This window comes from Mustelus asterias, chromosome 20 (assembly GCF_964213995.1).
Source record: "Mustelus asterias chromosome 20, sMusAst1.hap1.1, whole genome shotgun sequence".
Lineage (NCBI taxonomy): Eukaryota > Metazoa > Chordata > Chondrichthyes > Carcharhiniformes > Triakidae > Mustelus > Mustelus asterias.
The window spans coordinates 55,017,152-55,078,099 of record NC_135820.1 but is presented as its reverse complement, the minus strand read 5'-3'; the positions used below and the strand labels follow the sequence as shown (position 1 = coordinate 55,078,099).

At 40.5% G+C, this 60,948-nt stretch overlaps 1 protein-coding gene across 1 annotated transcript; it reads left to right on the top strand.

The window, feature by feature from the left end:
* Positions 1–21,499: 21,499 nt before the first annotated feature.
* LOC144508545 (YTH domain-containing family protein 1-like) lies at positions 21,500–53,472 on the top strand. Its single transcript, XM_078236576.1, has 6 exons — positions 21,500–21,857; positions 22,085–22,109; positions 22,832–22,911; positions 38,385–39,908; positions 46,997–47,036; positions 52,495–53,472. Exons 1-6 carry the CDS (start codon positions 21,831–21,833, stop codon positions 52,536–52,538), a joined length of 1,740 nt encoding a protein of 579 aa, XP_078092702.1. The 5' UTR covers positions 21,500–21,830; the 3' UTR covers positions 52,539–53,472.
* Positions 53,473–60,948: the final 7,476 nt, after the last annotated feature.

Below are 60,948 nucleotides of genomic sequence, written 5' to 3'. Positions count from 1 at the left end.
GCACAGTCTCCCCGTGTCTGCATGGGTTCCCTCCGGGTGCTCTGGTTTCCTCCCTCAATCTGAAAGACATGCTGGTTAGATGCATTGATCCGAACAAGCGCTGGAGTGTGGCGACTAGGGGAATTTCATAATAACTTCATTGTAATGTTAATGTAAGCCTTACTTGTGACAAATTAATAAACTTTAAACTTCACTTACTTTAGAATATTTTCCCATAGTCTAACACTGTGACAAAAGTCTTGACTTTTTCCTATTATAACATTTATAAAGACAGTCATGACTGCTGCGCTGTGAGAAGATACAACATCTCTTATAAAGTGCCCAACATCAATATAAGTTCATAAATATTGGCAGAATAAATAATTTTGAAACAAAGTGTTATTATTATAATGAGTTCAATATCTGGGAAAAATTATAGAATAAACTGATCAATGAAGTAAGCAGAATCTGAGCTCTATTGCAAATAATTATTGTTAATATTGTATTATAATTATTGGGACTGTTGTTTGCACCCTTCTGTTTTTGCAAGCCTCATGTGTGAACCTCCATACATTTATATGAACCACTAAGCCTTCTGTTTTTTAATTGTGAAGCTCAGTTGTGATGACAGACACAGCTCCTGCATAGAAATTTATGATACGTTAGGAGGTATCATGATGTTTTTATACTTGATTAATTGGATGATCAACTCTAGTCCAATAGCAAGGGAAATGGCTTGGACTTCTGACAGTCAATTGGTGAAGGAAGAGACCAGAAGACAACCTTTACTCAGTTTTAGATTTATTCACAAAGTGAAACATTTGGGGGAGGTGTGGTGGTACTGTCACTTGTAATCCGGTAATGCTCTGGGGACCCAAGTTCAAATCCCACCATAGCAGATGATGGAACTTGAATTCAATTTTTTAAAAATCTGGAACTAGGAGTGTAATGATAACCATGAAACCATTGTCGACTGTTGTAAAAAAAAACATACGGTTCGCTAATGCCCATTAGGAAACAAAATCTGCCAAGCTTACCTGGTCTGGTCTACATATGACTCCAGATCCCCAAATGTGGTTGACTCTTAAATGCCCTCTGAAGTCAAGCCATTCAGCTCAAGGTCAATTAGGAATGGGCAATAAATGCTAGCCAGTGATGCCCACATCTCATGAATGAGTAAAAAAAATATGCTTAAGCAATCATCTAATAAATGTTCTACAGCTGCATATCCTTCATCTTAATTCATACAATTAACAAGAATGACTGAGTAACTGCTACTCTCACGTTCCCTCTTGATGGTGTTATGACCGGGATGGAGTAGTGCGCAGTTTGACTAACTGACACGCCAATGGCAGGGAACTTCTAGCCTTGTTGTAGCAGTACCTGCATGGGGGATTTGGCGGCCCAGAAATTCCATCGACTTTTGGAGGGATTGGACAATCTTGGCAGTGGGCGGGGCCAGAAAATCTCACCCAATGGTTCATGGGAAAAGGAAAGCTGGTAGAGTCCTTGAAATGGCATCCGGGTTAGACAGTTATTCTCTCAGCGCTGATCTGCGAAATAATCAATGACTCCTGCATTGTTTTTCAGGTGGGCTTGAGGAACACTTTCAGGTACTTTATCACAGTGTGTCAAACAACTGAGGAGCAGGATATATTCCGTTCTGGCTTTGAACTGCCTCTGGATGGTGAAAAGGCTGCTCTGTCTTCTTTTCACAAGCAGCTGGACCTTCTTCCTCTTAAAGCAAAACCAAAACCATAAGACTAAGTCAAAGACTATTTCCTCGGGTGGATGGAGCTATTACAAGGGGGCATAACTATAGGGTTCGTGGTGGGAGATACAGGAAGGATATCAGAGGTAGGTTCTTTACGCAGAGAGTGGTTGGGGTGTGGAATGGACTGCCTGCAGTGATAGTGGAGTCAGACACTTTAGGAACATTTAAGCGGTTATTGGATAGGCACATGGAGCACACCAGGATGATAGGGAGTGGGATAGCTTGATCTTGGTTTCAGATAAAGCTCGGCACAACATCGTGGGCCGAAGGGCCTGTTCTGTGCTGCACTGTTCTATGTTCTATAACTACCATGTGACCCCCTTTATATACATTCTATCAGGGTCAAGAGGTTTCCAGTTTCTTTAAAACTGTTTAATTACCTTTTCTTGTAAAATAATGTTTTTTTTCCAGAATAGCAATCAAAGTCCTGCATTAATCCTTTAAGGGACAGTATCATTCAAAACACAAATTCTTCCAGTGTGTTCTTAGTCCTCGAAGATGAACCGTTTTCTGTGCTTAAAGTGTTTATATCAGTGGGTCCATCAGTGTTACAGCAGAGTGGAGCAATGAAACACAGATAACGAAAATATTGGCATTTTTAAAGGGAGATTCCAGTGTTTGGATTGGTCCCAGAGGTGCTATGCAGTAAGCAGCCAGTACCGTTTTGCTCACTGTGATAGCTTCACATTGTTGCAATTGAAAAAGAACTGGTTGTAGATGTCCTAGAGGAGGTCTAATGGTGACACAGCTGATGCTGCAGGAACAAGTGAAGTGGTGAATATTCACAGATTCGAGAAACTATTATTTGGAAGCCTTGGCCTATTAAAGATCAATGCCAATCTCTTTGTGGTCCCAGTAAAATCATTGCTTTTCACTGCTCACCATCACAACCTAATCCTGAGCCTCAACATCAGCACTTTGCTTGTTTCCCATTGTCATACAAGAGAACCAAACTACTAAGCAGTCTTTACATAAAATATTCCAGTGATTTATTGCAGCTATTAAAACTGGAAGGATACCATTATCTAGAGTTAAAGGCCCATTAGCTCAAGTTCACTAATAGGTTTGATGCTTGAAGGTATCATTAGTGAGGTCCTGTATGGTTACTTAAGTGGAGAAGACATTACTGAGGATACCCAACATGGCAGGGCGGGGGGGAATTTTCCTGTCCTGCCCGCCACGAGAATCGTAATGGGCGGGGACGAACCATGCAAAGGTCTGTTGACCTCGGGCGGGATTTTCCAGTTTTGGGGCGAGCGCGGCCAGAAAATACAGCCCATGATTTCTGAAAGAAGCCAAATATGAGTCTTTTGAAGAAGTCATAAGGGTAGTGGACATTGAACATTGTTTAGTGGACTTTCAGACAGCTTTTGATAGTTTTCATCATAAAGAGCTTCCCTGCAAAATGAAATCTGGTGGAATTAGTGATAATCTGCTACAGTGGATTAGAGTTGGCTGAATGTCAATAGATGACAAGTTGTTCTCAATGCATTTGGATCAGTTTGTAGACTGGCTGCCAGTGATGTTCTGCAGGATTTGGGGCTTAGAACTTTTGCTATTTACTATTTTAATTAATGACCTAGATGTACATGTTGGGGCAACGACCTGTTATCTTGCTAGTGTTGAGTCTGTAGCTCTACTACTCTAAGCTCATCTTGATGTATTGGGGAAGGGGCCTGTGATGTTTTGCATTAGGATTATTAGCATTGAATGCCCATAACATACATGCAATGGGAATAGAATTGAGCCAGCGGTGAAAGAGATTTAAGTGTTACAGTACATCAGTCTCTAATGGTTCATACCTAATGCCATGAGTTTATAATCAAAGCAAGATTTATTCTATGTTGTATTCAAGGTACAATTCACTACAAAACAAAGCATACTATTATCTTCCTTGTGCAAAGCCTTGGTTACTCTTCAGAATACCATATCAAGTTTTGGTCTCCTCACATGTTGGAGAATATTGAAGTTCTGGAAAGGTTGCAGATCATTTTCCACAAGATTATTTTCCAGTCTGAAACATCTAATTGTCCAGTTTTCCCTCAAAGAGCTGGGTCTGTAAACTTTTGGGAAGTATACAGATCTATAAAATAATGAAGGAACTAGATTATGTTCGTGTGGATTAAGGTATTCAACTGGATATGTTAGGGAGGACCAGTGCTTACAAGTTATGTAAGGGCCGAACCAGGTTCAATGTTCGGCTGTTTTCCCCCAGGGAATAGTGGAACTGTGGAACAGTTTGATAAAGGCAAAATACTGTGGATGCTGGAATCTGAAACGAAGACAGAAAAATGCTCGAAAATCTCAGCAGGTCTGACATCATCTGTGGAGAGAGAATAGAGCCAATGTTTTGAGTCTGGGCTTTGCCGAAGGGTCATCCAGACTTGAAACATTGGCTCTATTCATTCTCCGCAGATGCTGTCAGAACTGCTGAGATTTTCCAGCATTTTTCTGTTTCTGTGGAACAGTTTGTTGGCTTTTTTGGTGAATGTTCATTAGCTGTTCACCTTCATGTGAAACTGGACCTATTTTTGGTTGGTGCAGATGTCACTCCATAAAAGAATATAAATCAGGATTTTCTTTCCCAGAAGGTTGCATGGCATCGGGCCAGTATACAGTATCTGGATCATGCTGACTTAAGGAATCACAACTTAGGACAGACTAGGTGTACTAGTGGGGCTTTTCCAGTCTGTCATTTTTATATGTTTGCATGTTCTATTTTACAAAAACATTAAGTTCAGTTATGGTGCACAGTTCTGACCTTTTCTAAAACCCCTTTCTCTGTCTGAAGAGGGTTGTTAGAAAGTGTTACAAGCTTGTTAGAAAGGGATTGGCCCTGAAAATGATTATTTTAAATTTTTCTTAGTTTTGAGATAGTACACATAAGACACTTAAAGAGCTTACAGTAAAGAATTAAATGATTCTTAAAACAAGAGAATAGTTTACACATATGTGAATGCAGTAAGAGAATTAAACAAGTAACTATGATTTTAAAACTTATATGACATTTTAAATGTATTTTAAGTATTGTATGAATCATTGTTCACTATGGCCAAAGCAAGTTACCGAAAGGCATGATGGGAAAGGCAAATAGTTCAAAGCCAAATGTCTGGGATCTCTTTAGTTAGCAGACTTCATATCAGAATGTGGGGGAACACACATTGCAACAATAATAAATAGGTTCAGTCACTGCCCAGATGAAGATTACATATGCCCCTGGCCGCAGGAACGCATTTCTATTCAGCTTTGACCTTTACGGTAGCATCTAGCGTAATCTTGCGACAGGGAAGTAGCTTCAGCCAAGAAGGGAGTTAACATCCAGATTGAGTAGATGAATGAGATACCGTTATTCTGGAAGGTACAATGCCGTTGGCTGAGGTACTTAAAAGAACATAGAACATAGAACAGTCCAGCACAGAACAGGCCCTTCGGCCCACGATGTTGTGCCGAGCTTTATCTGAAACCAAGATCAAGCTATCCCACTCCCTATCATCCTGGTGTGCTCCATGTGCCTATCCAATAACCGCTTAAATGTTCCTAAAGTGTCTGACTCCACTATCACTGCAGGCAGTCCATTCCACACCCCAACCACTCTCTGCGTAAAGAACCTACCTCTGATATCCTTCCTATATCTCCCACCACGAACCCTATAGTTATGCCCCCTTGTAATAGCTCCATCCACCCGAGGAAATAGTCTTTGAACGTTCACTCTATCTATCCCCTTCATCATTTTATAAACCTCTATTAAGTCTCCCCTCAGCCTCCTCCGCTCCAGAGAGAACAGCCCTAGCTCCCTCAACCTTTCCTCATAAGACCTACCCTCCAAACCAGACAGCATCCTGGTAAATCTCCTCTGCACTCTTTCCAGTGCTTCCACATCCTTCTTATAGTGAGGTGACCAGAACTGCACAGAATATTCCAAATGTGGTCTCACCAAGGTCCTGTACAGTTGCAGCATAACCCCACGGCTCTTAAACTCCAACCCCCTGTTACTTGTCAGAGATTTGTACTGATGTGTGTATACTAAATGAAATTAATTTTAAACTAATGAAGGGCGGGAACTCTGATAAAGAAAATGTATAATTGTTCTGTTTTTTACTGATAACTTCAGAACTTGTCCGAGAGGTCCGGGTATTCTGTATCTGTGACCATCGAGATAACTTCTCCCATTGATCACTGGTCTTTAATAAATTTTTACCTTTTGTACTGTGACATCGGTTTGCTGAGTCTAATTGCCACCTTGTTGAAAACCCCACTAACAGCCCTATTCACAGGGTCCTCAAGTCAGTGAATGGACAGGGGACAGGATAGCTCTTTTTCACAGATTTTTTAAGGCAGCCTAGTTCTGCAAAGATAAAACCTTCAATACGGACCTGATGGAGTGTTTCATCAAGCTGCTGCTGAAAGAACAAGCTGCTTCTGAGATCTACACACAGCTCTCTACTGGGAGCAGAATTCAAATTCTCAGTAGTCTATAGGAGAACTGACCTTAAAGAAACAGAAAATTATTAGTGCCTGAGAATCAACCAAATAATTTTCAGAGCTTCCAAGGTGTTGCAATCCGGTTCACATCACCTTTTCAAAGTGAAATGAAGTAGTCTTTCATTCAGTGTGCTTACATGAAATTGATACACTTCATGAAGAGGTTTGCAGATCTCCTGCTGTTACTATTTTCTCCAACTGCCCCTGCAACGAGTTAATCCCTTCTGGGATGCTGTCACGCAGCAGGGCAGTGAACTACAATGCTATACCAACCATATGCCGCATATCTTGCGGGAAGTCGTGCAGAACCTCCTTATGAGTCTGCTGGCAGTTTTCACTTCATGCCGGAACCCCTGAGATCATCATGTTTTCTCTGCAGCCCGGGATTTACATAGCTCATACTTCTATTCAATTATATCCACTTCCAAATCTGCATCCATTGGCTGCTCTGCGCATCCCAATGTATAAGCCCCTTATATGCATTACCTATGACTCCTGAATGGGTGCCTTTGGAATGCAAGGTACAGCACAAATGACGTAATGAGCGCAGTATGTCCAGCTTTGTCAGAAGTAGACCGGATGTGGTATCTTGCTCTTCAGTAATCTTTTCTGCTGTATTCCGGACAACTTTGGTCCACCTGAGCAGCATTTCACCTGAATCAGCTCCTGTGCGGATCTTTTAAAAGGAAAGTTACCAACTTCCTATCCTTCGTCCCTCCATTCACTATGATATTTCTGCAATTGTGGATGTATTCAATCATTCCCTTACTTCCACCTTTGATGCTCTGCTCTTGTCCCTGGCAAAATGATTATTCTCTCCCATTCTAGATTGCTCCTCCTGGCATATCCGTCAGTTTTTTTGCTCCTTCAATACAAGGGACACAGACTGGAGTGAATCCGGTGTCTAGCTGATTTAGCCCCCCCATCCATCACCAGATCTGGTTGGACCACCTCATGTGCCATGGGGAACACTCTGCTCTGCCAATATTTCCCAATGCACTAGGATCACATTGACGAACAAAGATAAGCCCCAATTATTTTCCTCCACCACTAACCACATCTTAAACAGCTCTCTCCTATCCCCTCCACCCTTAACGTCACCAGGTACAAAGCGTTATGCAGGACAGGGTTGGATGTGGAAGAAACTCATTCACTATGCAGATTTACATCAATTCCTTGGGGGCAGGTAGTGCTGCAGGCTATTCCTGCATTGCCCACATTGCATTCTCCATTCATATAATGACAAACGTTGTGTAGACCACAGAGATAGGGGTCTATGGCACTGTGAGCACCAGTAAGTTGAATAGGTGGTAAGTCTGAGAAGTATGTGAACAAATTTTTCCCCTTGCAATTTGTGCCATTAAGATTGAAACCATCCATTTAGTTGCCTCCTCCTGTGCAGGCCAGATTTTTCCCTGAGGTTCTCTCCTGCTCAAGCATGATTTTCCTCTGGTGCATTTCTTATATCTCTTCAAGCCCTCCTTACCCTCTTCAGCTTCAACTTGTCTGACACCGTACATCCCGCTGTCTTAATGCACTCCAGCTAAAGTGCTGACCACCTAACTTCCCTCCCCAGGGAATGATTGACTCTCTTCAGGTACTGTTTCCCAGAAATTTTTCAAAACTATGAACATCATCCCTTCTTCAAATAACAACCTCTGTCCTTGTGCTACTTCCAGTCTCCCTTAATCTTCAAAGTCTTAAATGCCTTGTCAGTCCCCAAATCCATGCCCATGTTTCCCACAACTCTGTGTTCAAATCTCTTCATTTGGGTTTCTGTCCCTGCATTTCACAGAAATAGCCACACTCAAAATCTCAATAACATGCACTGCAACTGACTAGGGTTACATTTCCCTCCTTGTCCTCCCTGACCTGTTGCAGCCATTAATATGGCAAAATGCTTCTTCAATGTGTCTCCTGTGCTGTCCAGCTCAGTTGTATTGCTCTTGCTTGGTTCCACTCTTATCCACTGAATCCCAGCCAGAATATTCTGAGCAATGACTCATCCCTCCACCATTACTCTGCATTCTCACAAGGATCTAGTCTTCCTCCCCTCCTTTTCTCATCTACATGCTGTCCTTTGGCAACATTAACTACAAGTGTGGGGATAGATTTCACAGGTAAGTTGACAACACCTGTCTCCATGTCTCCACCCTGACTGTCACCCCCTCCACTGCCTCTATGCTGTCAGGCTGCTTAACTAATATTCAGTTTTGGATAAACCACAATCTCTCAGTTTAAATACTGGGAACAAAGCCATCCCTGCCACAAGCTCCACACCCTTTCCCACCAATTCCATCCTCTTCCCTGGCCATTATTTCAATCTGAACTTGTCTGTTTGTAATCTCAGCATCCCATTTGATCCCAAACAGATCTTTCAATCCCATAGCCTCATTACAAAGGCTGACAACTTTCACCTCATGAATACTTCACATTTACGTCACTGCCTCAGCTTATCTGTTGCTGAAATTGCCATCCATGTGTTTTTTAAATCTTTATAATAGACTAGTCCAATGCATTCCACACTGAGTTTTCATTTTTCAATTTATCCAAAACTCTGTTACCCAAATCCTATCCTGTGCCAAATCCAATTCACCATAGCCCCTGTTCTCCAATATTGACACTCAATCCTCAAAGTCTTCAATTAAAGATTTTCATTTTCCTGTTTAAATCCCTTTATGTTTTTGTCACTCCAAATCTTTGTGAATTTTTCCAGCCCTAAAACCAACAACAAATTATCTGTTTCTCTGACCTTAGCCTGCTTTGCATCTTTGCCTCACTATTAATTTGGCAGCTATGTCTTCAGCCATCTAGGCCCTGTGCTCTGAAATTCTCTTCCTCAGCCACACCACCTCTTCTTCTCCTTAAAGCCGTCTTTAAACCCCATCTCTCTAACCAAGTGTTTGGTCACCAGTCCTAATATCTCCTTCTTTGACTCAGCATCCATCTTGAGATGTCCGACCTAGCTAAAGGTGCTAGAAATGCAAGATGTTGTTATATATATACATATATAAAAACTACCCTTTCTCTGACTGGGAGCATCTCTGGTCATTATGGAAACATTGGCCGTAAATTTCCCATCTTTCTCGCCATGGGAATTGTAGCAGGCGGGACAGAACATTTGGTGGACCATTTAAAGGTCTGTTGACCTTGGGTGGGTATTTCCGGTCTTGGGGCGTGTGCAACCAGAAAATCCTGCCCATTAATGGCAGCTGCAAAAAGGAAACCACATCTTGGGTAAAGCATCAGAAATGGGGATTTTCTGACACACAAATGGACTGCTACTACTGATAAAATTAAAGTCACCATAGTCCCAGGTGACCATAAGCTGACAGACGGTGGTTTAACCTGAGGATCACCACACCTCAGGCAATGGGCAAGTTGAGAAAGTGGGCCTTCATGAATGACCTCAGCTGGTACCGGAATTGAACCTGCACTGTTGGTGTTGCTCTGAATCACAAACCAGCCATCCAGCCAACTGAGCTAACCAACCCCAGGCTTTAACAGTGAACAGGCTAGCACCTTTGTATAGTCTATGTTGAAAATCTGCCTTGAACATATTCAGGCTGTATGTCTTTGTCATTCAGTCTCACTTCTGTTGAGCAGAATCCTCATAAATTATGTATTGTGGATGCCATAGGTGGCCTTTAGCAAGTTCTTTGATATTTTAATATCTGCTATGAACGACAGGTGTGAAAGGCGACCAGCCAATTTAAAGATGCAGATAGGATTTTAAAAATACATTTTAAAATTTTCAATCCAATGTATATTGTATAGAATTATGTAAGTGATTAAAGCACACTAAATGACTGTAAGAATATAAGTATCAAGCAAAAAGTAACAGGAGTAGCCATTTTTTGATTTGATTTATTATTGCCACGTGTATTAACATACAGTGAAAAGTATTATTTCTTGTGCGCCATACAAAACATACCGTACATAGAGAAGGAAACGCGAGAGTGCAGACTGGAGTGTTACAGTCATAGCTAGGGTGTAGAGAAAAACCAGCTTAATGCAAGGTAAGTCCATTCAAAAGTCTGACAGCAGCAGGGAAGAAGCGGTTCTTGAATCGGGGTGCGTGGGGTCCTTAATTATGCTGGCTGTTTTGCCGAGGCAGTGGGAAGTGTAGACAGAGTTAATGGGTGGGAGGCTGGTTTATGTGATGGATTGGGCTACATTCACAACCTTTTGTAGTTCCTTTGAGCCTGTTCTGTCATTCAATATTATCATGGCTGATCTTCTATCTCAACTCCACCACCCTGCACTATCCCCATTTTCTTTAATTCTAGTATCTGTTAGTTGTGTATGTGATGGTGTGGATAAGTCGTGTGAGTAGATGCTACATTTTTGTTAACTTCTGGGGTAAGTATATGAGAAAGACAGATAGATCTTTGAACAGTAAAGATATTAAGGGTTGTGAGCAGGCAGATAAGTGGAGCTGAGTCCACAAAAAGATCAGCCATGATCTTACTGAATGGCGGAGCAGGCTCGAAGGGCCAGGTGGCCCACTCCTGCTCCTAGTTCTTATGTAATAAACTAAACTTCTTCATTTTTAAAATTCAAAAGCTTGCTGCTGGGTTATTTAAATTTATTCAAGCACTCCAAGGGTATGAAAATATACATATTTACACACAAATATATTTGATCATGGGTAATAAAAAATAACAAAACCCCGGCTTGGGTCACTGTTTGCACATTCTCCCCATGTCTGCATGGGTTTCCTCCTATAGTCTAAAGATGTACGGGTTAGGTTAGTTGGCCATGATAAAATTGCCCCTTAGTGTCCCAGGATACGTAGGTTAGAGGGATTAGCAGGGTAAATATATGGGGTTACGGGGATAGGGCCTGGGTGGGATTGTTGTCGGTGCAGACTCGATGGGTCGAATGGCCTTCTTCTGTACTGTAGGGATTCTATGAAAATTGTCTGTGACACTAAAGTGTCCCCTATCACTACCATCCATTCAATTTCACATACCCCACCTGAATGGCATGCTGTGCCATGATACCATGATCAATAGGCTCATCTACCTTTCAGTCCTTGAGGCAGTTCATCCGCACAGGTAGCAAGTACCTCATACCTCTGATCAAGGTCAAGGGCCAAGACACCTCCATCACTACACATTCGATCCTCATATCTGTCTGACTTGCAGTCACATCTTCCCGTCCCTGATCACTGACCACCCTTAGGTTCTACGTGGCCTGAAGGGTGTGACTGCCTCCTGGAACAAACAGCAACATTTCCCAGTCTCTCCACCATTTAGAAATGTTCTGTTTTTCTATTTTTCCATGCAAAATGGATGACTTCATACTTGTCCATGTCATGTTTCAACTTCCATGTTCTTGCTCATTCGCTTAACCTGCTTATTCCTTTTGCAGCCTCTTTGCATCTTCCTCACAACTTATTTTCTCACTTAACTTTGAGTAGTCAGCAAACCTGGGTACACTACATTTTGGTCCTCTCATCCAAAGTTGTTGACATAGATTATAAAGAGCTAAGACCATAGCAAAGATCCTTGCAGTACCCTGCTCTTTACACTGTGCCAGCCTGAAAATGGCCAGTTTATGCCTACTCTCTGGCCAGAATTTTACAGAGTTTGAGAGGGCACACGCCTGACCTGTACTGTTGTGAAATCAGACAAGAAAGTGTCGGGCACAGGGCCTGGGTGGGATTGTGGTCGGTGCAGACTCAATGAGCCGAATGTCCTCCTTTTGCACTGTAGCGATTCTATGATTCGACGACGTGGCACAGCACTCTCCCACAAGATTATGTCAGTGGGCACGCGAGAGATGGAAGTGCGTATACCAACAATTTAAAAGCCAATCAAGCCCATTAAGCATGCAATGACCCTAATTATGTGGCTATGCCAATTGGGCAGGCAGCTTCCACAGTTTTTCACCATTCCTATCCAGGATGGGTTAAAATATCTGGGATGAAATCAAATCAAAGAACATGTTTGAGGGTTGAGGCGTTGTGTGTCATGCAGCCAGTTGCTTGATTCTGAAATATAGGGCGAGTTTGCAGTATTTATTGGGTGCCAATATCAGCAGAACAATACTGCAGCTCTTTGAGGCAGCTGGCAGCCTTCAGGGAGCTTGCTGGAAATGCCCGCCTGCACCATCACTTCTCTTGGCGCTCGCCTTATTCCCGCCCTCCCCAGCTCAGTCTTTTAGAGCACACATTTCACACTGGCTGGCTGATTAACGATTATCAATGCTTCGGTCTCAGCTATTTAAAATGTGTGAAAGCATGACCCAGGACGAATCACGGCTGGAAGCACGTTTTGCGCCTGCTTCTGGGTCCATAGGGTGCATGCGCCCAATGTGCGAAAGATTTAGGCCTCTGTTTTCTATTTGTTAACTGATTATCAGTCCGTGATGATGGATTACCTCCAACGTCATGATTTTGTGTAATATCCTCATCTGTGGCACCTTATTGAATTACTTTTTCAAAATTCAACTGCATCATATCCACTGGATCCCCCTTTCCTGCCCCAGTGGTTGCAACCTCAAAAAACTCCAACAGATTTATCAAACACAATTTCCCTTTCCATAAGTCCAAGTTGACTCTGCCAAATGATATCATGATTTTTGAAGTGCTCTGTCACCACAAGGCTAATTGACCTGGAGTTCCTTACTTTCTACCTCCCTCCTTTCTTAAATAGTAAGATTACATTTGTTATCTTCCAGTCTATGGGGACCTGCTTTAGAAGCTAGGGAATTCTGGAAGATCCAAACCAATGCATACACTATTTCAGTAACTACCTTTTTTGAAACCCCAGGAGGCAGGCCAGCAGTTCCAGGGATTTGTTCTCTTTAAGTCCTTTTAATTTCTCCAGAACTTTTTTTTGCTAATACTAATTTGTTCCTCATTTTCACAACATCGATGGTTCCCCCGCTATTTACAGAATGATTTTGTGTCTTCTATAATGAAGACAGATGCAACATATTTGCTTAATGTCTCTGTCATTTATTTCCTGTTATAATTTCATGTGATTTACCCCCTAAAGAACCTATATTTTCTCAAGATCATCTCTTCCTTTTTACATACGAATAAAGGTTTTTACAATCTGTTTTCATGTCTCTTGCTGGTTTGGTCTCATGTTATTTTTATGTTGCTTTGTCAATTGTATGAGGGTTGTTTGTGCATTAATTTATTATTACTGCAGATAATGATTCATACATTTTTCACACACTGGCAAAATTCACGCAAAAATCCCAACACCAAGCCAAATATGGGGCCGGATTATCAATAATAACAGAAAATGCTGGAAAAACTCAGTAAGTCTGGCAGCATCTGTGGAGAGAGAAACAGTTAACATTCTGATTTCAATATGGTTCTTCTTTGGAACAGAAGAGAGGTAGGAGTGTGATGGGGCCAGATCATGCCTGAATAAATTATTTGTGCTGATGCAAGAAACTCCATAAAAGTAGTGGCTTTTGCACTCTTCTAAGTGGTCTTAAGGGTCTGTAAGTCATCTGCAAACAAAACTTCCAGAACTAAAGCCAATCTAAAGGGCATGGGATGTAAAATATTTCATGGAATCTGTACAAACAGCCACAATGATGCATGCAGAATGGCAGGCATGTTAAATAACACGTCCTTCGTTAAGTCGCTGTTTAAAAAATGCTGTACATTCACAAATTTAACAGCTGTTGTTGTATTTCAATTCCACTACATTAGTTTTTAAAATATTTATGAAAAGGATTTTTCATTTATTATTCAGATGTAGGTAGTAAAATACAAACACCCCACTAAAGAGAAATACATGTTAAATAAAACATAATAACTCTCAACATACAAAGGCACTTGATGCAAGGGAGTCCTTGATCACTTCTACCTATAAACCTCTTGTTATTTTGCCGCTATTTGAAGAAAGGCCAATATGAATATCTAATCTAACAATCTTTATAAAAGCCTGTGGCTATTTTATGCAGCAACCATCGGCATCTCATTCCATTTATAATAACCTGTTTTTTATATTACCTTTTCCTCTTCCTAGTTTCTCTGTTTACATACATCTTCTTTGACCAAGACAGGTGTCAGGGACATAGGGCAAAGTTCACTAGCCTTACCTTGCCCTTATTTGCTGTCTCGCAACTGTAATCTGCTTGAAACCAGGAACTTGTCTCTTGAGAGAATGACTCTTTTTCAATGGAATACTATGGTTCATTCATGATGCACCACTATGCCAGCATTCAATCTTCTGCATTGCTAAATACCTTTTTTAAAAAATAGCACAAAAGCTCAGTATATGAGCCTGACATAGCTGAGCAATCTATTTTGAAACTAAAATCAAAATTATCCCTAAACTTCAAATTAACCTGTGTAAACAGAGAAATAAATTTTAGCTGCACAGTAAATTTAGCGGCACGGTAGCACAGTGGTTGGCACTGCTGCTTCACAGCTCCAGGGACCTGGGTTCGATTCCTGGCTCAGGTCACTGTCTGTGCGGAGTTTGCACATTCTCCCCGTGTCTGCATGGGTTTCCTCCGGGTGCTTCGGTTTCCTCCCACAGTCCAAAGATGTGCGAGTTAGGTTGATTGGCCAAGCTAAATTGCCCCGTAGTGTCCTGGGATGCGTAGATTAGAGGGATTAGCGGGTAAATATGAGGGTTAGAGGGATTAGCAGGTAAATATGTAGGGATATGGGGATAGGGCCTGGGTGGGATTGTTGTCGGTGCAGACTCGATGGGCCAAATGGCCTCTTTCTGCACTGTAGGGGTTCTATGGTTCTAGTGTTACATTTACATAGAAACAGAAAATAGGTGCAGGAGTAGACTATTCGGCTCTTCGAGCCAGCACCACCATTCAAAAGATCATGGTTGATCATGCACTTTCAGTATCCCACTGTCGCTTTCTCTCCATATCCCTTGATCCTTTTAGTCACAAGGGCCACATCCAGATCCCTCCTGAACATATCTAACAAACTGGCCCCAACAGCTTTCAGTGGTACAGAATTATAAAGAATTGCACAGGTTCACAACTGTCCCAGTGAAGAAATTCTTCCTCATCTCAGTCCTGAATGGCTTACCCCTTATTCTTAGACTGTTTACAGTTTAGTTAAAGGTGTAAGTTACATAAGCATTGTATCAGAGTGCATTGTTACATGTTAAATAATACAGCACAACTACAAACTCAAAAATACTATGAACACTGTCATGGAGAAGGGCTATGGAAAATAAACATAACAGCAAAGTTCAGAGGAGAGCTATCAAACAAACTTTTACACCGAACCCTATTAGGACAGGTGAAGAAATGTTTGGTCATATAAGTAGATTTTAAGAAGTGTTTTAAAGGAGGAGGGAGAGAGGTAGAGAGGTTTGTGTAGGTGGGGAATTCCAAATGTTAGAATGCAAGTAGCCAAAAGCTTGGCTGATAATGGAGAACTGATTTCTTTCAGATGTAACATCAGGGAAATCACAGGAAAGGTTAGGTGTACGTCTGGTGGATGCATCAAAGGGAAACTTGGGGAAGTTATCATGGAAAAGGGCCAAGTGCTTGCAAGGTGGACTGAATATGTACAAGACTTATTTGATAATAACGTGCAAGATGATAAGTCAACAATTAAGAAAATCATGGGTGGTCCAAAGATCATGAAAGACAAAGTAAGAGCAGCAATATAGAAGATGAAACAAATAAAGCCAATGGCTCAGATAAAATAGTCACCCAACAAATTAAAAATTTAGAAGACTTTGGAATAGACAAACTGACTCTCATCTTTAATGAAATATAAAGCACAGGAGAAATCTCAGAAGACTTATGTTAGGGTCCCAGACTAAAACCCCAAGTTACATTATGAAGCCAAACTAGACCCCAACTATTTTTCTATTTTGGCATAAATACGAGGAGAGGTTGCTTTGCTCCAGGAGTACTTCCACTGACAAATTAGGGATTTTAAAAAATCAAAACAAGATTTATACATAACATGGTTTAAGTATAACTCGAACAAAATGAAAACGTTTAATTCTTGACCATTGAGCAATCTTTAAACATGAAAAGAAACTGTAATTTCTAACTTATCACTATTTCAGTTCCAAATAAGCAATATTCTTCTCACAGACTTAAAACTCACTTTGAATATAGTTAGCAAATACAAATATGCTGTTGCTCTCAGCACAGAGACCTGCACAAGTGCAATGGCGCCTTCTGCTGCTATCAGCCGGCTTTGGGGTGATTTCGACCCTGCCCTCTCCCCCATAGGAGGAAATCAGATTGAAGTTTTTTTTATTGCAGAGAGTGCATAAGATTTGTCTGGTGGCCTCACTGAAAAAAAACAGATCTGAAACTCTCCTGTTTTCCCGCCTGCCCTGGACTTAAAATTATTTTGGTAAGATTGCCTCCTCTGTTTTTTGTTTGTTAACCAATTCTCAATTTATGCCAGTATATTACCCCCAATCCCATGTGCTCTAATTTTGTTTGCTAAGCTTGTGTGTGGGACCTTACCAAAAACCTTCTGAAAATCCAAATAAACCACATCCACTGGTTCTCCTTTATCTATGCTGCAGGTACTGTCCTCAACAAACTCCAACAGGTTTGTCAAACATGATTTCCCTTCCTAAATCCATGTTGACTCTGCCTAATCATATTATTTTCCAAGTGTCCAGTTATCATATCCATTATAATAGATTGAACATTTTCCCCACTACTGATGTAAAACTAACAGGTCTGTAGTTCTCCATTTTTTCTCTCCCTCCTTTCTAAAATAGTGGCCAGAAAATAATTCCTATTCCCTGTGAACAGGAGAAGGCAGCGAGCCAACCTGACCAAACAAGCATGTCTGGAGATTGCTGAGCTGTCAGCAGTAGCCCTGTGGTGTCTGGGATATAGTGCTATAAAAGATTCAATTCAATTAATTCCAGTGAGTGTCATGCAATCTTTAGGTGGTCGTCATCATTCTCTCACCTTCCTAGCATTCTCTTACACAGCACACCTCTGACCAACACACCTTGCAGTTGGAAGAATTCCTTTCTCCTCAGCTGCCTTCTCGAATCTCAATCTCAGCACACAACACACTCTCATTCTATTGCCCTTGCATCTGTCCCTCACAGTCACTCTCCTTAAATCCTCCACTTTCAACACACATTCTACATATCACACTAATAACTCCCTCCTCTCACTGTAAAAGATAAACAACAACTCCAGAGAGAGACAATGAACCCGGGCTGGACCTGCAATCATTGCCACCCTCCACTGTAATGCAGGTGGACAGCCTGCAGATTGGCAAGGTAGCAGTCACTGAACATTGATGATTAAGAGCAGTTAAGTGGCCCAGTGCCCTGGTGAGAGTGATAGATGTTGCACTGCCATATGGCACTTAACATTCACGCCTGTTGAACTGATATTCGTAACAACCAAACTCTCATCATATGCACTATTCTGAGCTCGGACTGTTTGACACAGTTTGTCCTAACTCATGTCTTTCATCTTCCACAGGTCCCTCACAGGTGGAGTGAGATGATCAGAGAGCAGTGCGAGGACTCTTCTGAGAGCTAGAACTCTGAGGAATCTGTTGTGAAGATCTAATTTGTGGTTTATATGTTTTAGAATATAACTTTTAGTTTCAGGAACATAACCTTAAGATTGGAAATTGAAGTGTTAATGTTTTATTATTGTTAGACATTGCTAGCAATGCCAGCATTATTTGTTCATCCCTAAGTGCCTTTGAAAAGGTGGTAGTGAGCCGCCTTAATGAGTTCCTCGTCCATTAGTTGCTTTGAAACCAAATAGTCCAAGGTTTCCAGTCTTCCATCTCAATGTTCTTGCATTAGGCATGAGACAAATGCCTCTTCTTTCAGCCAGATTCAGAACTTGACTAACTCCTTTGTGTCTCAATCACCAAACCATTAGAGAATATGATCACTACAAGGACTGCTGTAGTTTGATAAGTAGACCTCCCTCACATTGCCCACATCCCAAAAAAGAATAAAGTGGAAATAATATTCGTACGTTCAAACCGTATCAATTTCTGAGTTGTACACCATTGTGTTGCTATTTTATTCATCATGTTATTTCATGAGCTCCTCTGAAGTAGAACTAAGTGAAAATGTTAAGCCCTGTGTCCAATGCCCTAATATCTTTCAATTTTATTTTTACCTATTTCAATACCATAGAGCATATATTTATCTGCCTTTGTACAATATTTTTCTCCAATATTTGTATTACACTTCATCTACCACTGTTCAGATCATTTTTTTAGCTAATTCATATTAGGCTTGCTTGGCTGTCTTTTCCAATTCAAAGTTATTAGGATTTCGAGGCAAGAAAATTAGGCCTATATTCACTGGAGCTGAGAAGATTAAGTGGTGACCTGTTAGAGGACTTACAAGATGGTGAAGGGTTTTGATAAGTATGCAGTGATAGATCTTTCCAATGGTTAGTGGGACAGTAACAACAGTATACAAATTTACAATAATCGTTAGAATTATAGGGAAGGTTGGAAACACTTTCATATGGAGGGAAATTAAAATGTTGACTCCTCTACCAGAAATTTTTGCTGAAAGAGAATGTAATTTTTTAAAAGTGGCTTGCCAAAAATAATTTTTTTAAAAAGTTTATTTATTAGTGTCACAAGTAGGCTTACATTAGCACTGCAATGAAGTTACTGTGAAAATCCCCATGTGCCACACTCCGGCACCTGTTCGGGTAAACTGAGGGAGAATTTAGCATGGCCAATACACCTAACCAGCACGTCTTTCGTACTGTGGGAGGAAACCAGAGCACCCGGAGGAAACCCACGCAGACGCGGGGAGAACATGCAGATTCCACACAGACCCAAGCCAGAAAGTGAACCTTGGTCCCTGGAGCTGTGAGGCAGCAGTGCTAACCACTGTGCCGCCCCATATTAACAGATATAGGAAGAAAGCAAGGACAGTGGACTACACCAGGTGTGAACAGAAATAATGGTGAAGACTTGATGGGGCAAATATATGTTTCTGTGCTGCAAAATGCTATAATTCGCCAATGTCACCTGCTCCCTCTCAGTTTAGTATCAGTTTCAGATCCTACAAGTTTACATTGAGCTTCTGGATCCAAGACATTAAGATAAATAAGATATGAGGGAAGAAATTTGTTTGCAAGCATAACATAGAAGTGCACATTCACTAGGGCAGGCAGCACCGTGGCTGCTACTGCATAACATTCTTCAATGGTGTCAATGAGGAAAGCTACTAGAGGTGGTGTTACAAGAACAAATTGTTCCCCCGCCGTTTCTTATATTTTGCTCTTGATCTTCTGTTGTTTTAAAAGTCTTTCGTCAACTGTTGAAAACTTAATAAAACATTTGGAGCGAAAAATGCCTAAGGTGAGCCATGGATAAGGAAACTCCTCCAAGCTCTCCCTGAGCAGTTGATCAGTGTTTCTTGTTTATGTGAAATCTTAATTAGCTGTTAATTTCCTTTATCTCCTGGGGATCTCTTCTATTATGACAAATATTCAACATTTCTTTGCAGCTTTAAGGGAATTATTGAGCCCATAAGGATTTTTTTCTATCCTTCCTGTGGGAAAATGTTTTCCTTCACACAGCAACTCCCAAGGTGGTACATTTAAAATTAGAAACACACCACCTCACATCAACCCACAGCGCCCCGGGTTGGAGCATTTTTGTGCAATTCTCAGGCCAAGTATTGTTTGGGGCTGCGACCTTTGTCAAAAAAGTGGTGTAGGGCTTTCTTTTCATGAAGATATGTCATTGAAAAATCTTAAGTATGGCATATACGTTTATGTTCAGCATCTCAGCAGATCGGAATGTGCCTCCAACTAAATATTAGAAAGAACAAAGCAGATTACTGCAGATATTGGAATCTGAAACAAAAACAGAAAACGCTGGAAGACCTACTCAGATTTTCCAGCATTTTTTGTTTTGTTTGTGCTATATATTAGGACTGTCTTTGGTCCCTGCTACAAATTCAATTTTGTAGCCACTGACTCCATTCCTCTCCCTGAAGTTGAACCAGGCTATTTGAAAGCTTGGTATCATATTGGTCTCCAAGGAGACCACAGATCTGTCACATCACTCAGACCACCTATTTCCACCTCTTCAGTGAACTCCAGTTTTGCCACAGTTCATCTGCTGCTGAAACCATCATTCCCATGCTTTTGTCTCCTCTAGACTTGCCTGTTCCAAGCTGTTTTTTTCATCTTCCACTCTTCATAAACTTAAGTTCATCAAAATTCTGCAGCCAGTATCCTTACTCTCAACAAGTTCCTTCAGTCATCACCCCTTTACTCACTGACTTACATATGGTTAAGCAGCTGAAGGCTCTTTTACCAATGTTGGAGGGTGGGGTGGGCAAGGCAATTCATCAGTAGACTTGGATCAGAAAAGGAGTTTGTAGCATAGATGCACAGAAATTGTATACAGCCTACTTTGTTTTCCTTTCACTTTACCATTTATTTTCTTGCTTGCACTTGTTCCTTGCAACTTTCTGATCAGCCAATGAAAATGTATTAGTACAAATTACTACAGCTTAAGTTCCTCTGGTTATCAACATGTTTTAAAACACAATTTTAGATTTAAATCCTTTGAATTATTTTGAGTGACAAAAATGAAACAATTATTTTTATTATTCTTTTATCTGGGGGGACAAGGGATGGGGAGGAACAAAAGATGAGGACGCTGAACCGGGGGGGGGGACATTCCACAAATGCTGTCCCAATAATAAAGCTTCAAGATGTGCCTATTTAGAGCAATTTGAACTCTAGGCCCAGGATTCGCACAGTAATGAAGGAACCAACAATACTGCATGCACCATATCCTCATAACAGCAGTGCCCTCTACCCTTTGTTCCTGTCTACAACATTAACTTTACACATAACTCACAATTTAAAAACAAGAGGCAGAACTCCGTGTGAATAAAACACATTCTCAATCCTGCAGTCTCTAGGCTAGAGATAAGGGGAGAAGCAATGCCGACTGGAAGGCCAAAGCCCAGTGCCATCCAACCTCCATTTGACTGGCTGGGGCGGCAAGACGTGCGTGCCACGTCATCACTTGCAGCTGGTTCCCCTTTCCCCCCCCCCTTTCGCTGCGTCACTGCACTAGGTGCGTACTACGTCATCACTTCTGTTGGCCTTCCCTCCTTTAACTTTAACCTGGACTTTAACCTGGTGTTGTTAAACTTCTTACTGTGCTTCCCTCCTCCCCCAGCGTCCCGTGCGCCGTGTGCGTACTACGTCATCTTTCGCGGCTGTTCCATCTCCCACGGCGCCGTGTGCGTACTACGTCATCGCTTGCGGCTGGACATCCCCCCCTCCCTCGGCGTCACTGCGCCATCACTACGTCATCACTTGTGGCGAACTACTTCCCCCTTTCTCTCTCTCTCTCTCCCCCCCACCCCCCCCCCCCCCCCTCACCGGTGTCGGTGCGCACTACGTCATCGGATCCCGAGTATGGTCGCCATTGGGTTAAACGCCTGAGAAATTGGAGCGAAGGAGCCAGCAAGTTGAAGGAAGGAAGGAAGGGGCGGGAGGGGGGTGGGTTGGTGGGGGGTAGCTAAGCCGTCGCGGCCTCTTGAGCTTACTTAACCCGCCCCCGAGCAGCCCCCCCCTACCACCCCCTTGCAAGCCGAGCTTGGGCGCAAGTGGCGATTAATGAAGTATGTCTGCGACAAGCGTTGACCCTCAGGTAGGCAGGGCCGGAAGGCGGCCGAGTCTTTGTTGTGTGTGTCTCTCTTCCCCCCCCCCCCCCTTTCCCGGGTTTGTTTACCCAGGCTCTTCCCCCCCCCCCCCCCCCCACCTCATTATCGCCAATCTATATTAACACTTTTCTCTTTTATTTCCCCCCCTTCCTCCCCATCCGCTGCCCGCCTGTGTGTCCGTCTGCTGCTGCTGCTGCTGGTGGCCCTGAACCAGAGAGCGAAAGGACAAGAGAATAAAGGTAAGGTGCTTGCTGGCCTTGCAAGGCCCTGGGGGCTGCTGCAAAGATGCCTTCAGTAACGAGGAAAGTTGCCATAAGTGGCTTTTATTTTGTCTGTCTGCCAGCCGGGGGGAGGGAGGGAATCCGCCTGTCTGTCTGTCTCCCTACGTCCCCCCCCCCCCGTCCCCCCGGCTCTTGGCGGTCTAGGGTCGGCGCCAACGGCCTGGGAGTAATGGTGGCGGAAATGCTCGGTAAAAGTTGGGAGTTAAGGCCAAGTTTCCCCCCCACCCTCCTCGGATGGTGGGATCGGCCTCCCTCTCTCCCGCTTTAGGATGACTTGTACTAAGGAGACGTCATATGTTTCCCTTTGCAGTTCCCTCCTTTTGTCCAGAAGAGCAATTTGCTCCTTTGTAGGGAACGCGAGTTATTTTCTCTCTCTTTCCTTCCCCTTTCTCCCCCCCCCCCCCATTAACTCTATTTAATAAGTCATCTCCTGGAGTATTCAAATTTTAACCAGTGTGAAACTTTTTGAAAACAGAAAATGCTGGAAATCCGTTGGCAACCCGCTACCTTAACTTCTCTTTCTCCTTGCAGATGTCGACTACTCTGTACGCTAGTAGAGCATTTCTATATTTGCTTTAGATTTCCAGCATTTTTTAGTTGTTTTTAGCAATCCCAATTTTTTTTTGAAAAGTTACAGAGATTGTGTGGTTTGCTAAGGTGTTCTGATTTTTGTTTTGCAGTGCAAAATGGTTCGCTGCATCAAAAGGACACAGTGCACGACAATGATTTCGAGCCATACCTAAGTAGCCAGTCTAATCAGGTGAGTTAAATGCCTACTTTTACCATTAGATCTCGGAGCACAGCGTAATTAGTGGGAAGGCTATGTATTTCTAGACATTTTTTTGTAAATTGGTAAAGTTTTAACAAAATATCTAATTTATACACATTGTACTTTTGTAAAGGTACAGGTTCAACCTAAGGAACAAAATGTTGTTGTTTTATGGGCCTTGTAACAAATTTAGAAAAAAATGTTTGTAGTAGGGACTTCAGTGAGATTGATCTTGTTTTGAAACGTACATTTGGTTATGTGTAAGATAATCAAGTGATATGCTGTTATGTACATTTTTTTGATTTTTATTTGCACACCAATTTAGTGAAATATTTCATGTCTTACACAGACAATCTTTGAATTCTCTACCAGTCATATTTTCCAATTCTGACAGTCAAGATGAATGTTAATTGAAACCTGGTAAATTATTAGATACAGCTAATCCTTTTTTAAACTAAACTATTTCCCAGTCCAAAACATCTGAGGAACTGTGTAGGTCAAATTTTCTTTAGCACTGGAAAGGAATACTATTATTATTGATGTTACAGATTGAATCACATGGGCACCAGCTACATTTTGTTGGTCTTGTAAAAAAAATATTAAATCTTTTTGTGTCACCATACGCAGTCTCTCACTCATTTTAAATAAGCTCACCTGATCAACTCTGTGGAGAAAGTAATCAAGCTTGTGGGATCAAATTCATGGATTCCATTCTGAGAGAATTTTTGATATGTTTATTGAAGATTTTCATATATTTTACATAGCAAGCAAACTTAAATGTAGCATTTACTGCAAAGATTTTTTAAATTATAATGCAGAGTTAATGTCTGAAAGAGGGATTGCGAATGGGTGTAACAGTTCTTCATGTTTAATGAAGAACATTTTAAAATATATTTCATTTGCAGCATGCCTCCCTCTGCATTCATGCCAATATTAACCTTAATACATAGCATAAGCTTGAGTGAGTAAGTTCTCTTTTTTTGCTTGTGATTAATTGAATATACTGATCTGTGTCGGATGTGCTTGCAGTATAGGTTTCTGTCTGCTGAAGTGACTTGCTGTGTAAACATGTGTAGCATCAATCACTCGATGTATGCACAATTGACAATCCAAAAATGCCCCATCAGATCACCCACTCTTGCTGTTTTGTGGACACCTAATAAAAAAATCTGTCACAGTGGTCCTGTTTCTGTCTTGCCAATAAGTTGCATCCTTTTAAAATAAATTAAGAGGTCACCAATCCTGTCAGCAAAAAGGTCTTGAGGTCACTGTCTGCTGCAGCTTTCTCTTCTTCCCTGACTTCACTAAGGTGTCATTTTTTTCAAGCTCTTCATTCAAAGAGCCAGAACCGATGTTTGAGCCTTGACTAAGTTTTGGCAGGCTAGTCACTGTAGTGGGATCGAAGTGGCCTCAGTCCTGTCCTCGTTCAACGTCCTTGCATGCACTTCCAGCAGGTGCTATTTGATGTGATCAGAATTAAGTGCTTTTTTTGCCCCTGCCCCCCCCAATCCCAGGGACACTGAGATCAGTTACAGTGCCCTGTCACCACTTTGTCTATGATCAGCTAATTCAGCATAGATTAAATATCAAACTGGGACCTTTCCAATTCATATGACTCAACTTGCTGAACAATTTATTGTGCCATTGGGGGAACTGCTATCTGCAGTAAGCCTCCTTTGTGCTATTTTTAATTTGTTTGGTTTAAGTTTGTATTCACTTCTTGTGAAGTGTTATAAGAAATAGGTTGCAATTAAATTCCGTCTACTGAGGGATTTAATAAATGTTCCATTGAGTTGATGTCTAAGGTACTTGTTGCTTAACTGAAGTTACTTGTATTAGAAGCAATAATAAATTAGTTTCAATGTTTTGAAAAGCTTCTCATGTTAATATTGGCAAAAGTCGTCAATAAGTTAATTGATCCATAAGATGCAGGAGCAGAGTTAAGCTACTCGGCTAGTTAGACTAGTCTGCTGTGTCATTCAATGAGATCGTGACTGATGTGATAGATGAATCCTCAGCTCCACTATCCTGTATTATCCCAATAACCCTTGATTTAAAAATCTGTCTTATCTCAGCCTTGAACATAATGACCCAGCTTCTACAGCTCTCTGTGGTAAAGAATTTCACAGATTCACCGCCCTGAGAGGAGAAGTTCCTTCTCATCTGTCTTAAATGACACCTTACTCTGAGATTATGCCCTCTGGTCTTAGATTCTCCCACAAGAGGGAACAACCTCTTTGCATTTACCCTGTCAAGTCCCCTGATAATCCTGTATGTCTCAATAAGGTCACCTCTCATTCTTCTAAACTCCAATGAATAGAGGCCCAATCTACCTAACCTCTCCATAAGAAAATCCCTCCATATCTGGGATCAACCTAATGAATCTTCTGTGGACTGTCTCCAATGATGTGGAGATGCCGGCGTTGGACTGGGGTAAACACAGTAAGAAGTGTCTCAACACCAGGTTAAAGTCCAACAGGTTTATTTGGTAGCACAGCCACTAGCTTTCGGAGCGCTGCTCTTTCACCAGGTAAGTGGGAGTTCTGGTCACAAACAGGGCATATAAAGACACAAATTCAATTTACAAAATTGTCTTTACAAAATTGTCTTTCAATGTCTCTAATGCCAGTATATCTTCCCTTAAATAAGGGGACCAAAACTGTTAACAGTATTCCAAGTGTGGTCTAACTAATGCCTTGTATAGTTTTAGTTTACTTCATTCCCTTTGCAATAAAGACCAACACTCCATTTGCCTTCCTAAATATCTGCTGAACTTTTATGCTAACTTTTTGTGATTTATGCATAAGGACCCCTAAATCCCTCTGTGCTGCAGCTTTCTGCAGTCTTTCTCTATTTATGTAATATTCAATTCTTTTATTTTTCCTACCGCCATACATAACTTCACATTTTCTTACATTTATATTCCATTTGCCAAGTTTTTGCCCACTCGTATCCCTTTGTAAACTACCATCCTCACCACTTGTTTTCCCACCAATTTTTGTCGTGAGCATTGTAAACTAGTTAACTAAACACTGAATTTCCTTCGTTTACCTCATAGATTTTTGATAAATTTTACTTATTTAGAATATACCCGTATCATAAGATTTTCAACTGCTAAGTATTAAGACAAAATAAACTTGCTCTTCTAAAAGTTTGATTCTCAATGAAAAGTTACTGTTCAAGTTTGACAAAAGTAGCTATCCTGAGTGCACAAATTTGTTGGTAAACAAGATTCTTAAATGAGGTAGAGGATCCAAAGGTAGTGATTCACATTATTCAAAGTATTGACTGGGGCAATTTGTTAAAAATTGGCAATCCAATTAGAACTAAGTTCCTTTCTGGAGGGACATTAAATGACCAGAGAAGTTGTTAGACTCGTACGGGATCTTGGCTCATCTACACTTGGCGTTCTGCTTTTTTCAAATTAAAACTAGGACATAGAGATCTTATAGAGACATATAAGATAATGAAGGTGCTAGACAGGGTAGACTCAAAGAAATAGAATCATAGAAACCCTAAAGTGCAGAAGGAGGCCATTCGGCCCATCGAGTCTGCACAATCCCACTCAGAGCCTACCCCATATCCCTACATATTTACCCGCTAATCCCTCAAACCTACACATCTCAGGACTCTAAGGGGCAATTTTTAGCATGACCGATCAACCTAGCCTGCACATCTTTGGACATCTTTAGAGGCAGAGAGATCCTTTCCACTTAGAAAGGAAACAAGAACTAGAGGACACACCCTCAAAATAAGGGGGAGTCAGTTTAGGACAGAGTTGAAGAGGAACTTCTTCTCTCAGGGGGTAGTGAATCTCTGGAATTCTCTGCCTATTGAAGCAGTGGAGGCTACCTCGTTAAATATGTTTAAGTCACAGGTAGGTAGATTTCTGATCAATAAGGGTTATGGTGAGCGGGCGGATAAGTGGAACTAAACCACTATCAGATCAGCCATGATCTTATTGAATGGCGGGGCAGGCTCGAGGGGCTAGATGGCCTACTCCTGCTCCTATTTCTTATGTTTGAAATCGTGGAAAAGACACTTACAAGAATGATCCCAAAACTGAGAGATTATAACTGATGAAAGAGAAACCTCTTGGATAACTTGATCTCATTTTTTAAAAGATGGAAGGGTTTGATGGGTGCATGTGGAATTGTTTCTACTTGTGGAGGAGATCAAACTCGGGGCATCAATATGATGGTCGCTAAGAAACCTAGGAAGGAGTTCAAGAGAAACTTATCTACAGCAAAGTTAGAATGTAGAACAAGAAGTAGATGCAACAAAGAGCAAATATGTGTTTAAGGGGATACCATAAAATCCCTACAGTGCAGCAGATGGCCATTCAGCCCATCAAGTCTGCACAGACTCTGAAAGACCATCTTATCCAGACCCAACCCTCGTTCTATCCCTGTAACCCCGTGAATTTACCATGGCTCACCCACCAAACCTACACATCTTTGGACACGAAGGGGACAATTTAGCATGGCCAGTCCATCTAACCTGCACATCTTTGGACTGTGGAAGGAAACCAGAGCAGCGGGAGGAGACCCACACAGACACGGCGAGATCGTGCCAACTCCACACAATCATCCTGGCGCTGTGAGGCAGCATTGCTAATCACTGTGCTACCATGGGGGAAGGCTTGTGTGGAGCATGGATATGCGTTGGGCAGAATTGTCTGGGTTTATTTTTTTTGCTGTACATTGTGTCATTCTATTCCCCATCTTTGCTGTGATGTGGATATGTGGCGTTGGACTGGGGTGGGCACAGTAAGTCTCTCAACACCAGGTTAAAGGCCAACAGGTTTATTTAGAATCACAAGCTTTCGGAGTGCTGCTCCTTCATCAGGTCACTCACCTGATGAAGGAGCAACACTCCGAAAGCTCATGATTCCAAATAAACCTGTTGGGCTTTAACCTGGTGTTGAGGCTTCTTACTGTGCCCATCTTTGCTGAACATAGCTGAAAATTACTTGAAATGAGTGACTATATTTATGTAACTAGAAAAAGGCCATAGATTTCTAAATAGGCGTACATTGCAAATGGTAATTAAGTATGCTGATTTTGTACATCGTTGGAACTGGCCAACTTTCATTTCTTCTATATTGGAACTAAACATAAAGTTATCCCTCCCAATGCAAATCTTAATTTCTTGTATGTATTAAAAACAATGTAGCAAAGAAATGGAAGTCAAAGTTTAAAACAAGTGGCAAAAAGCTAGTTCAGTAACTTAAAGCTGTTAACAAGAATGAACAATAACCTTCTATAAAATGTTAAGACTCAACATAGGTGGAGGTACCAAAAATGGATTCTGATAATTTTCGAGCCTCCCTTAGTCTTTCACGCTAGTGGTGTTTTTCCTTTCTCATTGCAGTAATCTGATCAACTGTGCCAGCAGTTTTTGAATAATTTGATGTGCAAGTTAAATATTCACCTATCATATTTTCTGTTGAAAAGGTGGTCTAGTTAGTCACAATAATTAAAATAGGTTACAGTAGCATTCACATTTTACCAGCAATGTTTAAATTTTACTTAAAATCAGAATTGCATTATATATGCTCTGTCCAAATTTGCCTTTTTCGGCCTAATGTTTTAATTCTGTTAATGGAACTATGAACAGACTGCTATTACATTTTGATTAGTGTTTGAGTGTCTGTTTCCTGTTTATTATGGGACATGTGCTATGTTAAATTGTTAAAATTCAAGCCGCAATGGTAGAAAAACAAATTTTACAGTAATAAACAATTATTTTCAGAACATTTTCCAAAAATGATGGGGTTAGTTAGCCTTTTATTAGCTTGCGTAATGAAGTGTAACCTTTTGAAAAATTATTCTGTGGTGTTGGTGTGGCGCTGGAATAGTATTCAATCATCGTTGTTTCTCTCGAGGACTGTAGTGCTGCGTCGAAAATTCATTATGTGAAACTCTGAAGTTTGATTGAAGTAATTTAAATATTTCAAAAGTAGTAAATTGTACATTCTGAGCATTTATATGGCCCATCAAAGTGATGTAATATTCAATTAAATGAATCTGTTAGTTAAAAACTGATCATAAGACAAAACTGGATGTTTTGTTTAAATGCTGAAGACTCTGACGAGCCCAACAATCTTCAGCTGCTTTATGAATCATCTCTTCCCTCCATCAGAAGACAGAATTGGGGCTGTGTGATTGCAGTGTTCAGTTCCATTTGTAATTCCTCAGATAATGAAGCACAGTGCAGTGGCGAATTATTTTAAAAAAACACAATCACTATGCAGCAAGACCTGGGCAGGATTCAGCCTTTGGCTAATGAGTGGCAAGTGGCGGGCAGTGCTCATCAACTTCTTGATGGGTTCACCATTAATCAAATCGGTACCAGAGCAGACTAGAGGATGGTTTGTCATTTAACATCCTACAATCATTATGCCATCTGCAAGATGCAAGTCTTGGGAGATGGGGTACTATCCTCTTGGTTACAGCTGCAATCAAACTTGAGACACTCAACACCATCCAGGACAAAGTAGGCTGCTTAATCAGCATTTCACATACTAGTTTAAATATCCAGTCACTCCACCACCATTGTATTGGAGCTGCAGTCTAGACTAGATACAGTAAATACCGGGTTTGATTTCAGCCTTGGGTGACTGTCTGTGTGGAGTTTGCACATTCTTCCCGTGGCTGCATGGGTTTCCTCTGGGTCCTCCGGTTTGCTCCCACACTCCAAAGATGTCTAGGTGGATTGGCCATGGTAAATTGTGTCCCAAGATTTCTGGGATAAGGGGATTAGTGGGGTAAATACATGGTGTTACAGATATAGAGCCTGGGTAAGATGCTCTGTCACAGAGTTGGAGACTTGATGGGCCAAATGAACTCGTTCTGCACTGCAGGGATTCTATGAAATAACAAAATCCCCTTTTAAACTGGTTTCATTTTAAAGGGCAATTTTTTAATGTCTGCATTCCATTTTAAAGTGCAGCGTTCCCTGTTTTTAAAGGGTGTGAGCAGTGTGATGAAGCCACTTGTCCCAAAGTGATGACTTCATCGCGTGAGTAGGCTCAGTGATTCTGTGTGGAGTCTGTCTTGAGATGGATGCCATTTTGTCCTTTCTCTAGAGAAACATCGCTTTTCTACTGCATTTTCATGCAACCCCCCCCCCCCCCGCCAACTTCGACTGGACTTCTGTCTAGGGATCCCTTCACCTCCAAGTTTCCGTCATAACTTCCAGCTGCTGGTCCTTCATTGGAATCCTGGAACGAGCTGTGTTATCTGAGCATCATGAAAAGTGGTGATTCAAAAAAAAAGCCCAGCACCAAGTTCTCAAGCAAAAGATGGGCAATAAATGGCAGTCTAGCCAAGGATACCCATATCCCAAGAATGACTTACTTTCCTGTCCTTCCCTGTTGAGCTTTTAAACAAAACTCTTTTTCATAAAAAATATTTTCATGCAATCTTTTCCTCAGATTATTGGCTTTCAGTTGGCTTGAGAGATCTGGTTATTTGTAATATTTGTATCTGGAATTTTTAATAAGCATGGCATGTATTTCATTCATATGAGAACAAAAGAAAGTAGCTTTGAATTGGTATTCATATCAGATGCCAGATTTAAGGAAGTGTACCACTGGAATCATAGAAACCCTACAGTGCAGAAAGAGGCCATTTGGCCCATTTGAGTCTTCACCGACTACGATCCCACCCAGGCCCTACCCCCATATCCCTACACATTTACCCACTAATCCCTCTAACCTACACATCTCGGGACACTAAGGGGCAATTTTAGCAGTATCATTGTGACTTAAAATACCTGTGAATAATGTAAACAGTTGCATTTTGTAGCTGCCCAGTGTGAAGCCACTGTTATGTGATTGTTCTCATGGTATTCTGATATTTATCATTTAAAAAATTTTGCTTTTAAATAATGGTGTTGCTCAGTTGGACCTCCAACTGAATTATTTGTGCATTCTCATTGCCAATTTAATAGTTAATATTGATGTTGGGGTCTTTCTTTTTTTAGCTGAAAGGAGATGAACTAAACTGAAGTGATTTCTGCAAGCTGGGTTAACATATTATAAAATATGCGCAAAAAACATATGATGCAGAGTACATTATAAGGTCACATCTCGGGGTGTAGGTAGATTGCTGCCTAAACCAAGAGGCACACCCAGCAATGATGTTTTGACACAAACTGAAGCTTCGACCATGGACCTGCCCAGTGTACTCAAGTTTCCACATTTTTCCAAAAATTAATTTGATGACCTGATGGATGTGTGTGTAATTTTCCATTTTCGCAAGTACATTGTGAGATAGAAAGTTGCAACATTGTTTAAACTACTGATAAATTTTCAGATATGCAGTTATAGATCTGAAATCATTAAATGCCTCACCCAAGTGGTGAGATTACGATAGGATCAATAGCAGGATGTTCTGTTTCTTAGCAACCCACAAACCTTGGCCAGAAACTGTCCTCTAATGTTTGGTGTAACGGTGGTGCAATAGCCTTACAGTGCAGGGTTTTTTTAAAGGAAGTTTGAAGGAAGGAAATTTGTGTGTCACTGACTTTGTCAAACCTCATTGTATGTGAATTTCTTTCATCTTTTGCACTGCTCCCAAGTTACATTAGCAAAAGCACCACTTGGCTCATTGATATGGTCCCATTGCTGTGCAAAAGATCGAAGCATTGCTATTAACACATTCTTAACTGACATGAACTTGCACCTAAAATTTTAGGTGCAGGAGGATACAAAATCACCTTGTACTTTAGTCTTTTTTTTTCCTCTTTCTTTGCTTTAATGGTGTCAGAATCTGTCAAATTAAGAGGAGGCAAGCTTTCATAGAATCCCCACAGTACAGGAGGAGGCCATTCGGCCCATTGAGTCTGTACCGACCACAAACCCTCCCAGGCCCTGTTCCTGCAATCCCACACATTTTCCCTGCTAATTCCCCTGACACGGGTCAATTTAGCATGGCCAATCCACCTAACCCACACATCTTTGGACTCTGGGAGGAAATCGGAACACTCGGAGGGAGCCCACGCAGACACGGGAGGAAGTGCAAACTCCACACAGTCAGTGACTGAGGCCGGAATTGAATCTCGGTCCCTGGCGCTGTGAGGCAGAGATGCTAACCACTGTGCCATCGTGCTGCCAATGACCTTTTTTTAAACAATGTTTTGTGCTTAATGCACATGCATGATTTTAAAACTTAATTTTTGTAACATCATATAAGAGGGACGTAAGGAAAGGTAACATGTTCTGTGTTTACCTTGGGTCTTAATTGTTGGCTCTTTTATTCTAGTTTTACATTCCAGTGTAAATTAAGGAGACTTTGGAGATTTTGGCATGAGTTTCTGTCAGCAAGCTAAGTGTAGAAACGGTTGTAAATTTATTTGTAAGTTGTATTGAGTAAATTCTAATCCATTGTCTCTGGATCCATGGGTTCTAAATTTTATTTATTCTTTCATGGGATGTGGGTGTTGCTGACAAGGCCAGCTTATATTGCCCAACTCTAATTGCCCTTGAGAAGGTGGTAGTGAGTCATTGTCTTGAACTGCCAGAGTCCATGTGGCGTAGGTACAGACAGTGCTCAAAGGAAAGGGAGATCCAAGGCTTTGACCCAGCGATGTGAAGGAACAGCAATGAGGTTCCATGTCAAGATTGTGTTGTTTGGAGAGCCAGTTGCAGGTGGTGGTGGTGTTCCTAGCCATCTGCTGCCTTTGTCCTTCTAGGTGGTAGGGTTCTTTGGTTTGGAAGATGTTGTCAAAGGGGCCTTGGTGAGTTATGCAGTGCACTGTACATCAGTAGTGGCAAGAATGATTGTTTAAGGAGGTAGATGGATTGGTGCGGCAGTTAAATGGGGCAGGAATTTATAGACTCTAAATTACTTGCAAAAGATTTATCTGGTTAAAGTGTTCTTTTGCAGACAGTATTGAAGTTCTGTGCTATTTGAAGTAGAAGAGCAAGTGCATTTCAGCAAGAAACTTCCTTCAACATAGAATCCCTACAGAGCAGAAGGTGGCCATTTGGCCCATCGAGTCTGCACTGACTCTCCGAAAGCATCCTAGCCTATCACTGTAAGGGAGGCGCATTTCTCAATAAAATCTGTGCATTGTTTGATAAATATTCTGAGGCTGTTCTTTTGTAACATCAAGCTACTGTGATTAGAAAATTGTTTCACATCTTTCATATTGCATGATTGATAAATCACTATCCAGGGCAACTTTTAAGGGAAGGGACTAGTTATAATGTTGAAAAGGTACTTGTGATTGCATTTTGTTGCCAAGCTCAATGCCATGACATTTCTAGGTGGCTGGTCTGGAAATTATGTACATGAGCAAAGACTTCTGGTGCATCCTCTCTTCCATTAAGGAAAATGCAAACATGTTAACAATCATTTTTGTAATTTGAACAGGCAAATCATCTGTTTAGTTATTCAATGTTGCTTATATTTCAACCAATATGGATAGTTTGAAACATTCAGACCCCACATTCATGTGCAGATACTGAAGCTAATAATTACTTAAATCCAGATTAGAGCTTTTATGTTAATGAGTTTTACATCGGTCAAAGATGTTTTGTTTCTTGCTTTAAAAAGTTACACTTCTGCTACTGTGTAATGTAATTTAGCTTCTTGTGTAATTAAATTCATTCTGTTATACTGTGGGGTCGGCTCAACATTGCTGACAGCAACAGAATAGCAACTGTGTGCAACTCTGTCAAGATGTTTTCAAACAATTTATTTTCTGCTTCATTATTTTTCGAACATTCCTTGATGGCAGGAGGTCAGTACAGATCACTGTTTGGAAATCTCTATTGTAGACCTGTAGGGGTGTTCGAAGCATGAATCTAAAAGTAGTGCATATTACGGTTATCCGCTGAAGATTTGGGGAAACTACATTTTTAAGGTGAACTGTGACACCTCAGTACAGTGCTGCTGAATTAATTAACTAATATATTGCAAAAATTAGGATGGTCACTATAGCATAAAGCACCGTTAGATAGTTCTTTTCCTTTACATGTGCACTATCTTCTGCGCATGTAGTGAAAGAATACGTACAATTTTCTGTATGAGGAAATTTATTTCATAGAATCATAGTTAAGGCACAGAAGGAGGTTATTATTCTCATTCTGTCCATGGCAGTCCTCTGAAAGAGCAACTCCATTGGTCCTTTCCTATTTCTGAGCAATTTCTTTCCCTTCAGGTGCTTGGCTAATTCCCTTTTGAAAGCCATGATTGAATCTGCCTCCACCACTGCCAGGCTAAGCGTTCCAGATCTTAACTACTTGCTGCATAAAAAGTGCTTCCTCAAGTCATCTTTGGTTCTTTTGCTAATCACCTTAAATCAGCATCCTCTGATTCTCAACCCTTCAGCCAAAGGGAACGGTTTTTCCTTATCCACTCTGTCGAGACCCCTCGTGATTTGAACATATGCCAACCTTCTCGTCAAAGTGATTAACCACAGTTTCTCTAATCAATCTCCATAACTGAAGTCCCTCATCCCTACCATCATTTTGTACCTTGTCTGATAGGTTCACATCCTTCCCAGAATTATTAGAATAAGACACGAGTAGCTCTGCAGTTTCGTTTAAAAAGGTATTAAACTTTGTTGTCCATGTCATGAAGAGTAGCAAGTCATGTTCATCTGTCAACTACATTGGCCCCTGCTTAAGCAAAGCACCTTAATTTTAAAACTTTCACCTTTTTTCAAATTCCTCCATGGCCTCATCTCTCCTTACCTCTGTAATGTGCTCCAACCCTACAATCCTTTGCGATATGTACATTGCTCCATTTCTGCTCATTTGAATATTACAGATTTTATTGTTGGCCTTCCACAGCTCAAGGCATGACCATAACTCTGCAATTCTCTCCCTAAACCCCTCCCTCTCTTTGCCTGTCTTGGGTTTTAAGGAGCATCTTAAAGGACTTGTGTCTTTGACTAAACTTTTAATCATCTGCCCTAATATCTCCTTTGACTGCTTGATGTCAGATTTTGCTAATTCACTGGAGTTAAATACCTCAGGATATTTTACTATGGTAAATGCAAGTTGCTGTTGGAAGAAATGAACGTTATGATTAGTGATGGAATACACAAAAGCTATTCAGAATTTTGCATGTAGGTTCATGAGCCACCGGGACAGTCTGAAGGAAATAAACAGAAAGAAAGCCAGGAAAGGCTGGGAAATGAGATTAGCTTCAGTTAAGTGCTAACCCTGGCATAGGTTTATTGGGCTTTGTGATTACTGTGATTTTGAAGTAGGAATTATTCAGTTTGTTTTTCCAAATAACATGGAACTGTCTAAAATAATAACGGTATGAAATGCCATGATGTTTGAAACTATTTCTGTTGTTGGAAATCAGCATTTCAACTATAATTTACTGGCAATTACTTTCTGCCCAGCCATTTATTTTGTCTAAAAATAGAATGTTGATGAATTCAATTGTATTAACCTCAGCCCATCCAAACCAAGTACTCCGTCAACATAATGCACATTGTAGGAATACTGATTTCATTGGTATTATCTAGACTAGGCAACAGAGTACTTCATGCTACACAAGAAAAACTCCCATACCCGTGATCTTTACCTCTAGAAGGTCGAGGGAACACTGTCACCTCCTAATTCCCCTCCAGGTCACACGCCATCCTGATGTGGAGCAATATCCTGGTTCAAAGCTTGGAATCCTCTATCTCATGGCATTCTGGGTGTACCTTCACTGGACAGACTGCAACAGCTCAAGAAGGTAATTTTCTACCATTATCACTTAGGAGCAATCAGGGGTGGACAATAAAAGCTGATCTCACCAGCAGCGCCCACATCCTGTGAATATATGTTTTTTAAAAAAAGACCTATTCAGCAATCAGACAATACATTTTTTGCATCACGTCAGTGCAAAATCTGCAGTGTAAGTGGGAAGTGAAGTTGACAATCTTGTCACTGAATTTTAGCAAGTGATATGAAACCATCATGGAGATAGTCTTGCACCAACTTCTGCGTAACAAGAACCTGTGCAAGGAAACTTTTAAAAGTTCTCAGGCTGCCCAACATTTTTAACTTGATTTTAAACTTTTTAAAAATAACAACTGATTTGTTGCCACTTCATTGAATACTAGTAGGCAGAGCTCTTGAATATGCTTTGTGACCAAAGAGCATTGTGAAATTTAGAGTAGAACTTCATACTGTCAATTTGCACCACTCTAAAGTAGATCCTGGTTTCGCAACAAGGCTTGCTATATTAAAGGACCATTGCAGACCCAAGACTGGTAGAGGTTCTGATGCCTGTTAAACATAGAAGATAGGAGGCGGCCATTTGGCCTTTCGAGCCATTCATTATGGCCATGGCTGATCATCCAACTCAATAGCCTAATCGTGCGTTTTTCCCCATAAGCTTTGATCCCATTTGCCCCAAGTGCTATATCTAATTGCCTCTTGAATACATTCAATGTTTTGGCATCGATTACTTCCTGTGGTAATGAATTCCACAGGCTCACCACTCTTTGGATGAAGATATGTCTCCTCACCTCCATCCAAAATGGTCTACCCTGAATCCACCGACTGTAACCTCGAGTTCTGGACTCTCCCACATTGTTGAGTTGATACGAAATTTAATCTTTGAACTTATTTCTATTGACCTAAAATACTTCATCTTTTTTAATGAAAACTTGTAGTTTCACATTTCATATCAAAACTTTTCAACTTTTCAGGGTTCTATCAATGATTTGGATATGGGGACCACAAGTAGAATTTCTTCATTTGCAGATGATACAAAACTAGGTGTGCACGTGTGTTATGAGGAAGATGTAAAGCAGAAATAGGAGGCTTTGGACAGACTTAGTTTGTGGGCAAGAACATGACAGATGGAATATAATGTGGAAAAATGTGAGGTAATCCACTTTGATCAAAGGAGCAGATGTGCAGAGATTGGGCAAACTATATCTGTAGTTTTGAAGAATGAGAGGAGATCGCGTTGGAATGTATAAAATAGTTAAAGTAATAGACAAGGTAGATGCAGGTTTCCCTTGGTTGGGGAGTCGAACCAGGGAACACAATTTCAAAGTAAGGGGGAAGCCACTTAGGACCAAGATGAGGAGCAATTTCTTTACACAAGGTTGTGAATCTTTGGAAATCTCTACCCCAGTGGATGCTGTCATTGAGTATGTTTAAGGTAGAGATTGATAGATTTCTGCTTAACAATAATGGAAGGATTATGGGGATAGTGTGGGTAAAAGACATTGAAGTATCCATGATGATATTGAATGGTGGAGCTGGGTCAATTAGCTGCATGGTGTACTCCTGTTAATAGTTCAGATGATATTCCATTTCAACCTATAATTGTTTTTAAACTTAATGTTCTGCTCAATTTGTAAACTGACCGTGGTGCCATGAAATATGGTGTTGAGTAGGTAAGATATTGTGGTTTCTGGGGGGGGCAATATAATGTGAGTATTGTTTACAGCTGTGTAAATGTTAGAATTGATTATAGTTGTGCTATTGCTCAATTTTTCCATCATGTAAGCATGTCTATGATTGACTGAACACAGGAACACTTTGAGCTAATATTTACAGCATTAGATCAGGAAGTAAAGCCTGCTTTTACCATTTCCCAGGTTTGTACAATTTTAACGTACCTTAAGTTTTATAAAGCTAATGCATTCTGTCTGTCTTGTGTTTGGCTGTGTTACCACATGCTCCACTGCAGGGAAGACTGCAATCATGTTGTGACACCCTGATATTTCACACTATTATGGTAAGATTAACAGAAAAAATAGGACTGGCTGAAAACAATCCATATGTAGGTCTGGCTGCTTGCCTAAGTTAATTGAATTGTTTTTCAGTAGGTGATTTGTTTGGCCTATTGCCCCAGTGGCTCCTAAACCTCACGTACCTATATTCAAACTTCTGAATGGCCTTTTTGTGTTCCGTCGCTAAAACTAATGTAATTTTAAAATAGATGTGTATATTTGTTGTCTTCCAGCACTGGTTAATTTTCTATTCTGATTTTAAATTATAAGGATTTTATTTGCAAAAGATATTAGTATTACTGAAATTTCCTCTTCTCGTCTAAATGTAACTTATTTTAAAGTAGATACATTGTGCGTTTCTATATTAAAAATCTATTACCATAGTACCTTTGAGGAAATTTGTGAAATGCAATTATTGATTTTTCTAATTGAATATGTCTTGTTGATTGGCCTTGTGCATCTTTGGTAGTAAGTGCAATCTGTTTCCACAATTCAAAAAAACAGTAGGGCTGGTAGAGATTCAGGTCTGACTTTAATTTGAAATGTACTTTAAATTGTAGTATTTAAAAATCCTTTATGAAGTCTAATAGACTGTAACCATTCACGATCTGACCAGACAAATCCTCTTGAAATCGATCAACCTCTGAATCAGTTTCTAATTGTATTGGAAGGGGGAGGGGGGGCTGGTGAGGATTACATAAATTTGTGAACAATTATTATGGCTCTTAATTTTTTTTTCCTCTTTCAATCAACAGAGCAACAGCTATCCTTCAATGACTGATCCATATTTGTCAAGCTATTATGCCCCTTCCATTGGATTTTCCTATTCTCTTAGTGAAGCAGCACCATGGTCAACTGGCGGAGATCCTCCTATTCCATATTTAACAACCTATGGACAGCTGAGTAATGGAGATCATCATTTCATGCATGATGCTGTATTTGGTCAGCCTGGGGGACTAGGGAGCACCCCATATTTAAATCAACATAGATTCAACTTTTTTCCTGAAAACCCAGGGTTTTCTGCATGGGGAACTGGTGGATCTCAGGGACAACAAACACCAAGCTCAGCATATGGCAGCAGCTACAGTTACCCACCTAGTTCTTTGGGGGGAACAATAGTAGATGGACAGGCAGGGTTTCCCAATGATACCTTGAATAAGGCACCAGGCATGAATAGTATTGAACAGGGGATGGTTGGACTAAAGATTGGAGCGGTGACGTCAGGTGTAAAGACTGTAGGGTCTGTGGTAAGCAGTCCGGGTATGACCAATACAGCACCTGGCAATGGCTCAACAGCTGGTTTATCTGCTCCAAAGCCAACATCATGGGCTGCCATAGCAAGTAAACCAGCCAAGCCTCAACCAAAACTAAAACCAAAGACTGGAGCAGCAGTAGGAGGTTCTACATTGCCCCCACCTCCAATAAAACACAATATGGACATTGGTACATGGGACAATAAAGGACCTGTACCAAAAGCTCCTCCTCCCCATCAGGCCCCTAATACTCAGGCAGTTCCTCAGCAGCAGTTGACTCAGCCCCCTCCAGCTCAGCAGTTGCAACTTCCACAACAACCTTATCAGAATCCTCAACAGCCCCCACAGAACCGTTGGATAGCCCCTCGCAATAGAGGGGCAGCCTTTGGTCAAAATAGTGGAACTGGTAATGAAAACAACTCTGTGGGTAACCTACCAGTTAGCTCTCCTCCAAGCAATGAGACTCATCCCGTCCTTGAAAAATTGAAGGCTGCATACTGCTACAACCCAAAAGACTTTGACTGGAATCTTAAAAATGGCCGAGTGTTTATTATCAAGAGCTACTCCGAGGATGATATCCATCGCTCTATCAAGTACTCCATTTGGTGCAGTACTGAACATGGCAACAAACGCTTGGACAGTGCTTATCGCTCGATGGCTGGAAAAGCTCCTGTTTACTTACTATTCAGTGTGAATGGCAGTGGACACTTTTGTGGAGTGGCAGAAATGAAATCGGCAGTGGACTATGGTACTTGTGCTGGGGTTTGGTCACAGGACAAGTGGAAAGGAAAATTTGATGTAAAGTGGATCTTTGTAAAGGACGTGCCTAACAACCAGCTGAGGCACATCCGTTTGGAAAACAATGATAATAAACCAGTCACTAACTCTCGGGACACGCAGGAGGTTCCTTTAGAGAAAGCCAAGCAAGTGCTCAAAATTATTGCTACTTACAAGCATACCACCTCAATTTTTGATGACTTTTCACATTATGAAAAGCGTCAGGAGGAAGAGGAAGTTGTACGTAAGGTAAGTCCTGTTCGACCATTCATACATTTATGATTTAGTTACCAGCCAACTAGACGACACCTTGTTGTGAAATTTATATTTTGATTACATAAATGTCAGTGATCAATTTAATCACTAACTGCAGAAGAGAAACCCTTGCATTGAAAGCCGCCATCTGTTAAAAAAAAAAAATTAAACTGAAATGAGATTGAGGTGTAATTATAAACTGCAATGTCGTGGACAGTGTCATTGTCATTTTTGCAAAACAAGAATTTGAATTGATCTTTTAAGATTGCTATTTGAAAATGTAGGCGTTCTGCGTCAATTGGCAGAGTATTTCTCTTACTCCCCCTCCACCCCTGCCAAACATTTTTACCTTTTTGAGCATAGGATTGCAAAAATGTGTTGCTAATTTGTGTTGATGTTTAAAGTACATAAAATGGCACTAATTGTCCGTACCTAGTCTTTGGCATTCTATTCAAAATGGCTATTTGAATGTGACAATTTGCATATCCTGTTTCACATGAACATACCCATAATTTACACGTCCAGTGTAAAGAATAATGTGTTAATTTTAATTGAGGGTTGTGTGGAGTTTATGGTACTCTATTAAAACTGAACTTCAAAACTTTAGTGAAGTAGAATTAACTTTTAATGTTTTCAAATAGTTCAGCTTAAAAGGTCAGTGATTGCATTGTGGCCACTACAGAGAATGCATTAAAAATGCAATCATAAAATTTTATGGCTAACATATTCCAGAACTCTGCTACCTTTTAACTGTTTCTTGCTCTGATTTATTTCAATGTAGTTACTACAGGTGATCTTAGAAAACTGTAAGCAGGTGTGACCAAATGCATCGAATCAAGTTACTATAGGTTGAGCTCGTCGAGTGATTCTTTTTTTGGCTTTTTCCACCCCAAGATCAAAAATAGTTTTTTTTTTCCCCCTAAACTCAAAATTACAATCTCCACCTTTGCCTGTTGGTAAAATGTGACATTACATTAAGAGGACTGCACAGAGTGGATGTAAAATCCTAATTATACAGTAATAAAGGAAGCAGGATGTTATTACAAGGGAAGTTATGTATTGTATGTACTCCTTTGTGTCTCTCAGGACTTTTTTTGTGACAAGCTCCACCCCTACACAGTTTTGGGGGGGGAAACATCATCCGTTAAAGTAGCTACAGAGCCCAGCATACTGTCATTTCACTAGCAAGAAATCAGGTTTTGGGCGTCGATTAGCTCAGTTGGCTGGATAGCTGGTTCGTGACACAGATGCCAGCAGCACTGGTTAAATTCTTGTACCAACTGAGGTCATTCATGAAGGCTCCACCTTGCCCCTCGGCTAAGGTGTGGTGATCCTCAGGTTTAATCACCACTAATCAGTTCTTCCTCACGGGGAGTGCGTCTGTGGTCATCTGGGACTATGGCGACTTTACTTTGCCAGCTTAGAATGTGCAGGGTAATCTAATCAAGATTCCTGAGGGTAGATACAGAGAAACTAATTCTGTGTTGAGGTACCCAAAACAAGAGGTCACAATCTTAAAACCAGAGCACTGCCATTTAAGAATGAAATTAGAAGGCATTTTTCTATGCAAAGGGCAGTGGAAATTGGTAATTCTTCCCCCAAAAAGCTGTGGATGCTAAGTTGACTGAAATTAATTATTTTTGTGGGGCAAGGGCATCAGGTTGGAGGGTAAGGATCAAAGGCGAGTAAATGAAATTGAAATCTAGATCAGCCATGAATTGAATGGTAGTACAGATTCAAGAAGATGAATGGCTTGCTTGCTTTCCTATGGTCCTATGTTCATGGAGGTGGTTAGTGTTCATTTGCTATTGTCCTTTTGCTGAGTGTCCATTAGTCTGAGTACCCTAGGCTTTGAAGCGTTTTATTGCTAATGGAAATACTCTTGATAGCATTTTCACTCCCTGTTATCAGTAGAAGGCATCTGTTTCTAAGATTAAGGCCTGCCTAGCTCTGATGGGGGCTTTTTACTCCTTCAGGTATTATGCATTAAGAGGGCATTGGTGGCCATGAACTTCCATTGGATGGGTGCATGATTGTGCTTGGCAAAGTATTGCAGTGATTTGCCATTTCTTTCTGTAGTATGGCTGGCCACAAAACACTCCTGCTCTTGCCATCTGCTATCAGGCTTATTGGAAGGATTTAAAGGCTGATAATCAACCTGTTTGACCACGTTAGTAACCTTGAGCATCTAGCCCAGAGGTATGGATGAGACCCCTGCGGCACAAGCCCTTCTTCCTCTAACTATTCTATTCCTAACAAGATGGAATTCTTTCATATAAAATGTCACCCATCTTATTTTGCATCCAGTGGTGGTGATGCGCTTTTGATTCTGTTACATAATTCGATATTTAGTATATTTATCTTCATTTTGGTTTAAATCATGAGAATTGTATTAATAAAGTCTTTGCAGTCAGATGCATGTTTTATATTATGGAAGTGGTTTTGAAACAATTAGGTAGCCTTCTTGACCAGAGAGAATTCTAGCAGGATGGATTGGCCACCTTTTATAAAGAAATTTCCTGATTTTCTTTCCACTGCTTCTTAGCAGTTTGGAGTAGGGTGTGCAATCTCGATCTGCTTCAGTGGATATTGATGAAGATGGCAATCTACTGTGTTGTACAGTGAGTTTGAAAGTAGCAGCGCGAGAGTCTAGATTGCTCTGCAGACAGTGTTGCACTGTTTCTTGTTTGGTTTATGCTTGCATAGACCAAGCTGTCAATACTTACCTATATAGTTTTAAACTTGCCATTTACAGTAGCTACAGGTATGCATATTCAAAATTTTGTTTTGTGATCCAAAACTTTGACCCAAGTGGGAAATCAGTTGAATGATCAGCAATAGCTGTGTTTTAATACACCAATGCTTAAATTCATTTTAAATTAAATTGTGTTTCTTTTATTTAAACAAAGTGTGCATTGTTTATGGTCTTGAGCCTTAATTCACCCATCTTGCAGCAACGTAACACACAAGCTTTGAAGACAGTTAATGCTGCAACTATGGCTATTGGTTTCTTTTTAAAGAAATGTTGAGTGATTAGAAAGGATGTTGATTACAATTTGAAAATATTCTTTTTTTGAAATTTTGCTAAAATCCAGAGACAAGAACAATAAGTAGTTTACTAAATGTCCATGCATAGTCTGATACAAATGTAGATGATCCTGGGTATGTCTGCAGGTGCAGTCTGGCCTGATTAGGAAAGTAAGAAGTCCAACACGTTTATTTGGTAGCACAAGCCACAAGCTTTCGGAGCGCTGCTCCTTCATCAGGTGTTGTGTTCATCTAGTGTTGAGACTTACTGTGCTTGCCCCAGTCCAATACCTCCACATCCTGATAAGGATAAGCAGTGCAACTCTTGGCTGGATCCAAAGTCTCAAGTTCTTTTTAAAGTTTTGATGCATTCAATTGTTTTGATTATATTAATAATCAATATTATTGTGCTTTGACAAACACAAGCAAAACCTTCATTCTTTTTAGCTAATATTGATCTTTAAAAAAAACCTCCCTTGTGCTCTTTTTAAAAGTTTTGTTCTACTTGCAACAATCGCTTGCATTTTATAACACTGTTATCACGGAAATACTTTGACTGATGTGTGATCAGATCAAAATTGGCAAGCGGCCAAAGGAGATGATAGTCTGAGAGGTGGCTAAAAATGCGACCAATGAAATCTATTTTTATAGCAACGGTAACTCTAAAAGGCACAGAGGGAGGTGTTGAGACTGAGTAAAAATTCCAGAGTTTTACCTAGATGTAAAAAAAAACAATGATGGAGTGCAGAAATAGGGAAAGCACTGAATTCTTGAAGGGTTGTAGCGTTGGAGATGGGTAGGATCACAGATGCGAAGATATTTCGACAAAAGTAACAATTTTAGATATTTCTTCAGTGATTGGGAGCTAGTATAGGTCGGCAGCACAGGGAAAATTATTGAGCAGGCTCAGATATTGACTACAGAATTTGAGAAGTTGAAGTTTATGGAGCAAGGGGGAGGCCAATGAAAATATCTTCAGAATAGTCGAGTCTGGGGGTGACTTGCAGATTTTGGCAACAATATACTGAGAGAGGGAAGGAGATAAACTATATTGAAGATATGGAAATCTTTGCAATGGAGAGAATTTGACTGTTGGCAAATAAGTTTGAGGTCAGATGGATTGTAAATAGTCTGCATCACCTGAGATAGTTACATAAGTCAGTGGTGAGAGCAAGGAGTTTATGACAGGACCTGAAAGCGATGGCTTTTGTTTTCCCAAAGTTTAACAGGGATATTGTGGCTCATCTTGGATATTGGATAAGCAGACTAAACAAACCATACACACATGCATTTGAGAACTTAAGAGAGGTGATGGAGAGCAGGATATTGTCACTACATGAAGTTAATGCTATGTTTTTGGATGATATCAAGATAAGTGCATAGATGGAAAAGAGGAGGCGACCAAGGGTAGATGAGACTCCATCAGAAGTTTTGTGATGGTGGGAAGAGAAATTATTGCTTGAGAAACCAGCAATGATAGGGAAGCTATTGCTCAAGAAATTCTAGCAATGATGGCTAAGAATGGAACATGTGAAGTCAATCTCATTCAGGATAACAGAGGTTGCAGGAGATTATAGTGAACCCTGTCAAAAACTGCAAAGTAGTTAAGAAAGAGGAGGGATAATGCACTACAGTAAGAGTAATTAAGGATGTGTTTGTGACCGTATGTCCATTTCAGTGCCATGGCAGGGGTGGAAATCCTATTTGCAGATGTTTAAACATGGAGTTACAGAAAAGATGAACACAGATTTTTGGAGATGACAATATGGCAACCTTTGGAGAGTTGGGGGAGGTTGGAGATTGGGCAGTCATTTACTATGACAAGTGGAGTCAAGGGTTGATTATTTGTAAAGATATCAATGAAGATGGAATTATTTACACAAAAGCTGGCTTGGAAGCCAGCAAGGAGAATTGTGTAGTCGTTTAGATTAGTGCAAGCGGAAGGTGTGGCTCGATGTGCTTGCAGAGGATATATGGGAATTAGAAGAGAAACTGGAAAAGCTGCAAGTGTGGAGCTAGATAAGGGAACTTTAGCTTCATGGGCAATCGCAGAGTGAATAGCAACTCATTGAATGGTAATCATTAGTCCATGAGCTGCTTGTAAGGCTACAGGGAGGCGGTTTAATGGAGCAAAGAAGCTGGTGTCATCTTTGCTTTCTAAGATAATTCTGCAGTAGTAGGTGGTTTTGGGACAGGACAGCAAGCTCAATAATGCTTGATGTCCAACTAAATCTGGCATTGGATGGCTAAACTCATATACCAGGTGGATCGATACACCTGGTTGCATCCATTAAAGTGAGGACCAGACTAGTGGGAATAGTCGAGTTAGGAGAAAGTAAGTATGTACTGGGGATAATAGCCTCGAAGATAGAGCAGAGGAAAGTGTGATTGAAAGAGGTTATGGCAATGGAAATCAGGGATACAAGAAGTTACTGGGGTTGGCCTTATCTACGATTCAGATTATATGAATAGAGAGACCATGCGAGATGGCAAAGTCAAGGAATGGCCATGAATATTGGTGGGAGAGCTTCTGTGAAGAGAGAGTTTGAGGAATGATGGGCTCAAGAGAAGTTGAAATGAAGATTTAAATCACTAAAGGTGAGTTGGTGCTCATTGCAGGGTCTGAGGAAAGGTGGGAGAGTAGACTAGTGAAAAGCTTGAGGGGCGGGGGGGGCAGCAATGATATAATGTAGCAATTTTAAAGGAGGTAAAAAAGGTGGAACGTGGTACATAAGAATTTGGAGCAGGAGTAGGCTGCTTGTTCCCTCATGCCTGCTTTGCCATTCAATTAGATCATGGCTGAACTGATTGTAACCTCAACTCAACTTTCCTGCCTACCCCGATAACCTTTCACCTCCTTGTTAATCAAGAACGTATCCACCTTTACCTTAACAATATTCAAAGACTGCTTCCACCGCTGCCTTTTGAGGAAGAGTTCCGAAGACTCATGACCCTCAGAAAAACTTTCTCCTAATCTATCTTAAATGAGCGACCCCTTATTTTTAAGCAGTGACTCTGGTACTCGAAGGAAAAGATCAAGGTATGATATAGTGAAGGACATGAGGTAATTTTCGATAGACCAGGTGGTGAACATATAGCCAAGAAGCAGGCTTCACTACGAGGCAAATGTTGCTAGCTCCAAGTCAACTTTCCATCATGGATAGAAAGGCCCTTTAATGAACATTTTAAAATATTGAAATAAGTCTGTTTCAAAAATATAATTTTTTTTTCATTTGGCATAATACAAAATTCATACAGAAAAAAGTGGACATTTTTAAAACTTAGTTTTAAATCTCTTTATTTTAAAGATCTCGAGATTCATCTATTGACATTCATTTTTAGGATTTTTAGAATAATACTGATTTCCCCATCTTTTCACAAGATTAAATTCTTGGTAGTAATTGGAAATGACTTTGTGGTCAATAACAATTATATAAATAATATCAACAGATCATCTTTTAGACGTTTGCAATAGGTTTCCCTTATTTCTCAAATTGAAGTAATTTAAGATTGAGGTTGCTGTACCTTTTGTAATTTTCATTCTACATCATGGGGCTCTTTAAGATGACGTTCTATTTATTTGCTAGCAATTGTGCAAAGCTTGATTTGGTGTTCTGAAGGAACCCCTGTTTGAGTGAACGAATTGTCTGAATATATTGATGATGTGGACCATCCAGATTAAGGCAAAACATCTCCTTTAGTTATCAGTTTGGAGGGGCAGAGGAAATTGAGACAAACAAATTTGACACAAGTGTACAGCAGTCAACTAAAATGCTATTCAGTGATGTAGTTGATTCTAAATGCATCTTTTCTTTTTTTTGTTTCTAATCTGAACCAACAAACACAACTAATTGTTTTTAAAAAAACTGACTACTGTAACATTTGCAAAGGAAATCTATTGAGGTGATTTTTTGTGAAAGAATAGTTGAGCCATTTATGAATTCTTATTGAGGGATATCCTGTTGATGGGGAGAGTTAACATTTTACTGTTGTCATACGCAGTATGTTTTTTAAAAAAAATCAAAAATACATGCCTTTTTGTTTTAACTTTCTAGGACAAAGTTTCTCTGCCCGTGGCTTCTCATTATTTACAAGGTAAATATTGTAAAACAGTTTAGTTTTTAAGTTTTTACATTTAATCAATAGTAACCCAGAGATTGAAAACAAAGGCTGATCATACTCGGACCAGACTGCAGAATTTAACTGTTTTAGTCTTCGCTAGTCTTCCCCACCTTAAAACTATTGGCGCTGTTAGGCATGTTTTTGTAAGAGACATTTAAGCCTCTACCACCACATAGTTCTCAGCTTTTCCTTTGTTTTCAATTGAGATAAGATTGCAGTTTCTGGTCTGGGCGAGAGGAGAACAATAAAGAAAAATGGCCACAAATTGGAGCCAATTGCACATGAATACAGAAACCAGATAATCTCCGTGCCAGAGACCCAGGTTTAATTCTAGCCTTGGGTAACCTGCATCGAGTTTGCATGTTCTCCCTGTATCTGCGTGAGTTTCCTCTGGGTGCTCCAGCTTCCTCCCACAGTCCAAAGATGTGCAGGTTAGGTGGATTGGCCTTGCTAAATTGCCCCCTTAGTATCTCAAGCTGTGTTGGTACAATGGATTAAGGATTGGGTGGGCCTGGATAAGATACTGAGTTGGTGCAAATTCGATGGGCCGAATGGCCTCCTTTTGCACTGTAGGGACTCTATGAAATGCGCTTGAGAATTATGACCGGGCTGAAGCCATTGGTTTTGAGGCTTCCCTATACTCAGACCATAGAGGCCAGAATCTGGAAAAAGAGCTGCCATATGATCAGTATAAACTGTAAATTTATGAAGTTATCATACAAAGAAAGAAATGACATTTGCAAATTGAATCAATATTACAAAATTATGAAGAAGGAAATTTGTTTATACTTAAAAAATTTTTTGGGAGTTAATGCCTTCATTCCATTAATTTGGCGCCACATTTTTACTTGTACTTAGAAAATTAATCACTGGTAAACTTTCATGCCCTCTGTTTGCTCATAATAATGCCAGATGATTTTTAAATACATTCTGGATAGTAAGTCAATGTAATATGCCTCTGGCCTCTACTATTGCATAATGAGATGTAGGTGTTGCTTAGAATTTCCGACATGGCAGTTATGAGTTCAGATGAACTATTGGGGAAGGGCAAGAATATACTGAGGGCAAACTGAGGACTGGTGTCTACATGAGGTCTTTGAACATGTAACCTGATTGGCAACCATGTTGAGGGATAGTTGCATGGAAGAATGGTGGGATGACAATGTTGTGCTTCAATCAACATGCTTTTCCTGGCTTCACTTCTAATCCTACTCTGTTCCAATCTGTGAAGCTTAAAATAAAAATGAATAACGTTTTCAATTCTGATGTGCTTTCTTCTCAATGCAAATAAAATTTAAGTGCAAGGAGATTTGTGGTTATCAACAATGAAATTTAATCATAGAATCCCTACAGTGCAGAAGGAGGTCATTCGGCCCATCAAGTCCTGTACCCACCCAGGCCCTATTCCCGTAACCCCACATTCACCCTGCTCATTCCCCTGACACTAGGGTCAATTTAGCATGGCCAATCAACTTAACCTGCACATCTTTGGACCACGTGTTATATATGTAATATATGCCAAAACTAAAGGATCATGGTGTTGTTATAGGAAACCAACCCAGTTTACCTTTGAAGTGCTGAATCTGAACTTTGTCATTCAAAGCTACTTTATTCAGTATTCTCTTGTTCATTTTCACTATGATCTATGGTCATTTACAATTGTTACTGGTGTGGCATTTTTAGTGTTCTCGACATTGTAAGTAGTTCTGAATTTACCCTATGCTTTAGTTATGGTACTTGATTGTAATAAGAGGTGTAGAATCACTATTAGAAAAATAAGTTTAAGTCGATTTTCTATTTGTTCCCTCAACAAATTTTGGTAATGATCCAAAGCCAGTGTTCACAGGGAGGTCAAATTTCAGATGCCTGACCCTTTTGTTACCTACTTTTTCATGGCATGTACAGTGCCCCCCATGCATTGCTCTTCAGTTCTTTCTCCTATTGGCATTGGGCAGAATCATGTTGCTCTCAGGAATGTGAAAGGTTCTAGATTCAGTTCTTATTTCTAGTTCATTGCTATGTCCTGGCCTTTCCTGTTGTTGGTGATTGTGATTACTGCCTGCATCTAGACCACAATGTGGCATTGTGTCTCAGATTCTGAGAAAAGTAAAAGCAAGAAACCTTGGTTCAAGTTAATGCATTAGATCAAAAGGTCCAAGATGGCTGAAGCATCAATATCTGACTTGCCTCTGGCTGGCAAGTGCTCAAAGTCATCCCACTCCTCTTGCCCTTCCAGCCACCGTACCTATGAAGGCACAGTCGAAGCATCAGGGAGAATGAGCTGCATCAGAACTGCTGTATCAATCCTCCTCCTCTTCAAGCTTTGCTTCAAAGACTTCGGGTAAGCGTCAATAGAAAACTTAATCTAGAGCAAGAAAGGAATCGTCAATCAGTAGATTTCCATTCCAGCAAAGTGCCCAGGTGGACATGGGGAAGGCAGTTATTTCCCAATCTATTTTTGCATCAGAGCAAAATTGCATAATTTAGTACTTTCAAGCATGTATTAGCAGCATCATCAATCGGCTGATTAAGATGGATTACAATGCCTTGCACTTTCATGGTACATCTCCCTAGAAAGGTAGAGAAGGGAAACTGGTGGCGGCAGATGCTTGAGACTGTTGCAGATCATGTGCACTATTAGGCCAGTAGCAACCACTGAGAGGCCACTTCATTCTTTTGGTGAAAAGATTTGAAATACCAGCACGGTAGCACAGTGGTGCCTCACAGCACCAGAGATCCGGTTCAATTCCGGCCTCGGGTGACTGTCTGTGTTGAGTTTGCACGTTCTCCCCGTGACTGTGTGGGTTTCAAGCAGGTGCTCCGGTTCCTCCCACAGTCCAAAGATGTTCAGGTTGGGTGGATTGGCCATGCTAAATTGCCACTTAGTGTTAGGGAGATTAGCAAAGTAAATATGTGGGATTACGGGGATAGGACCTTGGGTGGGGAGGAAAGAACAATAGCAGACAGGAAGGTAAACTGCCAATGGGAGGGAAGGAGATGCAGGGTCAGCTTTATTATGCAGAGCTGCACCACTTTTATATTGCTGGATATTGTCAAGCACTATAAATGTGGCCATTCTGCTGAAATTAGCTATAATAACTTAGAATGTTGACTTGAATTAAGGGACTTAATATAGCATAGTTCCTGAAACCCTTGCTTTAACTTCTTGCAGGCAGAAATACCATGTAACTGTGCAGAAATTGTGTTCCTTACTACATTGCAGCACAAATAATGTACTAGCAAGTCAACAAATACAAGAATACATGGATTTTGTAGGGTCCAGGTATCCCAATTTGAAAACCAATGCATTAGATCTTCACTTCTGTTCCCAGTGAATTCATTTTATAGGTTGTCAACAAACAATATAATATTTGATCATCCCAGTGTAGAAACCATAAAGTCAAAACTTGTAGATCGCAGCAAAACTAATGTAACATCCCAAAGATGTGGAGTTCAAGAATTTGCATTGCATAATTTGAGCTGCATCTTGGCACATAGCTGGATTGGCATTCCAAACAATTGAGCTATATTGTTGCCAGAGTCAGCACCATTAGGGATACAACCCTTCTCTCCTTATTCCCTATAGCCTCTTCATTGCATCAACTCCTAATCATGCTCCAATTTCTATTTAAAGAGCACATAATCTTAATCCTTAACCAATTTACTATTCTCAGCAGTAAAGAGTTTTTCTATTATCATTTCCCACTTGCGCACCACCGCCCACCTTCCCCCACGCAACATCTTGAAATATTCTACAAACTTCTGAAACGTCAAGGGTTAGGGTGATTATAAAACACATTTTGCACGTTTTAGTGTGGATGTTTTTCATTTTTGTAGACTCTCTCTTCCTGTTCTAGAAAGGGAAGATATTCTAATGACAAACTCTTCCATTTCATATTAATCATTCAAGTTGAGTTTCAGTGGGAGAAGTCATGTGTTAACAGTTGGCAGTACAGGTAATGAAAGACTATTGTTTTGAAAAGCCTAGTCTACCTACAATTAAATGTGTTTACTTAGTAGAAGAACCCCATTGGTATATGCTGCTGCATTTCTCCCTTTGAATAAAATAATTGTAAGCAATAGGTTTTCACTTTCCCACTTTTGATATTTCCAAGGAGATGGTTGAGAAAAGGTTGTCGGGCTGGATGAGTGGTGGATAGTGTATCCTTGGGAATAAAATACAAATCCACTACATATTTGTAAATCTCCCTTTTTTATCATTCCAAAATTGCAATATCGGCAATTCTTGAATTGCGTTCCCTATAATGTAGACACTGTAGGGGCTGACTTTGTGAAAGTTGTAGGGTTGGCCTCTCCTGGTTGTAAAATACCCTCTGTCTAAAGCAGAGCTAAAACTTGGCTAGAAGTACGGCCTGGTGACTGGTATGATTTTTGGTGAGACAGCAAATCTTAAAAGGGTTGCTCCATTGCCATTATGTTGCAACAGTGCATCAAATAGTGTTTATTTTAAAATATCTTGCCAAATAATGTTATTTAAGATTATCTTTTGTGGCAAAAGAAACTGGGCACTGGACAAAGTGCAAATGATTATTAACAGTTCAAAAAGATTTTGTCAATTTTTTTGAATGAAAGGCTCGACATTAGTGATGGGCGTAATTATATAGGCAAGAGGATACTGGAAGTAAACCGTCCCAAACCTTATGAATTTCACCTTGGGACCTGATTCTTGCAACTCCAAATCCTCCCTTTGGCCCTCTCCTACCGGCTAGGAATTATGCATTTGTGAATCTGGCACATCCCTGAAATTATAACACACGCTTGCCTGTGGTGAGGACTGATGAGAACCTCATTTTTGGACAGATAAGTCTGGTGTTCAAAATAAACTCATCAAATAGTTACAGTATTTGCAAGTGTTATAAATTAGATTCAGTCGAGAAGAACTGATGAGAGATTTGGTGTTAGGTTGCCGCTATGCATGAGGTACAGTAAAAGAAACTGGAAATTTGAAAATTCCTTAGACGGGCATCCTGAGAACCACTTCTGTAAGCTTTGCTGGCTTTGGATCATTACTCAAAATGTGTAGATATCTGAAAATGGTCATTGTCTTCTGAATCTAAACACCTTGGTTCACAATCTCTCCAGTCAACGCAGCTTAATTCTTCAACGAGCACTCCAGTCACCTACAGTAGTAAACTAGTTTCCAACAAAAACAGCTGCATGTTATGTTTTCTGAAGCCCGCAAAATGCTGTGCATGTAAATGATTAACTTTGGACTGTGTAAACTTCTACCAAAGTCCACATTTGCCAAGTATAAAATAAAAAGACAAGGACCAACAGGGAGATTTTTATTGATTGTGTAGTTTGAAAATCTAATTGGTGGAATTCGTGCATTGTGTATTACAGAATACTTGTGCAAAATAGTTTATAACTTTTCATGCTCTTTCAAAGTAACTTTTCTCTTTCTCTGCAGGAGCGCCTGAACCGAAACAAATGATAAGAAAACATTTGACTTGATGAATTAAAAAAAAACTGAACCTGGTGCTGTGATGCAGCATCAGAATGAAAAAAAGCAAAGCTTTCTGCTCCAGTGATATCTTTATGTGCAGGGGAATTAAAAGCTACATCACGTTTTTAGTACATTTCTGTTTTTTTTTGTTTTTTGCCCAGACTGGTCTGCATTTTGTTTGTAATTTTGCACCTAAATGCTGTAGCAGTCACTGGTAACTTCTGTTACACTGAAGCTTTAGCCTGCATTTGTTTCTCAATCCTGTAAGGAGGAACCCTTCATGCTCCCCTTTATGGGAAATATTACTGCATCAGCCTTATGTAGTTTGGATGATGTGATGCTTTCAACGTTACTAGTTTTTGGTGATGTGTGTTAACTTTGAGCTTTCTGGTGTTCTTTTCGAGTCGCTGTTAATTTGCATTCTCATGAAAATCTCAAGGCCATTTCTTTTTTCCTTCTGTAAAGCTGAGCTTTAATGTAGGAGCAAATAGTGGAAACGATGGTTGATGTCTCAAAATATAAATTGATGCAAACGTCTCTTGATTCTTCTGGGATGAAATATTTTGATTGTTTTTCTGTCTGAAAGCTGTACTTTGCTGTACTGTATGTCTGTGGAATGAGGGAACCATTGAAATTGCTGCCGACTGGATAAAGCATGAAACGGTGCTCATGCCTGTTGCTTTAGTTCACAGAAACTTGCACGTGTTTATGTAGAGGAACTTTACTATCGTTAGAAAGAAAACAATTAACTCTTCTGAACCTAGTTACAAAAATGGACCTCAGTTTAAAAAAAAAATAAACTATCATTTAGACTTATATTTAGACAATTTTAGTTATGTCTATGGAATATTGCCTGTAAGGTAAATGAACATCATTGGGTTGATTTTCTTTCCTCTAGGAGAATACAAGCCTTAATAAACAATATCTATTTAGCAAGCACAAGTGATCTGTTCTTAATGCCTCTATTCATTTCTGTTCAGCATTTTTCCATTCATGTGACCGTCGCAAAACTGCACTCTAGACAAAAGTATACAAATTGCACTGAAATCGAAGTCTTCAAGTTTCAGAAATTGTCATTTGAAAAATGCCAAATAATTGCGTAGAGAATTTTAAAATACTTAACTAAATGCAATTGGGAGGAAAAAGTGAGTACCATGGGTATATTATATCTGCACCGTACTGTTCGGCCTGATATGTTCAGTGTTAACCTTCAAGTGGAACACCGTGAGTCGATCGAGGTGTATGGTTTAGAATAGATCTGTGCATTGTGATGCAGAACTTTTCCTCATTCTTCAGTTCAAAATGTCATGTATAAACTACCTAATTTATCCTACAGCCTGCTGGTAAAATTTAAATAAAACTGGCTATTGTATCACGCCTATTAAGAGATATGTGATGGGTAATGATCATTACTTTAATGCCAACATTTATGCATAATCAAGTTGATTGTGTAGTATAATGTCCAAAATATTTTTGAGGGGGTGGGGTGGGAAGGAATAAAAGGGGAAACATAATTGTGATACTTAATCTTTATCTTGGTTTCTCCACTTCTTTGACTTTGTATTTTAGTTCTATTTTTCTGCTCTGAATAAATATGAACAGAATTAGGCCAATATAGTCACTTGAACTTGCTCAGTCACTTAATTCATATCTGATCCTCAACCTTAATTCCACTTTGATTCCCTTAGACTCCAAAAAGCAATCAAACTTAGCTTGAATATGCTGACTGACTGTGATTTTTGCAGCCCTCCTGGCTAGAGAATTCCAAAGGTTCACCACCCTCTGAAGAAATGACTCCTCAACTCCATCCCAAATCCTGAGACTATACCCCTTCGTTCTTGGGCTCTCCAACTAGAAGAAACAGTCTCTCTACCTTGTTGAGCCCTCAGCATCATGTGTTTCAATGAGAACACTTCTCATTCTAAACTCCATTCGAGCTATCTCAAGACATCCATCTCATCCTAATGAACCTTCATTGCAACCACTCAAAGGCAATCACGTATTTACTGTGGATTGGAGATCAAAGCTACACAGTACTCCAAGCCTGGTCTGACCAGAATTGTACAATTGCAACAAGACTTCCTTGCTCATTTATTCCAAGCTGTTTGCAAAAAAAGACCAACATAGTATTTTTGCTTGCCTGTACATGCATGCTAACTTTCTGCAAATAAGTGCTGGAAATATAATAAAAACATGAATTAAAGAAAGAAAAGTGTTTTATTTATTAGTTACAAGTAGGCTTACATTAACACTGCAATGAAGTTACTGTGAAAATCCCCTAGTTGCCACACTCTGGCACCTGTTTGGGTACTACTGAGGGAGAATTTAGCATAGCCAATTCACCTGACCACATCTTTGGGCTGTGTGAGGAAACCCATGCTGACCAAGGGAGAACATGCAGACTCCAAACAGACAGTGACCCAAGCCGGGAATCGAATGCAGGTCGCTGGCGCTGAGAGGCAGCAGTGCTAACCACTGTGCTGCCCTGCTGCCAGACCTCTCAATTTCCTGTTTCATGGTGACTTTTTATATGTTTTGCACTAGGACACACCAATCACTCCAAATACCAACAGTGAAAGTTATTTGCAATTTGAAAATTATTTAATTTTTCCTTCCCTAACAAATTGTATAACCTAATTTCACCACCATTATCCTCCATCTACCATTTTGTCCACTCGCTTAATCAATCAATGCTCCTTTGCATAATGTCGTCTTCAGGGTTTACTTACTCATCTCCCTTCCATGTGGTCTGTTTGCTGCCCAAGCATGCCCAAAATGTTTGACTTGGTATGTTAGCTAGCTAGGCCCACACTATGGATTCTGTGTTGTGTAGAGTTTAAATTAATATTTCCATTATTTTACACATATATTCCTGTGCCCCAGCTTAACCCATGTGCTGCTGAAATCCCCATCCAACTTTGTTACCTTCAGAACCGCCTATTCCAGTGCTGTTCTGGTTGTTTTCCCATTGTCCCCCCCTCCCCCCTAGAAACCTAAGCTTATTGAAAATTCTGCTGCCTATATCCTAACCCTCACCATATTGACAATTCACCCATTGCCACTGTGCTCACCTACATTGGCTCCATTGCACCAATATCTTGATCTTCCCTTCATATTCAAATCCTTTAATAGTCTTCAATTTCCCAGTGATTTGGCCTTTCCAAGTGGTTTAACCTCTTCAAACCTCGCCTCTTTCCCCCCCCCCCCCCCCCCCAACTTCTGAGCACTCTGCATTCCTCCAAATCCTGAGCTTTTATGCAACCCCCACTTCACTAAGCTCTGGAGTTTTCACCCTAAGCTCTGGAGTTTCTTCCCTAAACAACACCAAAGCCACTCCACATCTCTCCTCCAAGATGCTTCTTAAAACCTAACTCTTTGATCAAGCTTTTTGCTATCCAAATGTCTTGGGTTCAGTGTCAATTGTTATGTGATTCACCTGTGAGTGTTTTACTGTTACAACTTGCATTTGTACAGCATGTTTATTTCAAGCTGTGGATACCAGTAGGACTTGATGTCCTGATTATAGGTTTATCCATCAGTGAGGTAACAATACTCAAATAACCCTTTTCAAAACCTATAGATCCACAAGTGTAAGTGGTATTGAGTTCCCATGGCTTATGGGCTAAATGTGATCCATAATCTGTACTTTAGATACACTTGAAGACTAGGGAGTGGGATAGCTTAATCTTGGTTTCAGATAAAGCTCGGCACAACATAGTGGGCCGAAGGGCCTGTTCTGTGCTGTACTGTTCTATGTTCTACTTTCTCTGGTACTGCTTCTGGGATATTCTGGGTGGGATAAATCATCTAGCAAGGTTCATTTTGATACAACTCTAGCCCTATGCCAATGCATACCATAGAACTGGTGAAAATGTTCATGTGAGCAAGTTCAATTGTTGTTTCGTTTTGAGATTAAAACCTGGATTTTCTCAATTAATTTGTTACAAGATATTAGTAACCTAAAGGGGCCAATGATCTTCATTAGTGAAAACGCAAGGTTGAACACAACATTAGAAAAATGAGTGCTCCCATTCGGAATAATATTATTTAAAGGGATTTGTATGCCTGCAGGTTTGCGAATGTTACATATGTACATGTGCAAAACTGAATTTGTTTATTAAAAAATAAATCATTTCTGGCAATCAGCAATCTTACAAAATACTCCTATTTCTACATTTGATACTTTTAAATGCACAATTATAGCAATCTCATTAGCTGTTCTTGCTATTAGTCATTTTTAGTTGTTGATGCGTTTTCCCTTCTAAATTTTTTTGTGTCATACTAACTGCTTCATCTCAAGGTTGGCTGCCTTGTTCCATTTGCAAGATGATTGTGTTAACTTTCGGTTCTGTGTTTGCTAAGGACAGTGAAGGTACTTAAAAGGCCTACTGAAATAATTATTTTGGTTGCTCACTTCCGCAGGAATTCATTGCCTTCCATATTGTGCCCCTTAAAGGTGGCAATAAAAATGCAGATTGTGGAAGCGGATCAATTGTGCAGCTTTTACAGAATGTGATTTTTACCCTTGGTAACATGCAACAGGGTTAGGCTAAAAAGGTGAACAAAATACTGTGACAAGAAACCTATGTCACGATTGCACTTGAATAAAAACACCTGCTTTTTCTCATTTATTTTCGGATGTTAATCAAATCTGGTGTGATAGTGTGGTCAGCTTCAGTACAGCATGACGATCAACTTATGCCAAAACAAACATTAGCTGCCCCAATTTAGTTCGGCTGAGAAGAGAATGGAAGACAGCAGCAGGGAAACAAGAAAATTGGAGTGCAGCCTACAAGAGGGTTCTTGTGCACCATGAAATAAGGAAATACTTTTCTGACTAATGTTGCAAGTGAAAGTGTTAATATTAGTCAATTAATTTGATGTTTTAGTAAATCCAACTTTGTAAAATAATTTTTTCCTGGTACAATGAAAGTGATATTGGATTCCATGGATGGGGGTTGATTAGCCTTCCCCAAAAGCACGATTGAATATGCAATTTTGACTAGTTATTTACAATATTTCATTTATGGAAAAACAATAAATTAGCCCCTTTAGTTGTGCATGTGACATGCTAGGCCAGTCAGTGAAACAATCAAATGGTGGCACAGTGGTTAGCATTCCTGCCTCACAGCACCAGGGACCTGAGTTCGATTACAGCCTGTGTGGAGTTTGCACGTTCTTCCCTGTGTCTGCGTGGGTTTCCTCCGGGTGCTCTTGTTTCCTTCCACAGTCCCAAAGATCTGTGTGTGGGTTAGGTGGATTGGCCATGATAAATTGCCCCTTAGTGTCCCAAGATGTCTAGGTTAGGTGGATTGGTGGGGTAAATACAGTGGAGCTCTGTTATAACACTATGGTTGGGGTTGTGAAAAAAGTGGGGTCGTGCTAAATTTGCCAATTATTAGGGGGAAAGAAAGGGTCCAATGACACCATCGCATTATATGCGAATTCGCGCTAAATCGGGATGTGTTAAATCGGGGCTCCACTGTATGTGGGGTATAGGGATAGGACCTGGGCGGAATTGTTGTCGGTGCCGGCTCGATAGGCTGAACGACCTCCTTCTGTACTGTAGGGATTCTATGATAAGTCTGCTGGGGTCTAATTAAGTCCAAGACCTGAGATTTAGAGTGCAAATGGTATCTGAACTTGCCATGCTGTAATACCCCCCTCCTGTTAACAGAGACACTGCAATGGCATCACTGATGGGAGGGTATAATTATACCGTTACAATTTTACATAGGCAGTTTCTTTTACAAATGTGGATATAGTTTTATATAATTAAAACACATAAAACTAAGGTTGGAATATAAGTTAAAATGAAGCTAATGCTGTGGCTCCACTATTTTTCTTAGTCTCTGGCTTTCCATTACCTGCACTTGATCTTGACTCTGTAACACCACGGCGATCAACTGTGTTCAAAATGTGTTAATAGGTCATGGGGTACACAATCTCTCTCGCCTATTGTTGTTTCCCTTCCGTCTTACTTCTCTTCCCTTTACCACTCTTTTTGACACCATGTTTTCCTTTCCTTTTGTGTGGGTGGTGTGGCATGGTGGAGAGTTGCTGCTGTAGTCTGCTACTGCCCCTCTCTAAAAGCCTTTGCAATTTTCCTCCTACCTTCCATATCTCCTGCTTTCTTGCTTCTCTTCCCTACTGCTGTTGTTCACCCCTATTTGCTTATTCCTGTAATCTACCAATAACCAACCATCACTCCAACCAGCATGCCACCTGTGACTATTCACACTTAATTGCCCACTAATCAGTTGACTCCCTCTGTTTTTATGTTCTCTGCTCTGATCTTTTAACCTGGTGTTGTTAGACTCCTTACTGTGTTTACTCCAGTCCAATGCCGGCATCTCCACATCTTGATCTTTTCTGTTCAGGCTTGTCAGATTCATCTTACTGCTCATAGTGGCTTTGAAAAATTAAAGTTAAGTTTTTTTTTTAGTTTTTATTTATTAGTCACAAGTAGGCTTACATTAACACAGCAACGAAGTTACTGTGAAAATCCCTGAGTTGCCACACTCTGGCACCTGTTCAGGTACACTGAGGGAGAATTTAGCATAGCTAATCCACCCAACCAGCACGTCTTTCAGACTGTGGCAGGAAACCCACGCACAAATGAGGAGAACGTGCAGACTCCACACAGACAGATTCCAAACCAGGAATCGAATCCGCGTCCCTGGTGCTGTGAAGCATCAGGGCTAACCCCCACTGTGCCACCGTGCTGCCCCCATAGTGTGTTACTGAAAACTGCAGAGATTGGACACTACCTGTAGGGCTGATGCAGAATTGAAGAGGATGTGAAGGTGTGAGCTCTGGACCAAATAGGAAGTGAGGGTGAAATACAATGACCAGACAGCCATGAAAAATGTCAGGGAGCTACAGGCCTGGGAGAAATGTGAAGCGGGAGAGGAAATATCTGGCAATAAGATATGAAGGTTTGGTACCAGGAATGGATATGATGGCAGCAGGAAAGGACTAATAGAACAGGTGGAAATATGAATTAAAAACTAAAACTTGCTTGCCACATTACCTAGGTGAGTGGACATGAAACAGACTTTTGGGAGCAACAATTTAACCTTGTGGGACACGAGAAGGGTAAATTAATTGTAATTATAGAAACCTATTAAAACTTTAAGCACTTGATTTAAAAATAGTCCAATATTTTACACTTAGTCATGATTGCTAGAAGTGATAAAATTGTGACACGAACTAAATGTGACAGTGCATGCTAGACAGAAATCTTCTGTACCTCGTGTTCATTAAAATTCTTTTTCAAAGTCACTGTTCTCTATCACCCTCCCAAGTACAATTTAAAAATGTTCTCACCATGATGTCTTCACTATTTCCCCCGTCAGCCCCCTGAACAATTTTCTATCTTTGGTCATTTCAGGCTCCAGCTCAGCTTATCATCATCTCCTCTGAATTCGCTGCTCTCCCATCCTCCCTAAATTCCACTCCCTCCATGTAACTTCCCCAACCTATATTTACGGGCACCCCCATGACCTTGCCATCTCACTTGGTCTGGATGGTTCCATAGTCTCAATTGTAGATAAGGCCATTCCTGATCGCTTCCTTGTATCACACAACCCACTTACCCATTTTCCACACTCCAACACTACCTCCTCCTGTATCTATCAGGAAGGGGGAGGGGGGTGCCTTCCCAATAAGGCGGACAGCACAGAGGTGCAATGGTTAGCATTGCTGCCTCACAGTGCCAGGGACCCAGGTTCGATTCCTGGCTTGGATGACTGTGCAGAGTTTGCACATTTTCCCCGTGTCTGCATGGGTTTCCTCTCACAGTCCGAAAGACATGCAGGTTAGGTGCATTGGCCATGCTAAATTCTCACTCAGTGTTCCCGAACAGGCGTCGCAGGAGTGTGGCAGCTAGGGGATTTTCACAGTAACTTCATTGCAGTGTTAATGTAAGCCTACTTGTGACACCAATAAATAAACTTTAAACTTTTTAAGTTATGAATGCACTTTCAAAATCCAGCTTTCTGCCACATTGGTAACTACAACATTTCTGCAGCTACTGATTTGCTTGACCATCCCCTCAAATTTACCTTTGACCAGATAAAACTCCAAATATTCTCTCATTCTGGCTGTTATCCTTGGTGCAGCCTTCATCTCTGCTCCCTTAAATCCATGGGATGCAGACTTGAAAGGATAAGGTGGACAACTGGCTTAGCCATTCATCAGCAGATGTGGCAGGACAACTTAAAATACATGGGGTACTGCTGTTCTCTACAAAAATTGCTCACTATTCCAAGATCCTCTTAGAATGCAAAGATAACCCTCAGCTTCTTTAATGCAAATTGTCTTCTTAATCTCTCAGTCACCACACTCCACTGCCTGTTCGGGTATACTGAGGGAGAATTTAGCATAGCCAATGCATCTAACCAGCATGTCTTTTGG

Coding starts and splice junctions, on each gene's coding strand:
- LOC144508545 (XM_078236576.1), top strand. CDS start 21,831: ATGTCTGCGACAAGCGTTGACCCTCAG. Junction 21,858..22,084: donor CGACAAGCGTTGACCCTCAG/GTAGGCAGGGCC, acceptor GCCCTGAACCAG/AGAGCGAAAGGACAAGAGAA. Junction 47,037..52,494: donor GGCTTCTCATTATTTACAAG/GTAAATATTGTA, acceptor CTTTCTCTGCAG/GAGCGCCTGAACCGAAACAA.